The following is a 72,089-nucleotide window of genomic DNA, read 5'->3' as shown; positions in this document are numbered from 1 at the left end:
GTGACACAAAGGCTGTCCAATGGGGTTTGTGACACAAACCCTGTTTAATGTGCTTTGTGACACGCACGCTATTCAATGGGGTTTGTGACACACACGCTTCCAAATGGGGTTTGTGACACACAATCTGTCCAAAGAGGTTTGTGAGACATACCATGCCCAGGGGTGTTTGTGACACACAGACTGTCCAATGGGGTTTGTGATACACACGCTGTCCAAGGGGGTTTGTGACACAGTCCCTGTCCACAAACGTTTGTGACACAAACGGTTTCCAGGAGTGTTTGTGACACACATCCTGTCCAATGGGGTTTGTGAGATACACGCTGTCCCATGGGGTTTGTGATACACACGCTGTCCAAAGGGATTTGTGACACACACACTGTCCAATGGGGTTTGTGACACAAAGCCTGTCCAACGCAGTTTGTGACACACACTCTTTCCAAAGGAGTTTGTGACACACACCCTGTTTAATGGGGTTTGTGACACACACGTTTTCCAATGGGGTTTGTGCCTCACACGCTATCCAATGGAGTTTGTGACACACACACCGTTGAATGGGGTTTGTTACACACACGCTGTTCCATAGGGTTTGTGACACGCTCCCTGTCCAGGGGTGTTCGTGACACACACACTGTCCAATGGGGTTTGTGACACACACACTGTCCAATGGAGATTGTGACACACACCCTGTTTAATGGAATTTGTGACACACGCTGTCCAATGGGATTTGGGACACATAGACTGTCCAATGGACAGTGTGACACACACACTGTCCAATGGGGTTTGTGACACACTCCCTGTCCAGGGGTGTTCGTGACACACCCGCTGTTCAATGGGGTTTGTTACACACCCACTGTCCAATGGGGTTTGTGACACACACCCTGTTTAATGGGGTTTGTGACACACACGCTTTCCAATGGGGTTTGTGACTCACACTCTGTCCAATGGAGTATGTGAAACACACGCTCTCCAGGGGTCTTTGTGATACACAACCTGTCCAATGGGGTTTGTGACACACACGCTGTCCAAAGGGATTTGTGACACACACGCTTCCCAATGGGGTTTGTGACACACACAATGTCCAATGGGATTTGTGACACACACACCGTCGAATGGGGTTTGTGACACACAGGCTGTCCAATGGGGTTTGTGACACAGACCCTGTCCACGGACGTTTGTGACACAAACGGTTTCCAGGGGTGTTTGCGACACACACATTGTACCATGGGGTCTGTGAAACACACGCTGTCCAATGGGGTTTGGAACACACAGGCTGTCTAATTGTCAGTGTGACACACACACTATCCAAAGGGGTTTGTTACACATGCCCTGTCCAGGTGTGTTTGTGACACACACAGTTTCCAGAGGTGTTTGTGACACAAACACTGACCATTGGGGTTTGTGACACACACACTTTTCAATGGGATTTGTGACACACACACTGTCCAATGGGGTTTGTGACACACACGCTGTCCAGGGGTCTTTGAGACACTCACACTGCCCACTGGGGTTTGTGACACACACGCTGTCCATGGGTCTTTGTTACACACACACTGTCCAATGGGGTTTGTGACACACATACGCTGTTCAATGGGGTTTGTGAAACACACACTGTCCAATGGGGTTTGTGAAACACACCCTGTCCATCGGTGCTTGTGACACACGCTGTCCAATGGGGTTTGTAACACACACAGTGTCGAATGCGGTTTGTGACACACACGCTGTCCAATGGGGTTTGTGACACACACACTGTCCAGGGGTTTTTGTAACACACACCCTGTCCAATGGGGTTTGTGACACACACGTTGTTCAATGGGGTTTGTGACACACTCCCTGTCCAGGGGTGTTCGTGACACACACTCTGTCGATGGGGTTTGTGACACACACGCTGTTCAATGGGGTTTGTGACACGAATGCTGCTCAATGGGGTTTGTGACACACACGCTTCCCAATGGGGTTTGTGACACACAGCCTGTCCAAAGAGGTTTGTGAGACACACCATGTACAGGGGTGTTTTATACACACAGGCTGTACAATGAGGTTTGTGACACAAACGCTGTCCAATGGGGTTTGTGACACACACCCTGTCCAATGGGGTTTGTGACACACACGATCTCCAATGGAGTTTGTGACACACACCCTGTCCAATGAGGATTGTGACACACACCACGTCAAGGGGTGTTTGTGACACACAGGCTCTCCAATGGGATTTCTGACACACACGCTGTCCAATGGGGTTTGTGATACACACCCTGTCCAGGGTTGTTTGTGACACATCCACTGTCCAAAGGGGATTGTGACACACACGCTGTCCAATGGAGTTTGTGACACACACCCTGTCCAATGGGGTTTGTGACACACACGATCTCCAATGGAGTTTGTGACACACACTCTGTCCAATGAGGACTGTGACACACATCCTGTCTAGGGGTGTTTGTGACACACACGGTGTCCAATGGGGTTTGTGACACACACACTGTGCAATGGGGTTTGAGACACACACCCTGTCCAGGGGTGTTTGTGACTCACACGCTATCTAATGGGATTTGTGATAAACACGCTTCCCAATGGGGTTTGTGACACACAGCCTGTCCAATGAGGTTTCTGCCACACACCATGTCCTGGGATGTTTTTTACACACAGGCTCTGCAATGGGGTTTGTGACACACACGCTGTCCAAGGGGGTTTGTGACCCAAACACTGTCCACGGACGTTTGTGACACAAACGGTTTCCAGGGGTGTTTGTCACACACACACTGTCCAATGGGTCTGTGACACACACGCTGTCCAATGGGGTTTGAGACACACAGGCTGTCCAATTGACAGTGTGACACACACACTATCCAAAGGGGTTTGTTACACATGCCCTGTCCAGGTGTGTTTGTGACACACACAGTTTCCAGGGGTGTTTGTGACACAAACGCTGTCCAATGGGATTTGTGATACACACCCTGTCCAATCGGTTTTGTGACACACAGGCTGTCCAATGGGGTTTGTGACACACCCGCTGTCCAATGGGGTTTGTGACATAATCGCTGTTCAATGGGGTTTGTGAAACACACACTGTCCAATGGGGTTTGTGAAACACACCCTGTCCATGGGTGTCTGTGAAACACGCTGTCCAATGGGGTTTGTGACACACACACAGTATAATGGGTTTTGTGACACACACCCTCTCCGGGGGTGTTCGTGACACACACGCTGTCCAATGGGGTTTATGACACACACTATCTCTAATAGAATTTGTGACACACACACTGTCCAAAGAGGATTCTGACACACACCCTGTCTAGGGGTGTTTGTGACACACACGGTGCCCAATGGGGTTTGTGACACACACACTGTCCAATGGGGTTTGTCACACACAGCTTGTCCAATGCGGTTTGTGAAACACACTCTTTCCAACGGAATTTGTGACACACACCCTGTTTAATGGGGTTTGTGACACACACGCTTTCCAATGGGGTTTGTGACTCACACTCTGTCCAATGGAGTTTCTGACACACACACCGTTGAATGGGGTTTGTGACACACAGGCTGTTCAATGGGGTTTGTGACACACACCCTGTCCAGGAGTGCTTGTGACACACGCTGTCCAATGGCGTTTGTCACACACACGCTGTCCAATGGAGTTTGTGACACATAGGCTGTCCAATGGGGTTTGTGACACACACGCTGTCCAATGGGGTTTGTGACACACACACTGTCAAGGGGTTTCTGTGACACACACCCGCTGTTCAATGGGGTTTGTGACACACCTGCTTTCCAGGGGCATTTGTCACACACGATGTCCAATGGGGTTTCTGACAAACACGCTGTCCAATGGGGTTTGTGACACAAACCCTGTTTAATGGGCTTTGTGACACACACGCTGTCCAATGGGGTTTGTGACACACACGCTATCCAATGGGGTTTGTGACACAGACCCTCTCCACGGACTTTTGTGACACAAACGGTTTCCAGGGGTGTTTGTGACACACACTGTCCAATGGGGTCTGTGACATACCCACTGTACAATGGGGATTGTGACACACACGCTGTCCAATGGAGTTTCTGACACACACCCTGTCCAATGCGGTTTGTGACACACACCCTCTCCGGGGTGTTCGTGACACACACGCTGTCCAATGGGGTTTGTGACACACACGATCTCCAATAGAGTTTTTGACACACACACTGTCCAATGAGGATACTGACACACACCCTGTCTAGGGGTGTTTGTGACACACACAGTGCCCAATGGGGTTTGTACACAGACACTGTCCAATGGGGTTTGTGACACACAGTCTGTCCAATGCGGTTTGTGACGCATACTTTTTCCAATGGAGTTTGTGACACACACACCATTGAATGGGGTTTGTGACACACACGCTTTCAAGTGGGGTTTGTGACTAATACGCTGTCCAATGGACTTTGTGACACACATCCTGTTTAATGAAATTTGTGACACACATGCTGTCCAATGGGGTTTGGGACACATAGACTATCCAATGGACAGCGTGACACACACACTGTCCAATGTGGTTTGTGACACACACCCTGTCCACGGGTGCTTCTGACACACCCTGTTTAGTCGGGTTTGTGACACACACGCTGTCCAATGGAGTTTGTGACACACAGGCTGTCCAATGGGGTTTGTGACACACCCGCTGTCCAATGGGGTTTGTGACATAACCGCTGTTCAATGGGGTTTGTGAAACACACCCTGTCCATGGGTGTTTGTGAAACACGCTGTCCAATGTGGTTTGTGACACACACACTGTCCAATGGGGTTTGTGACACATACGCTGTCCAGGGGTTTTTGTGTCACACACCCTGTACAATGGGGTTTGTGACACACATGCTTTCCAGGGGCATTTGTCACACACGATGTCCAATGGGGTTTGTGAAACACACGCTGTCCAATGGGGTTTGTGAAACAATCCCTGTTTAATGGGCTTTGTGACACACACGCTGTCCAATGGGCTTTGTGACACACACGCTATCCAATGGTGTTTGTGACACAGACCCTGTCCACGGACGTTTGTGACACAAACGGTTTCCAGGGCTGTTTGTGACACACACACTGTCCAATGGGGTCTGTGACACACACGCTGTCCTGGAGTTTTTTTGACACACAATCTGTCCAATGGGGTTTTTGACACACACGCTGTCCAATGGGGTTTGTGACACACATGCTTCCCAATGGGGTACGTGATACCCACCTTGTTCAGGGGCTTTTGTGACACACACGTTGTTCAATGGGGTTTGTGACACATACACTGTCCAATAGGGTTTGAGACATACACCCTGTCCAGGGGTATTTTGACACTCACGCTGTCTAATGTGATTTGTGACACACATGCTTCCCAATGGGGTTTGTGACACACAGCCTGTCCAATGAGGTTTGTGACACACACCATGTCCAGGTGTGTTTGTGACACACAGGCTGTCCAATAGGGTTTGTGATACACAGGCTGTCCAATGGGGTTTGTGACACACACACTGTCCAATGGGGTCTGTGACACACACGCTGTGCAATGGGGTTTGGGACACATAGGCTGTCCAATTGACAGTGTGACACACACACTATCCAAAGAGGTTTGTTACACATGCCCTGTCCAGGTGTGTTTGTGACAAACACAGTTTCCAGGGGTGTTTGTGGCACAAACGCTGTCCGATGAGATTTGTGATACACACCCTGTCCAATGGGGTTTGTAACACACACTCTTTCCAATGGAGTTTGTGACACACACCCTCTTTAATGGGGTTTGTGACACACTCGCTGTTCAACGGGGTTTGTGACACACCCGATGTCCAATCGCGTTACTGACACACACGCTGTCCAAAGTGGTTTGTGACACACGCTATCCAATGGTATTTTTGACACACACGCTTCTCAATGCGGTTTGTGACACACAGCCTGTCCAGTGGGGTTTGTGACACACACGCTGTTCAATGGGGTTTGTGACACACACCTTGTCCAGGGGTGTTCGTGACACACACGCTGTCCAATGGGGTTTGTCACTCACAATCTGTCCAAAGGAGTTTGTGACACACACGCTGTCCAGGGGTCTTTGTGACGCTCACTCTGTCCACTGGGGTTTGTGACACACACGCTGTCCAGGGGTCATGTTACACACACACTGTCCAATGGGATTTGAGACACACACACGCTGTTCAATGGGGTTTGTGACACACACACTGTCCAATTGGGTCTGTCACACACACGCTGTCCAATGGGGTTTGTGATACACACCCTTTCCAGGGGTGTTTTTGACACCTCCACTATCCAATGGGCTTTGTGACACACACGCTGTCCAATGGGGTTTGTGACACACACCCTGTCAAGGGGTGTTCGTGACACACACGCTATCCAATGGCATTTGTGACACACTGGCTGTCAAAAGGGGTTTGTGACACACACCCTGTTTAATGGGGTTTCTGACACACACGCTGTCCAGGCGTATTTGTGACACACACCCTGTCCAATGGGGTTTGTGACACACACGCTGTCCAAAGGGATTTGTGACACACACGCTTCCCAATGGGGTTTGTGACACACACAATGTCCAATGGGATTTGTGACACACACACCGTCGAATGGGGTTTGTGACACACAGGCTGTCCAATGGGGTTTGTGACACAGACCCTGTCCACGGACGTTTGTGACACAAACGGTTTCCAGGGGTGTTTGCGACACACACATTGTACTATGGGGTCTGTGAAACACACGCTGTCCAATGGGGTTTGGAACACACAGGCTGTCTAATTGTCAGTGTGACACACACACTATCCAAAGGGGTTTGTTACACATGCCCTGTCCAGGTGTGTTTGTGACACACACAGTTTCCAGAGGTGTTTGTGACACAAACACTGACCATTGGGGTTTGTGACACACACACTTTTCAATGAGATTTGTGACACACACACTGTCCAATGGGGTTTGTGACACACACGCTGTCCAGGGGTCTTTGAGACACTCACACTGCCCACTGGGGTTTGTGACACACACGCTGTCCATGGGTCTTTGTTACACACACACTGTCCAATGGGGTTTGTGACACACATACGCTGTTCAATGGGGTTTGTGAAACACACACTGTCCAATGGGGTTTGTGAAACACACCCTGTCCATCGGTGCTTGTGACACACGCTGTCCAATGGGGTTTGTAACACACACAGTGTCGAATGCGGTTTGTGACACACACGCTGTCCAATGGGGTTTGTGACACACACACTGTCCAGGGGTTTTTGTAACACACACCCTGTCCAATGGGGTTTGTGACACACACGTTGTTCAATGGGGTTTGTGACATACTCCCTGTCCAGGGGTGTTCGTGACACACACTCTGTCGATGGGGTTTGTGACACACACGCTGTTCAATGGGGTTTGTGACACGAATGCTGCTCAATGGGGTTTGTGACACACACGCTTCCCAATGGGGTTTGTGACACACAGCCTGTCCAAAGAGGTTTGTGAGACACACCATGTACAGGGGTGTTTTATACACACAGGCTGTACAATGAGGTTTGTGACACAAACGCTGTCCAATGGGGTTTGTGACACACACCCTGTCCAATGGGGTTTGTGACACACACGATCTCCAATGGAGTTTGTGACACACACCCTGTCCAATGAGGATTGTGACACACACCACGTCAAGGGGTGTTTGTGACACACAGGCTCTCCAATGGGATTTCTGACACACACGCTGTCCAATGGGGTTTGTGATACACACCCTGTCCAGGGTTGTTTGTGACACATCCACTGTCCAAAGGGGATTGTGACACACACGCTGTCCAATGGAGTTTGTGACACACACCCTGTCCAATGGGGTTTGTGACACACACGATCTCCAATGGAGTTTGTGACACACACTCTGTCCAATGAGGACTGTGACACACATCCTGTCTAGGGGTGTTTGTGACACACACGGTGTCCAATGGGGTTTGTGACACACACACTGTGCAATGGGGTTTGAGACACACACCCTGTCCAGGGGTGTTTGTGACTCACACGCTATCTAATGGGATTTGTGATAAACACGCTTCCCAATGGGGTTTGTGACACACAGCCTGTCCAATGAGGTTTCTGCCACACACCATGTCCTGGGATGTTTTTTACACACAGGCTCTGCAATGGGGTTTGTGACACACACGCTGTCCAAGGGGGTTTGTGACCCAAACACTGTCCACGGACGTTTGTGACACAAACGGTTTCCAGGGGTGTTTGTCACACACACACTGTCCAATGGGTCTGTGACACACACGCTGTCCAATGGGGTTTGAGACACACAGGCTGTCCAATTGACAGTGTGACACACACACTATCCAAAGGGGTTTGTTACACATGCCCTGTCCAGGTGTGTTTGTGACACACACAGTTTCCAGGGGTGTTTGTGACACAAACGCTGTCCAATGGGATTTGTGATACACACCCTGTCCAATCGGTTTTGTGACACACAGGCTGTCCAATGGGGTTTGTGACACACCCGCTGTCCAATGGGGTTTGTGACATAATCGCTGTTCAATGGGGTTTGTGAAACACACACTGTCCAATGGGGTTTGTGAAACACACCCTGTCCATGGGTGTCTGTGAAACACGCTGTCCAATGGGGTTTGTGACACACACACAGTATAATGGGTTTTGTGACACACACCCTCTCCGGGGGTGTTCGTGACACACACGCTGTCCAATGGGGTTTATGACACACACTATCTCTAATAGAATTTGTGACACACACACTGTCCAAAGAGGATTCTGACACACACCCTGTCTAGGGGTGTTTGTGACACACACGGTGCCCAATGGGGTTTGTGACACACACACTGTCCAATGGGGTTTGTCACACACAGCTTGTCCAATGCGGTTTGTGAAACACACTCTTTCCAACGGAATTTGTGACACACACCCTGTTTAATGGGGTTTGTGACACACACGCTTTCCAATGGGGTTTGTGACTCACACTCTGTCCAATGGAGTTTCTGACACACACACCGTTGAATGGGGTTTGTGACACACAGGCTGTTCAATGGGGTTTGTGACACACACCCTGTCCAGGAGTGCTTGTGACACACGCTGTCCAATGGCGTTTGTCACACACACGCTGTCCAATGGAGTTTGTGACACATAGGCTGTCCAATGGGGTTTGTGACACACACGCTGTCCAATGGGGTTTGTGACACACACACTGTCAAGGGGTTTCTGTGACACACACCCGCTGTTCAATGGGGTTTGTGACACACCTGCTTTCCAGGGGCATTTGTCACACACGATGTCCAATGGGGTTTCTGACAAACACGCTGTCCAATGGGGTTTGTGACACAAACCCTGTTTAATGGGCTTTGTGACACACACGCTGTCCAATGGGGTTTGTGACACACACGCTATCCAATGGGGTTTGTGACACAGACCCTGTCCACGGACTTTTGTGACACAAACGGTTTCCAGGGGTGTTTGTGACACACACTGTCCAATGGGGTCTGTGACATACCCACTGTACAATGGGGATTGTGACACACACGCTGTCCAAAGAGGATTCTGACACACACCCTGTCTAGGGGTGTTTGTGACACACACGGTGCCCAATGGGGTTTGTGACACACACACTGTCCAATGGGGTTTGTCACACACAGCTTGTCCAATGCGGTTTGTGAAACACACTCTTTCCAACGGAATTTGTGACACACACCCTGTTTAATGGGGTTTGTGACACACACGCTTTCCAATGGGGTTTGTGACTCACACTCTGTCCAATGGAGTTTCTGACACACACACCGTTGAATGGGGTTTGTGACACACAGGCTGTTCAATGGGGTTTGTGACACACACCCTGTCCAGGAGTGCTTGTGACACACGCTGTCCAATGGCGTTTGTCACACACACGCTGTCCAATGGAGTTTGTGACACATAGGCTGTCCAATGGGGTTTGTGACACACACGCTGTCCAATGGGGTTTGTGACACACACACTGTCAAGGGGTTTCTGTGACACACATCCGCTGTTCAATGGGGTTTGTGACACACCTGCTTTCCAGGGGCATTTGTCACACACGATGTCCAATGGGGTTTCTGACAAACACGCTGTCCAATGGGGTTTGTGACACAAACCCTGTTTAATGGGCTTTGTGACACACACGCTGTCCAATGGGGTTTGTGACACACACGCTATCCAATGGGGTTTGTGACACAGACCCTGTCCACGGACTTTTGTGACACAAACGGTTTCCAGGGGTGTTTGTGACACACACTGTCCAATGGGGTCTGTGACATACCCACTGTACAATGGGGATTGTGACACACACGCTGTCCAATGGAGTTTCTGACACACACCCTGTCCAATGCGGTTTGTGACACACACCCTCTCCAGGGGCTTTTGTGACACACACGCTGTCCAATGGGGTTTGTGACACACACGATCTCCAATAGAGTTTTTGACACACACACTGTCCAATGAGGATACTGACACACACCCTGTCTAGGGGTGTTTGTGACACACACAGTGCCCAATGGGGTTTGTACACAGACACTGTCCAATGGGGTTTGTGACACACAGTCTGTCCAATGCGGTTTGTGACGCATACTTTTTCCAATGGAGTTTGTGACACACACACCATTGAATGGGGTTTGTGACACACACGCTTTCAAGTGGGGTTTGTGACTAATACGCTGTCCAATGGACTTTGTGACACACATCCTGTTTAATGAAATTTGTGACACACATGCTGTCCAATGGGGTTTGGGACACATAGACTATCCAATGGACAGCGTGACACACACACTGTCCAATGTGGTTTGTGACACACACCCTGTCCACGGGTGCTTCTGACACACCCTGTTTAGTCGGGTTTGTGACACACACGCTGTCCAATGGAGTTTGTGACACACAGGCTGTCCAATGGGGTTTGTGACACACCCGCTGTCCAATGGGGTTTGTGACATAACCGCTGTTCAATGGGGTTTGTGAAACACACCCTGTCCATGGGTGTTTGTGAAACACGCTGTCCAATGTGGTTTGTGACACACACACTGTCCAATGGGGTTTGTGACACATACGCTGTCCAGGGGTTTTTGTGTCACACACCCTGTACAATGGGGTTTGTGACACACATGCTTTCCAGGGGCATTTGTCACACACGATGTCCAATGGGGTTTGTGAAACACACGCTGTCCAATGGGGTTTGTGAAACAATCCCTGTTTAATGGGCTTTGTGACACACACGCTGTCCAATGGGCTTTGTGACACACACGCTATCCAATGGTGTTTGTGACACAGACCCTGTCCACGGACGTTTGTGACACAAACGGTTTCCAGGGCTGTTTGTGACACACACACTGTCCAATGGGGTCTGTGACACACACGCTGTCCTGGAGTTTTTTTGACACACAATCTGTCCAATGGGGTTTTTGACACACACGCTGTCCAATGGGGTTTGTGACACACATGCTTCCCAATGGGGTACGTGATACCCACCTTGTTCAGGGGCTTTTGTGACACACACGTTGTTCAATGGGGTTTGTGACACATACACTGTCCAATAGGGTTTGAGACATACACCCTGTCCAGGGGTATTTTGACACTCACGCTGTCTAATGTGATTTGTGACACACATGCTTCCCAATGGGGTTTGTGACACACAGCCTGTCCAATGAGGTTTGTGACACACACCATGTCCAGGTGTGTTTGTGACACACAGGCTGTCCAATAGGGTTTGTGATACACAGGCTGTCCAATGGGGTTTGTGACACACACACTGTCCAATGGGGTCTGTGACACACACGCTGTGCAATGGGGTTTGGGACACATAGGCTGTCCAACTGACAGTGTGACACACACACTATCCAAAGAGGTTTGTTACACATGCCCTGTCCAGGTGTGTTTGTGACAAACACAGTTTCCAGGGGTGTTTGTGGCACAAACGCTGTCCGATGAGATTTGTGATACACACCCTGTCCAATGGGGTTTGTAACACACACTCTTTCCAATGGAGTTTGTGACACACACCCTCTTTAATGGGGTTTGTGACACACTCGCTGTCCAACGGGGTTTGTGACACACCCGATGTCCAATCGCGTTTCTGACACACACGCTGTCCAAAGTGGTTTGTGACACACGCTATCCAATGGTATTTTTGACACACACGCTTCTCAATGCGGTTTGTGACACACAGCCTGTCCAGTGGGGTTTGTGACACACACGCTGTTCAATGGGGTTTGTGACACACACCTTGTCCAGGGGTGTTCGTGACACACACGCTGTCCAATGGGGTTTGTCACTCACAATCTGTCCAAAGGAGTTTGTGACACACACGCTGTCCAGGGGTCTTTGTGACGCTCACTCTGTCCACTGGGGTTTGTGACACACACGCTGTCCAGGGGTCATGTTACACACACACTGTCCAATGGGATTTGAGACACACACACGCTGTTCAATGGGGTTTGTGACACACACACTGTCCAATTGGGTCTGTCACACACACGCTGTCCAATGGGGTTTGTGATACACACCCTTTCCAGGGGTGTTTTTGACACCTCCACTATCCAATGGGCTTTGTGACACACACGCTGTCCAATGGGGTTTGTGACACACACCCTGTCAAGGGGTGTTCGTGACACACACGTTATCCAATGGCATTTGTGACACACTGGCTGTCCAAAGGGGTTTGTGACACACACCCTGTTTAATGGGGTTTCTGACACACACGCTGTCCAGGCGTATTTGTGACACACACCCTGTCCAATGGGGTTTGTGACACACACGCTGTCCAATGGGGTTTGTGACACACACACTGTCCAGGGGCGTTTGTGACACACACGCTGTCCAACAGGGTTTGTGACACACACGCTGTCCAATGGAGTCTGTGACACACAAGCTGTCCAATGGGGTTTGTGACACATCCGCTGTCCAATGGGGTTTCGGACACACCTGCTGTTCAATGCGGTTTGTGACACACACGCTGTCCAATGGGGTTTGTGACACACACGCTGTCCAGGGGTGCTTGTGACACACGCTGTCCAATGGGGTTTGTGACACACACGCTTCCCAATGGGGTTCGTCACACACAGCCTGTTGAATGAGGATTGTGACACACACCCTGACTAGGGGTGTTTGTGACACTCACACTGTCCAATGGGGTTTGTGACACACACGCTTTCCAATGGGGTTTGTGACTCACTCTCTGTCCAATCGAGTTTGTGACACACACCCTGTTCAGGGGCTTTTGTGACAAACACGCTGTCTAATGGGATTTGTGACACACACGCTGTCCAGGGGTTTTTGTGACACAGAATCTGTCCAGTGGAGTTTGTGACACACACGCTGTCCAGGGGCATTTGTCACACACGATGTCCAATGGGGTTTGTGACACACACCCTGTCCATGGGTGCTTGTGACACACGCTGTCCAATGTGGTTTGTGACACACACACTGTTCAGGGGCTTTTGTGACACACACGCTGTTCAATGGGTTTTGTGACACACACGCTTCCCAATGGGGTTTGTGACACACAGCCTGTCCAAAGAGGATTGTGACACACACCATGTCCAGGGGTATTTGTGACACTCCCACTGTCCAATGGAGTTTGTGACACACGCTGTCCAATGGCGTTTGTGGTACACACCCTCTCCAGGGAGTGCGTGACACACACGCTGTCTAATCGGGTTTGTGACACACCCACTGTCCAATGGGGTTTGTTACACACACCCTGTTTAATGGGATTTGTGACACACACGCTTTCCAATGGGGTTTGTGACACACACTCTGTCCAATGGAGTTTGTGACACACACGCTGTCCAGGGGTCTTTGTGACACACACCCTTTCCAATGGGGTTTGTAACAAACACGCTGTCCAATGGGGTTTGTGACAAACAGGCTGTCCAATGGAGTTTGTGACAAACAGGCTGTCCAATGCGGTTTGTGACACACCCGCTGTTCAATGGGGTTTCTGACACACCCGTTGTTCAATGGGGTTTCTGACACACCCGCTGTTCAATGGGGTTTCTGACACACACACTGTCCAATGGGGTTTGTGACGCAAACCCTGTTTAATGGGCTTTGTGACACACACGCTGTTCAATGAGGTTTGTGACACACACACTGTCCAATGGGGTTTGAGACACACACCCTGTCCAGGGGTGTTTGTGATACACACCCCATCCAGGGGTGTTTGTGACACACCCACTGTCCAATGGGGATTGTGACACAGGCACTGTCAAATGGATTTTGTGACACACACCCTGTTTAATTGAATTTGTGACACAGACGCTGTCCAATGGGGTTTGGGACACATACACCATCCAATGGGCAGTGTCACACACACACTGTCCAAAGTGGTTTGTGACACCCACCCTATCCAAGCGTGTTCGTGATACACCCGCTGTCTAATGGGGTTTGTGACACACCCACTGTCCAATGGGGTTTGTTACACACACCCTGTTTAATGGGACTTGTGACACACACCCTGTTTAATGGGGTTTGTGACTCACACTCTGTCCAATGGAGTTTGTGACACACACACTGTCCAGGGGTCTTTGTGACACACAGCCTGTCCAATGGGGTTTGTGACACACACGCTGTCCAATGGGGTTTGTGACACACACACTGTCCAGGGGCGTTTGTGACACACACGCTGTACAATAGGGTTTGTGACACACACGCTATCCAATGGAGTTTGTGACACACAGGCTGTCCAATGGGGTTTGTGACACACCCGCTGTCCAATGGGGTTTCTGACACACCCGCTGTTCAATGGGGTTTGTGACAAACACCCTATCCAATGGAGTTTGTGACACACAGGTTGTCCAATGGGGTTTGTGACACACCTGCTGTCCAATGGGGTTTGTGACATACACGCTGTCCAATGGAGTTTGTTACACACAGGCTGTCCAATGGGGTTTGTGACACACCCGTTGTTCAATGAGGTTTGTGACATGCCCGCTGTTCAATGGGGTTTGTGACACACACACTGTATAATGGGGTTTGTGACACACACTCTGTACAATGGAGTTTGTGACACACACGCTGTCCAATGGGGTTTGTGACAAAAACACTGTCCAATGGGGTTTGTCACACACACGCTGTTTAATGCGGTTTGTTATACACACGCTGTCCAGGGGTTTTTTTGGCACACACCCTGTCCAATGGGTTTTGTGACACACCTGCTTTCCAGGGGCATATGTCACACACGATGTCCAATGGGGTTTGTGACACAAACCCTATTTAATGGGCTTTGTGACACACACGCTGTCCAATGGTCTTTGTGACACACACGCTTCCCAATGGGTTTGGTCACACACAGCCTGTTGAATGAGGATTGTGACACACACCCTGTCTAGGGGTGTTTGTGACACACACACTGTCCAATGGGGTTTGTTACACACACGCTTTCCAATGGGGTTTGTGACTCACTCTCTGTCCAACCGAGTTTGTGACACACACCCTGTTCACGGGCTTTTGTGACACACACGCTGTACAATGGGGTTTCTGACACACACGCTGTCCAATGGGGTTTGTGACGCAGACCCTGTTTAATGGACTTTGTGACACACACGCTGTTCAATGCTGTTTCTGAGACACACACTGTCCAATGGGGTTTGAGACACACACCCTGTCCAGGGGTGTTTGTGACACACACGCTGCCTAATGGGATTTGTGACACACACGCTTCCCAATGAGGTTTGTGACACACAGCCTGTCCAAAGAGGTTTGTGACACACACGCTGTCCAGGGGTTTTTGTGACACAGAATCTGTCCAGTGGAGTTTGTGACACACACGCTGTCCAGGGGCATTTGTCACACACGATGTCCAATGGGGTTTGTGACACACACCCTGTCCATGGGTGCTTGTGACACACGCTGTCCAATGTGGTTTGTGACACACACACTGTTCAGGGGCTTTTGTGACACACACGCTGTTCAATGGGTTTTGTGACACACACGCTTCCCAGTGGGGTTTGTGACACACAGCCTGTCCAAAGAGGATTGTTACACACACCATGTCCAGGGGTGTTTGTGACACCCCCACTGTCCAATGGAGTTTGTGACACACAAGCTGTCCAATGGCGTTTGTGATACACACCCTCTCCAGGGAGTGCGTGACACACACGCTGTCTAATCGGGTTTGTGACACACCCACTATCCAATGGGGTTTGTGACACACACCCTGTTTAATGGGATTTGTAACACACACGCTTTCCAATGGGGTATGTGACACACACTCTGTCCAATGGAGTTTGTGACACACACGCTGTCCAATGGGGTTTGTGACACACCCGCTGTTCAATGGGGTTTCTGACACACCCGCTGTTCAATGGGGTTTCTGACACACACCAGGTCCAATGGGGTTTGTGACGCAAACCCTGTTTAATGGGCGTTGTGACACACACGCTATCCAATGGAGTTTGTGACACACACCCTGTTTAATTGAATTTGTGACACACAAGCTGTCCAATGGGGTTTGGGACACATAGACTATCCAATGGACAGTGTGACACACACACTGTCCAAAGTGGTTTGTTACATACACCCTATCCAGGGGTGTTCATGACACACTCACTGTCCAATGGGGTTTGCGACACACCCACTGTCCAATGGGGTTTGTGACACACACGCTGTCCAAGGGGGTTTGTGACATACAGGCTGTCCAATGAGGTTTGTGACACACACACTTTGCAATGGGATTTGTGACACGCATTCTGTTCAGGGTTGTTTGTGACACACACCCTGTCCAATGGTGTTTATGACACACACGCTGTCCACTGGGGTTTGTGACACACGGCATGTCCAATGGGCTTTGCGACTCACACGTTGTTCAATGGGGTTTGTGACATGCACACTGTCCAATGGGGTATGTGACAAACACCCTGTCCAGGGACGTTTGTGACACACACACTGTCCAGGGGTGTTTGTGACACACACCCTTTCCAATGGGGTTTGTGACACACACGCTGTCCAATGGGGTTTGTGACACACACGCTGTCCAGGGAGGGTTGTGACACACTCTGTCCAATGGGGATTGTGAGAGACACAGTCTCCAATGGGGTTTGTGACACACACCCTGTCTAAGGGTGTTTGTGACACACACACTGTCCAGGGGGGTTCGTGACACACACACTGTCCATCGGGGTTCGTGACACACACACTGTCCAACAGGGTTTGTGACACACATGCTGTCCAGGGATATTTTGGACACACACAGTTTCCAGGGGGGCTTGTGACACATGCGGTCCAATGGAGTTTGTGACACACATGCTGTCCAATGGGGTTTGTGACACATACACTCTCCAATGGGGTTTGTGACACAGACGCTGTCCAGGGGCGTTTGTGACACACACCCTGTGCAATAGAGTTTGTGACACACACACTCTCCAATGTGGTTTGTAACACAAACCCTGTCCAGGGGTGTTTGTGACACACACCCTGTCCAATGGGGTTTGTGACACACACACTCTCCAATGGGGTATGTGACACACTCCCTGTCCAAGGGCGATTGTAATACAAATGGTGTCCAGGGGTGTTTGTGAAAAAAACACTGTACAGAGTTGGTTGTGAAACACACTGTCCAATGGGGTTTGTGACACACACCATGTCCAATGGGGTTTGTGACACACACAAACTCCACTGCGGTTTGTAACACACACCTTGTCCAGCGACGTTTGTTACACACACACTGTCCAAGGGGGTTTTTGACACACACGCTGTCCAAGGGGGTTTGTGACACACACCAGGTCCATTGGGGTTTTTGACACACACACTGTCCAAGGGGGTTTGTGACACACACCAGGTCCAATGGGGTTTTTGACACACACACTGTCCAAGGGGGTTTGTGACACACACCAGGTCCAATGGGGTTTTTGACACACACACTGTCCAAGGGGGTTTGTGACACACACACTGTCCAAGGGGGTTTGTGACACACACCAGGTCCAATGGGGTTTTTGACACACACCATGTCCAACGAGTTTTTCGACACACACACTGTCCAATGGGGCTTGTGACACACACCGTGTCCAGGGACGTTACTGACACAGACGTTGTACAATGGGGTGTTTGTGACACGGAGGCTGTCCAATGGGGTTTTTGACACACAGGCTGTCCAATGGGGTTTGTGACACACACAGTGTGCAATGGGGTTTGTGACACACACAAACTCCACCGCGGTTTGTAACACACACCTTCTCCAGGGACGTTTGTTACACACACACTGTCCATAGGGGTTTGTGACACACACGCTGTCCAAGGCTGTTTTTGACACACACACTGTCCAAGGGGGTTTGTGACATACATCCTGTCCAATGAGGTTTGTGACACACACACTTTGCAATGGGGTTTGTGACACACATTCTGTTCAGGGGTGTTTGTGACACACACCCTGTCCAATGGTGTTTATGACACACACCATGTCCAATGGGGTTTGTGACACACGCCATGTCCAATGGGCTTTGCGACTCACACGTTGTTCAATGGGGTTTGTGACATGCACACTGTCCAATGGGGTATGTGACAAACACCCTGTCCAGGGGTGTTTGTGACACACACACTGTCCAATGGGGTTTGTCACACACACGCTGTCCAATGGGGTTTTTCACACACACGCTGTCCAATGGGGATTGTGAGAGACACAGTCTCCAATGGGGTTTGTGACACACACTCTGTCTAAGGGTGTTTGTGACACACACACTGTCCAGGGGGGTTTGTGACACACACACTGTCCAGGGGGGTTCGTGACACACACACTGTCCAGGGATATTTTGGACACACACAGTTTCCAGGGGGGCTTGTGACACATGCTGTCCAATGGGGTTTGTGACACACATGCTGTCCAATGGGGTTTGTGACACATACACTCTCCAATGGGGTTTGTGACTCACACGCTGTCCAATGGGGTTTGTGACACATACACTCTCCAATGGGGTTTGTGACACACGCGCTGTCCAATGGGGTTTGTGACACACACCCTATCTAAGGGCGTTTGTGACATACACGTTGTCCAATGGTGTTTGTTACACACACAGTTTCCAGGGGGGGTTGTGACACATGCTGTCCAATGGGGTTTGTGAGAGACACCCTGTCCAGGGGCGTTTGTGACACAAACGGTGTCCAGGTGGGGTTGTGACGCATACCTGTAGCTAGTTAGGGTCTGGAGGCCGTAAGATCTCGCGCTGTACAGAAAGATGGTAGCCCCTCCCTAGGTAGGTAGGAGTATGTTAGGCAAGCAGATGGACGTGACGTTGCAAACCTAAGGTATATAACGCTGTGTTACTTGTTAAGAAACGCCATTTGCTTTCCACCACAGTGGCGTCTGTGTGCTGATGGACCGAGCAACCTGGGATGTGGTCGCCGTGCTGTCTCTGAACCAGGTCGTCACTGCCCACTGAGAGGCAACAGGAAGGGAAGAGAACAAAGGGACTGAGAAACAAAGCAAAGTTTAGATCAAACTGAAGAGACTGGAAAGGGAAAACATGCAGCAATGAGCTGGAGGAAGAGGAAAAGAGGGCTGAGGAGCAGGAAAGAGGATGAGAAGACCAAGAAAAGGCAGAGCCAGCTGGACAGGGAAGATACAGCGAGAGGGGATGGGGCTGGGAACAGACAAGGAAGACAGAAAGACAAACAGGACAGAAAGACATCAGGAAGGAAAAGGGGCAGTAATCTGGACAGAGATGGAGAAAGAAGCAGCAGGGAAAGGGCAGACAGGCAGAAAGACAGAGAGGGAGCAGGAGAGAGAAAGAACAATAAGGGTTGGGGCAGGATAGAGATTGGGAAAAAATCCTGGGGTGGGCAGCAAGAGGGAGAGGGAGTGAAAAAGAAGAGGGGCAGGAATAGGCGCAGGGAGCAGGACAGAGGGATACAGCGAGAAATGATGGGGCACGGAGCGGGACAGAGCAACAGACAAGAATGACGACAAAGAGAAATCGGGGATGATGAGAACACAGAGGGGTGGAGACGGAGAGGGAGATACGAGAAACCCTGCACAGAGATTCAGAAGGGTGGGGGAATAGGTGAGGAAGCAGCAGAGGGACAGAGGGAGAAGAGATGAAGAGGAAGAAGGGCACAGCAGGAAAGAGGAGAGAGCAGGGAGGGACTGGGACACAAAACAGGGTGAAATGTCCCCAAAGGCCCAGGACTCACCGCACTTCCTGCTCTCTGCACTGCCAGGCAAGCTGTGGAGATCAGGCACTTCTGTCTGTGAGAAATGCAGTTGTGATTTGTGCTGAGACGTTTGATGTTTACAGATACAACCAAATGAGGCTCGGGCTCTGAACCTGCAAAAAGGAAAAGGTGGGTAAGTTCTACATAAAAATTTTGAAACTTGTTTATGAGGTTATATTGATAGAGGGAGCTAACATTTTCAGGGTTAACCAACCACATAATAAGGGCCTACTAACGAACTAACACCCAGCGCTGTTTTGCTTATGGTCTAACGAACAAGTGTTTAAGGAATACAATTAAGGAATTGAATTAAACATTGTTTATCCATAGAAAAAGCCTAAGTTATTTATTTCATTGCTTTACAACAAGTGATTGAATCTGCTATAGAAAAGTTCAACCCCCTCCTCTATAGCAAAGGACAAAAGAAAGTATGGATTTTTGTTGCATCTGATCCATAATGCAAGTACCAATTAAAACGTGTCTGCTGGAGTGGATATCCTGGACACGAACAGGCAGGTTCCTGGTGTTGTGCCCATGGTGATTCATCCACTGTTGCCGTGGGTGTCAGGCCTTGATACAACAGACACAAAACCTTGGGAGAGAGGTGATCACAGTAAAACGCTTAAAGATAATGAGCTAGCACACTTGATTTAGTCTTTATTTAAAAATACACACGGCTGCTGTCTTTTTCCAGTTTAGCTACGATAGGCTCCAATATCTCTATTAATTCTAACTACAACACGTCACAAAAATTAAGGGGGGAAAGTTTTGTTTTTACAACGGTAAATACAGTCTAAATCGTAATTTGGGAAACAGATAAAGGGGTGTAGCAGATGAGGCACAGACTCTCTTTAAGATGCAGAGAGACATTTAATACAAACTCAGGTTTGCATTTGAAACATCGCGGACCTCTGTCCTTGATGTACCGATCCTGTATCAATCCCTCTGTCCCTGATGTACCAACCCCGTATCAATCCCTCTGTCCCTCATGTACCAATCCCTCTGTCCCTGAGGGTTCATGTCCCACACAGTCCTTGCTGCTTGTGTTGTTCCACCAGCGCTTGTTCCCGCACTGTGACTCTTGCAATTTCTCACGGGCCTGATGTCACAACCCTGCCACATCTCCCCTTCTTTGTTTAACAATTGCAGCCACAGCAGCGTGTCACTGCACAGCCATTGCACCATTAAAGCTTTTTTCAACCATTCGTTGTGCACAAGAGAAGACACATGGTACACAATCAATAAGTACAGACTCCACATACAAACATTCTAAGCAGCAGGTTAAAGGGCCGTGTTTTGCAATTTTTGTGGCACCCATAACTGTTACAGAATCGCTACTTAATATTCCCTGCATAGTGTTTAACGCAGAATAATGAGCTCCCAGTCAACTAAGAATTCTATTTCTCTGTTCTCCAAGTCAGGATCTATATTAATATATTTCTGAGCTGTCGGTTTAAGACGGTGTAAAAACTCAGTGGGAGACTCCTCACAATCCTGTTTAATCTCAGAAGGTTTTGGCATATTTACAGCTTTAGGCGCAGCGTGTCTAATCCCGTATAAAATGCACTGGCGATACCAATGCAGCCTGTGCCCCGATATAAGGATATCAGGATCCCACCCTGGACTGACCGAGGGACAATTTTGATCTCATGTTCTCTGTGTATTCTACACCAATAGCCGTTCTTCAACAAACCTTTTACTGGTTTGCATTTCTTTCTCTGATTATCCTTTTTCAAAACAAATGGATCTGAAGAGGATAAAGACAATGCATATGTAACATTTTATATTGTGTAATATGCCTTACGTAATAGGCAATATATGCTTTAAAATAGATATCTTACTACATATTACATGCAGCACATTACTATACTACAGATCTCAAAGTATACCCACCTAGACCTGTGAAGCATATTAATATTATTGACAGCGGCCACCATTAATTACAATATTCAATCAGATTCTCCCTGGTTGACGCCCTGTTGAACAGCAAACGATCCTTTTCCAATGTCACAAAACACAGCCTGGGGGGGATTTCTCACGAATCCTCCTGCCGATTGTCCACTACCTACTTCACAATCACAACAACAGACAATTGGTGAACCCTAAGTACTGGACTATAAAATCCCCCAAGACACAAGTAACAACAACAACAAACCACTAAAGCCAGAAACAATTATACAATTGCTAAGGCACAAACAGCAAAATCATTAAAGGTACCTTTATCAAATTGCTGTTCCCTCGTTTTTCTCTTTAATTTATTGTTTTCTCATTTTCCCCTTTAATTTTTTATTTCTTTCTTTTTTTAAGTTACCCAGTTTACCAAAATGCGCAGACGCGAATGCGCAGACCCAACGCGCTCGTGTCGCCCACGTCTCGCGCAGGCAGCGTGCCAACGCAACCAGACAATGAAAGTGCCTTATCTCATTGATGGGGTTTTACCCGCGTCCCGAGCTGGTCCGAGGAGCTGTGGTCCCTTCCAGGAATTCCCCGGTGCCGGCACAAGGTCCCAGAGATCCTGGGATCCACGGGAGGTCAGGCAGATTATCCCATCCTCGTCGCCAGAAATTATACCGAAAAGTCGTCAAACAGACTCTTTAACACTGTTTTGAAAGCGTTAAAAAGCAGGCACTTCTATTACAGCGCGCTGGGGGATCGCTCCTCTAATCGAGTGTGCGTTCCGCTTTCCTCTGGTGTTACAGATCGTGGAACTCCTCAAACAGCAAAACATGCCAACCAATGTTACAGACGTCTTGTGCTCTTTCACCAGCGCGTGCAGCAGCAACGAGAAATCTGGAATGAGCGTCTACAGAAACACGTACGTATTTACCCAATTCAGAACAATGCGTTACATCCGCTGGCCGTACTTCATTGGCAGTAACCCCTCCTGGATTAACACCCTCTGTGGATGGCGCGGGTGCCAACTGTTGGCAATCAGGGCAGGACATAAGAACGCTCCTGGCCTGATCCACTGTCATTTGAAGTTGTCGTTTTAACGCCTTTGCACTCTGGTGAAAGAATTTATGTGATCATTTAGCTTGCTCCAAGGCTTTAGGCACAGTGAGCGGCACAGCTCGTGCATCGGCCCTCCTACTGCCTTCCGCAAGTGGTCCTGGAAGGGCCACTGCGAGAGCGGGTGCGCATTGCATAATACCTATGATGTCTATGATTTATTAGAAACCACAGCATTCTCAATTCAGCCATCAAAAGAGGATTATCCTCTTCCTTAAGAAAAGAAGCTTCCAGGCGGTTAAGTATGCCAGCCGCATAATATGAGCCAGTTACAACATTCAAAGGCTTGTTACAGAACACCTCAAAGCGATCCTAACAGCTGTCAGCTCAAGAACTTGTTTGACTCTTGGTCTCTTTTTCTACCTTGTGTTTGCAGCATTGGGTATCTGAGTTTAGCCATGTAATTACAACTTTATGTGAGCGACCAGAGGCATCAGTAAATAGAGTCTTGTCGCTTACTGGTCGTTGCTGACAGCAGCATGTATTGCGAATTCTCCTTCGTTGTAGGAAGAAATATACCTTCAGGTCTACCCCATACATAGCATATAAACATTCTCTGCCTTTAATTATTGGTTTTGCATACATTTCTTTTATTATCCAAACTGTTTTCATTGGTGTGTGAGCTAGAAAAACCCATACAGCCACAGTCACCTTTCTCCCTCCTTGAGCTCTCCTGACCTGCGGTTCCACCACCGGTGTCTTCTTTCTTGATCCCTCTTGACTGGCAGGTGCGCTCCAACCCTCTTTATCCATCACTCTTCCTCATGGGTTCACCTCCTTCCTTGCTTTTCCTTTGCATGCTGCTCCCCCTGAAGAGAAACACACAGAGGACTGAGCTACACCAGCCCAAGGGCACTACAGTCAGACAGGGGCTGAGTCCGGGGCTGACACCTCCCCACACCCCACAGCGCGCCCACCTTGCCTTGGCACCAGCCCCTGGCACAGCCCTTCCCCTCAGCTCTGCCCTCCCTGCAGCACAGCTTCCGCACGTGCCCTGCTCAGGCTGGACCCCAATGTCACGGGTTAGAGATGTCACAGCTCAGTACAAATGCCCACGGTCCTCACCTGCTCTTTGGTACTTGCGGAGGGTCACGTCGCTGTGCCCCAGGGCACTAGCCTGCACGGCCCTGCCCGGCAGCGGGAGCATCTGGAGCTGCCGGCTGGTTCTCCAGCTTTAGGGTCACCCGCAGCAGCCCGCTCTCCTCAGCTCTGCACACCCAGCCAGTTGCGCCGCCCAGGCAAAGTCAGCTTCACCCTCTGCCCTACACCTCACCTGCAAACAGCCAACTCTTCAGCTGACAACCGCCCAAAACCCACCGACAAACCCTCCAAATCTCAGCCTTTCCCTTTCAGCTGCTGCCTCTAGTGCATCTCATAGACAAGCCTCCAAAATTCCCTCATCCTGCAATAATGCTCCAGCACTCATCGCCTGCGGGAACAACCGCCACAATACCATGCAAACACCAACCAGTTCTGGCACGGAAATATCGCTTTCTCCTCCAGATCCCACCTACACCAACTGCTGACAAACACACGCTGTCCTCACCAAAGCCAAACGCTGCAACAACCAGCGACAACTCAAATGTGCGTGTGCGGCGCAAAACCGCAGGTGTGAGCTAACGCAGAGCTAGGCTTGACAGCTGCACAGTGTGCACCCTGTGGCTTAACGTGGCCAGTCACTGCCATTTCGCATTCTCCCTGGGAGAAGCGCATGAGCACAGGCTGCTTCAAGGCACGATGCGAACGGTTTGGATCTCCGGGTCTCTGAGGGCGAGAGCGATAAATGTGATCTGTGTGTGGCGCAGGAACTTCCCGTCCACTTGCTCCTCCATTCAGTCAGGTGCTGCAAGAGAGGGACAGAGAAAGAAACAGTTAGGACCGGATTAACAACCTCGTCATCCCTGTCCCCAAACCTGCAGGCGTCCTAGGAGGCCTGATCTAAGTTTGGCTCTTCTCCCGCTCTTTGCAGGAATACTTCACTGCACAAATTTCTGTGATGAACACTCTCTTAACCAGTCTGATGTGTTCATAGCTCCCAGCCCAGCGTCCATTCCTCAAGGTACCTCAGCATTTCCCTTTGAAACCAGACCTGAGTGCCATCCCGTCCTGAGCTCCCTCAGCATTGCCCCCTGCAGCCTCCCCGACGCCATCTCCTCCCCGAGCTCCCTCAGCCTTTCCCGCCAAAGCCCCCCCGATGTCACCCCCTCCCTGAGGTCCCTCAGCCTTTCCCGCCAAAGCCCCCCCGATGTCACCCCCTCCCTGAGGTCCCTCAGCCTTTCCCGCCAAAGCCCCCCCGATGTCACCCCCTCCCTGAGGTCCCTCAGCCTTTCCCGCCAAAGCCTCCCCGATGTCACCCCCTCCCTGAGGTCCCTCAGCCTTTCCCACCAAAGCCTCCCCGATGTCACCCCCTCCCTGAGGTCCCTCAGCCTTTCCCGCCCAAGCTCCTTCCGCGCCGTCCCGCCCTCAGGCTCCTCCGCCGCTCCCCCCGTTCCCGGCCCCTCCCCGCGGCAGCGCCGCCACCGCCCCTCGCGCCCCCTGGCGCCGCCCCGGCGCCGCCCCCTCCCGCTCGCCTTCCTCCCTCTGCCCTGTGGCACCACGGGCTCCCCCCTCCGCCCCACAGCCCCGCCCGAGCCCCGCGCAGCGCTCAGCCCGGGGCTCCCTTCCCTCACAGCCGCCCGCGTGTTTCCCCCTCGCCCCTTGCTCGGCCCGGCCCGGGGCTGCGCTGTTGCGGCTGCCTGCCCCTCGCCTTCCTCCTGCCCAAACCAGCCCGTCCCTCCCCCTCCAGCCTCCCCCCTCAGCCGGGACCGGGGCGGCCCCGTCCGGTCTCCCCGGTGTCCGCCCGCCCCTCGCTCACCGCCGGCCCCGCCGCTCCTCGCGCGCTCCTCCCGCCGCCGCACCGGCGGCACGCGCTCCTCCGCCCCCGCACTTACGCAGCGTGGCCCCGCCCATCCGGCGCAGGAGCCAATCCCGTCCTCGCCCGCCACCGGGCCCCGCCCCCCCTCCCGGCCCGGAGCCGCCGGCGGCCGCAGAGCGGCGCTGTCCGCCCGCAGCGCGGCCCCGGCCCCGACGGGGCAGCGGCAGCGGGGCCGGGAGCGCTCGGGCTGCGCCTGCCCGGGACGGCCCGGGACCGAGGGCTCCGCCGCCTGCCCGGGACGGCCCGGGACCGAGGGCTCCGCCGCTGCAGCCCGTTTCGTGCCGCTTGCACCCCCGGCTTACACGGCTGCAGCCTTCCTGCTGCTTTAGCTCACACATCTTTCTTCCTTCTACCTGCACAGCAGTTCACACTCTCAAACGTTCCGTGCTCGTTAGCATAAGAATATCTGCAGAAGAATCTCCAAACATTACAAAGATAGACCACGGACCACAGCTTCCTGAGCTTTCGGGTTAAAGTTCCTGTAGATCCCCATGTTTCCATAAAACAGACACCACCAGTAGAGCTGCTGCCTCTGCCGTCTTTGGTCAGAAAGAAGTGACAACACCAGAAAACACATTGGCAGCCGGTGCTTTGACCAGTGAAGGTGGGATCTACAAAAGTCTGATTAAACCAAACAGCCTGAGGTCTTTAGCAAGCTGCAGATCTGCCAGGCATGCTGAAATGCCTGAAATTTACTCCTGCAATATTCCACAATGGAACAGCCCTTCATCTCAAATCTCATCTCAAAGTTCCAAACCAGTACATTAAAAGCTGTCACTAGGTATTAGAAGACCACTGCAAGATCGTATTGCTTTTTGAGTTCAATAAGAATTTTTCAATAAACCAAAACGCAAGCAGTTTCTGCAGTCTGTTGCTCATCCTCCTGTTCATTCCTTAGCACTGCAGCAATCGGTTTTTATACGACCTGTCAGCAGAGGCGTTTGAAAAACCCCAAACAAAACTTATTGCAGTCCACGGAACCCCTCGCTGCCCCCCCTCACCCTGAGCCCCACGATCAGCACTTGGTGTGGGAGAGGAGCACAGCTCGACATGTTGTATGTGGGATGCTGTATCTATTACGCTGTACCTAGGATGCTGTATCTGGGATGCTGTATATGGGATGCTATATCTGGGATGCTGTATATGGGATGCTGTATCTGTGATGGCGTATCTGGGATGTTGTATCCGGGATACTGTATCTAGAGTGCTGTATTTGGGATGCTGTATCCGGGAAGCTGTATCGCGGATGCTGAATCTGGGATGCTGTATCTGGGATGCACCCGACCAGGTGCCTTTGTGTGAACATGAAACAGCCGTCTATAAAGAGCTCCCTTGAATCTGTCCGCGTGAGAAATGCAGGACTGGGCAACGTCGTGCAACACGCGGAACCTGGCCAACAAACGGCGCAGCTGTGCACTCACTCCAGCTTGAGCACGAATGGAGCCTGCATCAAGGCACACGCATGTGGACAGAAAATCGTCTGTAGACACACACACTTTCACGCATACGATCGTCCAAGTACAGGGACGTATCTGCACGTACCCTCCAAAAGAATATTCTCGTGCAGCCACGTATGCGTGATGCAGTACGCCAACCATCAATGCACACCTGTTTACCCTCAAGCATGTAAGCACATTTCGCGTACGTCTTTCAGTCCAAAGATGGGAGTGGGTGCGCTTGCGGATGTGTGCATGTGTGTGGCCAAGCGTTTGCTTAGGCATCAGTGTGTGAAAAGGTAGGTGCTTTTCTCTAGCTTCGTTCGAGGGCATGAGGTGGTGGGTGCACATACCTGGGAGCTTTTGGAAAGGTTTCTGCTTGGTTTTCAGTGGGGAATCGTGTGTGTTCACGTGGACAAACAGAAGGCGTAGCAACTAGGTTCCAGCGCAGAAAAGGCAAGTTTTCCGATGCATTCTCTTTCTCTCCCTATACCGAGTCGTGTATAGAAACCGCTAAGCCTGCGATCGGCAAGCAAGCTACCACGAAGCATGCCGTACGGAGAAAACACCCACAGATCCTCGGTCCACACATTGTTTCTGATACGTGCTTGAACGCAAATACCTTCGTGCTGCTGTGCCATAAAAGACGGTCGTCAGAATATGTGATTGCGCGCACCTGTGCAATTGCTTGGTTCCACATTCAGTCCTGGTGTGCGGGGCTTTCAGAACTGGCTCTGGGGAGTCGTCTGCAGAAATGCCGCTGACGGAACACGCACCCTCGATTGTTAACCAAAATATAGGCAGACGCGTTTTACCACGTCGTTCAGCATGCAGAGAGCTACGTCTGTTCCGAAGAGACAAGGGAAACGCGTGTACACGCACAGAAGAAAAACCCGACCAGGTGCCTTTGTGTGAACGTGAAACAGCCGTCTATACACTCGCAGACACGGGAACGTGCATCAATGCAGTCACACAGCCACCAGCTTTTGAGCACAGCCTCTGCTGGTTTTCGCACTTTTCAGGCACAATCCCGAAAGCCGCGCACAATGCAGTTCATTCGCTAAATGTCGTCTAGGGAAGCATTTCTCCGGTCGATCTACCGCTCAGCTTTCTTCTCGTGTTACTGAGAAATGTCAGCGCAGGGAATCAGTCTCTGTCGAACACACGTCAATCCCTTTTCGCTTTTCTTTTGTTGACTCTGCCTAGATGATTTCCCTGGTCTCTCTTCACCGGAGCAGTCGTGGCTGTGCTGTGTTACACACAGGCACAGCCAACGCACACCAAGTGTCGAGAGACACACTTCGCTGAGCTCAACACTAGCGCAGATGCACACGTGCGACGAAATCAGCACACACTCTTGTGGAGAGAAAGACATGGACACACACGCGTGTGGAGCGACGGATAGATACAGCAGGCGCCAGGAACACAGACTGACTTCCAGGCACACTGTCCTCACACCAACAGGGATCACTCTGCAGCTATCCTAGACGTTGATTATCGAACTAGCCACACTGTCCTGCGTGAAACTCCCAGACTATTACAGGCAAGACACAATCTCTCCGACAAGCACACAAGTGTTCGCTCTCAGCTGTAGATCAGGGAGAAGCTTGCACAGTGACGCCCTGTAGCTCTTTCGCGTTAAGGCATGATCTGATTAGTTTCTCTTGTACATCGGCTGCGGAAAGCTATTCCTCGCGCACTGTGAAGCATTTGCCAAGGGTAAGAAGTAGCTCGGAGCAGCATTCAGTTCTGCCTGCGACTGTCTTTGCTCCTTTACTAGCAGAGCTCCCTTGCATCTGTACGCGTGAGAAATGCAGGACTGGGCAACGTCGTGCAACACGCGGAGCTTTGCCAAAAGACGGCGCAGCTGTGCACTCACTCCAGCTTGAGCACGAAATGAGCCTGCAAAAAGGCACACTCATGTGGACAGAAAACCGTTTGTAGACACACACGCTTTCACGCACACGGTCGTCCAAGTACAGGGACGTATCTGCACGTACCCGCCAAAAGAATATTCTCGTGCAGCCACGTATGCGTGATGCAGTACGCCAACCATCAACGCACACCTGTATACTCTCAAGCATGTCAGCACGTTTCGCGCACGTCTTTCTGTCCAAAGATGGGAGTGGGCGCGCTTGCGGATGTGTGCATGCGTATGGCCAAGCGTTTGCTTAAGCATCAGTGTGTGAAAATGTAGGTGCTTTTCTCCAGCTACGTTCGTGCGCGCGAGGTGGTGGGTGCACATACCTGGGAGCCTGTGGAAAGGTTTCTGCTTGGTTTTCAGTAGGGAATCGTGTGTGTTCACGTGGACAAACAGAAGGCGTAGCAACCATGTTCCAGTGCAGAAAAGGCAAGTTTTCCGATGCGCTCACTTTCTCTCCCTATACCTAGTCGTGTATAGAAACCGCTAAGACTGCGATCGGCAAGCAAGCTACCACGAAGCATGCCGTACGGAGAAAACACCCACAGATCCTCGGTCCACACATTGTTTCTGATACGTGCTTGAACGCAAATACCTTCGTGCTGCTGTGCCATAAAAGACGGTCGTCAGAATATGTGATTGCGCGCACCTGTGCAATTGCTTGGTTCCACATTCAGTCCTGGTGTGCGGGGCTTTCAGAACTGGCTCTGGGGAGTCGTCTGCAGAAATGCCGCTGACGGAACACGCACCCTCGATTGTTAACCAAAATATAGGCAGACGCGTTTTACCACGTCGTTCAGCATGCAGAGAGCTACGTCTGTTCCGAAGAGACAAGGGAAACGCGTGTACACGCACAGAAGAAAAACCCGACCAGGTGCCTTTGTGTGAACGTGAAACAGCCGTCTATACACTCGCAGACACGGGAACGTGCATCAATGCAGTCACACAGCCACCAGCTTTTGAGCACAGCCTCTGCTGGTTTTCGCACTTTTCAGGCACAATCCCGAAAGCCGCGTACAATGCAGTTCATTCGCTAAATGTCGTCTAGGGAAGCATTTCTCCGGTCGATCTACCGCTCAGCTTTCTTCTCGTGTTACTGAGAAATGTCAGCGCAGGGATTCAGTCTCTGTCGAACACACGTCAATCCCTCTTCGGTTTTCCTTTGTTGACTCTGCCTAGATGATTTCCCTGGTCTCTCTTCACCGGAGTAGTCGTGGCTGTGTTGTGTTACACACAGGCACAGCCAACGCACACCAAGTGTCGAGAGACACACTCCGCTGAGCTCAACACTAGCACAGATGCACATGTGCGACGAAATCAGCACACATGCTTGTGGAGAGAGAGACATGGACTCACACGCGTGTGGAGCGACAGATAGATACAGCAGGTGCTAGTAACACAGACTGACCTACAGGCACACTGTTCCCACACAAACAGGAACCGCTCTGCAGCTATCCTAGACGTTGATTATCGAACCAGCCACACTGATCTACCCCAAACTCCCAGACACTTACAGGCAAGACACAATCTCTCCAACAAGCACACAAGTGTTCGCTCTCAGCTGTAGATAAGGGAGAAGCTTGCACAGTGATGCCCTGTTGCTCTTTCGCGTTAAGGCATGATCTCTTTCGTTTCTTTTGTAGATCGGCTGCTGAGCGCCTTTCCTCGGGCCCCTGTGAAGCATTTGCCAAGGGTGAGAAGTAGCTCGGAGCAGCATTCAGTTCTGCCTGCGACTGTCTTTGCCCCTTTACTAGCAGAGCTCCCGTGCATCTGTCCGCGTGAGAAATGCAGGACTGGGTAACGTCGTGCAACACTCGGAACCTTGCCAAAAGACGGCGCAGCTGTGTACTCACTCGCGCTTAAGCACGAATGGAGCCTGCATCAAGGCACACGCATGTGGACAGACAATCGTTCGTAGACACACATGCTTTCACGCACACGGTCGTCCAAGTACAGGGACGTATCTGCATGTACCCTCCAAAAGAATATTCTCGTGCATCCACGTATGCGTGATGCAGTACGCCAACCATCAATGCACACCTGTTTACCCTCAAGCATGTAAGCACGTTTCGCGTACGTCTCTCTGTGCATAGATTGGAGTGGGCACGCTTGTGGATGTGTGCTTGTGTGTGGCCAGGCGTTTGCTTAAGTGTCAGTGTGTGAAAAGGTAGGTGCTTTTCTCTAGCTGCGTTCTTGCGCGCGAGGTGGTGGGTGCGCCTACCTGGGAGCTTGTGGAATGGTTTCTGCTTGGTTTTCAGTGGGGAATCGTGTGTGTTCACGTGGACAAAAACAATGCGTAGGAATTAGGTTCCAGCGCAGAAAACGCAAGTTTTCCGATGCATTCTCTTTCTCTCCCTATACCGAGTCGTGTATAGAAACCGCTAAGACTGCGATTGGCAAGTAAGCTACCACGAAGCATGCCGTACGGAGAAAATACCAACACATCCTCGTCCACACCTTGTTTCTGATACGTGCTTGAACGTAAATACCTTCGTGCTGCTGTGCCATAAAAGACGTCCGTCAGAATATGTGATTGCGTGCATCGGTGAAATTGCTTCGTTCTACATTCAGTCCTGGTGTGCGGAGCATTCAGAACTGTCTCTGCGGAGTCGTCTGCGGAAATGTCGCTGACGGAACACGCACCCTCGATTGTTAACCAAAATATAGGCAGACGCGTTTTACCACGTCGTTCAGCATGCAGAGAGCTACGTCTGTTCCGAAGAGACAAGGGAAACGCGTGTACACGCACAGAAGAAAAACCCGACCAGGTGCCTTTGTGTGAACGTGAAACAGCCGTCTATACACTCGCAGACACGGGAACGTGCATCAATGCAGTCACACAGCCACCAGCTTTTGAGCACAGCCTCTGCTGGTTTTCGCACTTTTCAGGCACAATCCCGAAAGCCGCGCACAATGCAGTTCATTCGCTAAATGTCGTCTAGGGAAGCATTTCTCCGGTCGATCTACCGCTCAGCTTTCTTCTCGTGTTACTGAGAAATGTCAGCGCAGGGATTCAGTCTCTGTCGAACACACGTCAATCCCTCTTCGGTTTTCCTTTGTTGACTCTGCCTAGATGATTTCCCTGGTCTCTCTTCACCGGAGTAGTCGTGGCTGTGTTGTGTTACACACAGGCACAGCCAACGCACACCAAGTGTCGAGAGACACACTCCGCTGAGCTCAACACTAGCACAGATGCACATGTGGGACGAAATCAGCACACATGCTTGTGGAGAGAAAGACATGGACTCACACGCGTGTGGAGCGACGGATAGATACAGCAGGTGCTAGTAACACAGACTGACCTACAGGCACACTGTTCCCACACAAACAGGAACCGCTCTGCAGCTATCCTAGACGTTGATTATCGAACCAGCCACACTGACCTGCCCCAAACTCCCAGACACTTACAGGCAAGACACCATCTCTCCAACAAGCATACAAGTGTTCGCTCTCAGCTGTAGATAAGGGAGAAGCTTGCACAGTGATGCCCTGTTGCTCTTTCGCGTTAAGGCATGATCTCTTTCGTTTCTTTTGTAGATCGGCTGCTGAGCGCCTTTCCTCGGGCCCCTGTGAAGCATTTGCCATAGGTGAGAAGTAGCTCGGAGCAGCATTCAGTTCTGCCTACGACTGTCTTTGCTCCTTTACTAGCAGAGCTCCCGTGTATCTGTCTGCGAGAGAAATGCAGGACTGGGCAACGTCGTGCGACACGCGGAGCTTTGCCAACAAACGGCGCAGCTGTGCACTCACTCGCGCTTAAGCACGAATGGAGCCTGCATCAAGGCACATGCATGTGGACAGACAATCGTTTGTAGACACACATGCTTTCACGCATACGGTCATCCAAGTACAGATGCGGGGTGCGCGGCCCCTCGGGCAGGGTGCTCCCGGTCTCTTGGCCGCAGGCTGTGGCTGGCAGACGGGTTCAGGTGCTTTGGCCTGCTTTTTTGCCAGCGCCGCCTTCTCGGTGCCGTGAAGAAAATCCCGCGCGGTTGTTTCCGCTCGCTGCTCAGGAGATTCCGCATCTGGGGCCGTGGACTGAGGAAGAACGTTTGCGAGTTGGAGGATGCCACAAGATATTCCCCATGGAAGCCGGAGAAGAGGCAAATTGGCTGCCAGTGGAGCTGTGTTCCGTGCAGTCTTCAGTTTAGGACGTTCAGTTTGTCCTTCCAGAAAAGGAGCAGTCATTGGTAGGCCTGGGAGAGGCCATTAAGTGCGTGATCAGAATTGAAGCCAGATTGCACTCGACGTTGCTGCTGTCGGTCTTGGCTTTCACTGGTTTCCCCACGGCTGCCTAGTGTTTGGGAGCGCGGAGGGGGCGTTTTTTCTTCCCCAAGGAGAGACTGTGCTTAAAAAAGCATTTGTTTCCTCAGAGAAGTGCAAGTCCGTGTGTGTAAGCCAGCCAAAATCCGCAGCCTAGTCAAGTTCCGAGTGTGCGTCTGTCAGACGGCCGCTTGACGTTGCCGAGTTCCCAGCTGTGCAGTTGTACTGGCGAAGGGCAATGCAGGACGGAAGGGTTTTTTCTGCTGCGGGGACCCAGCCGCCCCCCTTTTCAGCGGAAAGCAGGGGAGCGCGGTTTATTGTTCCCTTCGCAACGCGGCTGCTGGCGCGGGAGGGCTGGGGGGCTGGAGGGGCGGAGCGCTGGTTGGCTGCCTAGGCACGTCAGTCGCCACTCTGTCCGCCTATCAGGTTGCCAGAGGGGCGGGCGTTGAGGTCTCCGTACTGCGCATGCCCGACTCGCGAGCGCTGTTAGGCGGCGAGAAAGGTGATTGACGTGTCCTAGGCAGCCAACCGGGACGCGGCAAGGGGCGGGTGCTGCGGTCTCGGTACCGCGCATGCCCAAAGCACGGGCGCCTGGCGGGAGCGGAGCGGCGAAAGAGGCGGCAGGTGAGTGCGGCCGCGGCGGGGGTGACCGTGCCGGTGGAACGGGGGGGGCGGGGGGCGGGATTTGCCGGCGCGGCGCGGAGGCGTTCGTCTCCGGTTCCCCCGCGCCGAGCTGGCGAAGCTGGCGGGAGGCGTGTGACCCTGCGAGCAGGTGCGCTGAAGGCTGGCGGTCTGGAGCCGTGTCTCCCTCCGGCGCAGCGCCCGTGCCCGATCCGGCGGTCCCTCCGGGAGCGGCGCAGCCCCCGTTAGTCGGGGGGACGTTGAAAAGCAGAGCTGGTGGCGTGACGAGTGGGGCGCCGCTTCGGCGGGAGCTCGGGGCGAGGCGCGGCGGGTTCTGTGTCCTGTGGGCGCGGCTTTCGCGCCGCGGCTGTCTGTGTGCCAGACGCCCTGAGTCCTAAGAAGATGTATCTTTTAGGATTCGTTCTACAAGTCAAAGAGAGGAGCCGAATATGTGCTGAATGTTATAGTTAGAACTGATATTCTGTGAAGAAGTGAAGTGGTCTGAAAAAAAGACACATTTCTTAAAAGCTAGTGCAGAATTGTGTATCTTCACATGAATCGACTCAAACGTCCCCCCCGTAAATAAAACCCAACTCCCCCCAGAAACAACAGAGAAGAAACGAGCTAGCAGAGCTCCTGTGACAAAAGGAGGTCAGTATTTTTCCCTCAGTTTTTTCCTTATCTGAAGAAATCAAAGAGAATTTTAGATCGTATTTTTTCCGTCTAAATCAAGTGTTGGCGTAGACTTTTGTGTTCAGATAATCAACATTGTCTGTAAAGAATTGTTTAACCAAAACAAGCAGAAACCAAAACCAGGTTCAGACCTGTAAGAAGCATAGAATAATTTCGTTTGTAAGAGACCATCTAGGGGGGTCACCTTGTTGAATTGCCTTCACAATGAGATCAGGTCACTGAATGCCTTGTCTACTGAAATTCTGAATATCTCCAAGGTTGGGGATTCCATGGGCTCCCCGGGAAGCTGGTGCTTAACCATTTGTGTCACCAAACATGCTAAAAAAATACCTCACTAGTTAGCTTTGTTTTACCATGAGAAGCTTTTGTTCTCTTCATAGGTGTTGCAACCATCATTATTGTGGGTGATGAAGGAGCTTCTGGGGTGGCTGGGATAGCACATTCATCCCAGCATGTTCTGATTGGAGAACCTTCAGGAAATTATAATGGGACTGCTCTTATTAGGTGAGTACATCACTCATTTGTCCAAAACAGCTCTGTTTCAAAAGCTGTGAGGCTCCACATTTGGCAAGAATTAATTGAATGCTGCATTTCATTATCACTTCTAAAATCATAAGTATTTTTAAAATTAGATGCTTGTTTTTTAAGAAGGGCAGAACATACTACGTAGGTGTCTTTTCAGTATTGCTGAGGAGCTTTAGATATGTCTTGCAATTATTTACAACATAGATTCATTAAAGGAAAGAGGATTCTAATCAAAGGAATAGGGGAAGGCAGTCAATTATATTTGAAGATGCTTTGTGCTTTTCAGGATTCAGTTCAGGATTGGTGCTTGAGCTGAAATTCGCTACATTGTTACGATGATCAGCATAACCAAAGCAGCACTGGGTCTTAGTTGAAACAAGATGCAATTCTTTCACTGCATTCAGTCAGCTGAAAACAAGATGAAGAAATCACAATGTTACCATACCTTCTAACAGAATTGGAGAAAAAGTATTACAACACTTTCCCTTAGTGAAACAGCAAATAGAAGCAAGAAAACAGATTCTCATGCTGCCCTGAGAATCCCAACAGACAAAGGGATGCTTTGTGCAGCACCAGTCTAGAACATGTACTAGATCATGGTATAGACAATTTCTTGCCATGCTTCAGTTCACCGAGAATGTCATGAGTAGGATTAGCCTCTAGGTTTTTAGACAAGCAACACACAGAACATTTCTCAAGTGATCTCATAGTACTATTCTCGTATCTTTCTGCCTTCAAAACCAAATTACCTCTGGGTGCTACCCGAAAGTCCCATTTCCCTTCTGTTTTGCATGTCTATTTCCTGAAAAGCAGAAAGACAGCTCAGTTTTCAGCTGCCAACTTTGGGCTGTATGCACAAAGAAACTATAAAGTGCTCTGGGTAAAAATACAGCTCAAGATGCCTCCCAACACGGGGAAGTAAATCAGAACTGCAGACACGTTATTGCTCTGAAGAGGTTATGGTAAAGATCTTAATAGTGACTTAATAGATTAAAATTCAAGCTTCACAGTGCTGGTAACATTTCTTCCGTGCACAACAATATCTATGCTTTATATCTCTGGATTTGGTATCAAATATTAAAGGTAGAAGATTAAATCTGTGTTTGCATTCTGCAGCCTGACACGTGGCCCAGGGATTTTTGGTGAAATCATAATATATTGGAATATAACACCCCGTCATCACACAGAATTTATTGAGACGTCGGGGACCTTGACAATGCGAGACAGGCAGTGTGCAGCAGTGGTTCTAATACAGGTACAAGAGATTTTACACCAGTAGCTATTTCAGGTTCTTCCTTTTATCTAGCCAGCATCTTGATTAGAAATTAGTTATACCTCTCTACCTGGAAATGGTTAATTGGTTCTTCTCCCTAGGCTGTCGATGATAACCGTCCTGAGGAGAAGCATTACTACACATTTGAATTAACTGGGATCAGTGATGGAGGACTCATAAATGAATCTAGCAGCACAGCAAATATTACCATGGCCGCCAGTGATTTTCCATACGGAGAGTTTACATTTTCACGAGAAATATTGCTGACAACAGAAGAAGAAAAATGGGTATATGGTTAAAATTCCTTCTTACGTAAAATATCGATAGATATCAGTATTGTCGGTAGATTTATACTTAACTTTAGGAAAAAAAAAAAAAAGGCAGAGATTTATTCTGCATTTATCATAGCATAGTCCATCTGAGGCTTTTGGTGTTTTTAATACTCTGAGGAAGATGCCTGTCTGTTAAATTATGTGTATTCTGCACTTACTGCAGCAAATTGTCACCTGGCAGAACCGTTGAGAAGGTGCCTATAGAACAGTCTCAGAATGGTAACAGAAAAGCAAAGCCATTTTTTAAAGCAAATGTCCTCTCTCCCTCAGGTTAACATCACTGTTTTGCGTTCAAGGGGATCCTATGGCAAAGTGCGTCTTTGCTTCCAGAGAATAAATGGGACTGCAGAGGAGGGAGTTGATTTCACCCCCACAGTAAGGGAACTGTTATTTGAACCACATGAGGAGAGTAGAGTGATTTCGGTTGAAATTCATGATGACGACTTTCCTGAAGGTCCTGAAGACTTTTCAGTGATGATTACCAAAGTGGAACTCCAAGGAAGGTCAAGATAAAATTAATTATAAGATAAAATTAATTAAAAGCAGGAGATCAAACTGTATTTGGAATCTGATCTACCTGCATAAAGGCACCGCTGGATTTCAGGTGTTTTACTGTAAAATTTCATATGGCAGCTATAATAGTAATAATAATACAAATTGGATGTATGGCAATCCAAATTCCTTCAACATTAATTTTAAGATTTTGCTGATTAAGATTTATTAAAGCTGAAAGTCCATCCATTACATAGAAGTTGTCAAATCACATGAAACTCAAAGAAGAAGATAAAATGTGAAAGAAAAAGCGAAAGATCCACATTTCTGTGAAAAAACTGCCAGTTTTGCAGATACAGTTTGAAAAAGTGTGACCAAAAATCTTCAGTGGTAACTGTCAGAAAATAAAAGTATTTGTGGTAATTGAAAATTGTCATACTTGCATTACAATACTTTTGCAAGATTTTTTTTTAATGTAATATTCCTTTTTATGTTCTTGCAAGTGGATTTGATTTCACCGTAAAGGAAAATGATCTACAGATAGATCAACCCCCAGTAATAGGAAATATCTCCACAGTACGAGTCACTATAGCAAAAAGTGATAATGCAGAAGGCATCATAGAATTTGATCCACAGTATATCCTTCTACAGGGTAAGTTTACCAGAGGTTTTCACTATGGTTTAGAGGATAAGCCTGTGGCTCTCTCACAAATTTTGAAATAAAATAACTTTTTTTCCCAATTTTTCTTGAAGTGCAAGAGGATGCTGGATTAATCATGATTCCTGTTGTGAGAAAGCGTGGAACGTATGGCGATGTAACAGCCGATTTCCTTTCTCGAAGTATTTCTGCACTTCCGAACGCTGACTACATCATCCATAATGATTCTGTCATTTTTTATCGTGGCCAGAACCAGACTTTTATCTATATCTCTATCACAGATGATGAAGAAAGGTAATTATTTTTTTCAGATATTTATTCACTAATCTACTTCTGAGAAACCGTTTTTTAGCACGTGCAGTATGCCTGTCAGCAGAGTTTGAATTGAAAAGCAAATTTCTGCAGCCCTGAAATATTTAAAGGGAGGGAAAAGAAGCTATTATTGGAGTTTCATAGTGCCTGTTAAATTTTATGCAAACAACTACATTCTTTTTACCTAGATTATCAGAAAGTTTGGGTGTTAATAGTACTGCTGTGAATAATAAAATATTTTGCTGATTGTTTTTTTTTTTTTTTTTAAATTTAGCACATGTGGAAAATAAAACAATATTTTTATTTCAGATATCACCATTCTCTGCAAATGGGGGGAATCTTCTGCTGTATGCTTACAGAGATGACTTCTGTATATCTTTAAACAGATCCAGCTGGACGCATGGTTGAATGACAAATCATAATTTTAATTTTTTGTTCTTGTGTGTCTCAGAAGGTCTTTTTTTCTGTTTTTTTTTTCCATGCAGCGAATTTGCAGAGCAATTTGAAATCCAGCTGATGGGGGCCACTGGTGGAGCAGCCCTTGGGCTCCATCTACTGAGCCAGGTCACCATTGCCAAAAGCGACTCCCCCCAGGGCATCATCTGATTTCTCAGCCAAAGTCGAATTACTCTTCCCAGCCCCGATACACCGACAACAGTGTCGCTGGTGCTGGAAAAGACAGGAAAATTGTTTGGGGAGACACAGGTGGGCCCTGGTTCTCAAAAACGGAATGTTTTCCAGTGACAAGGCCAAAAATCTTCTTTTTTTGCCATCAGGGGCTTCCTTGTGACTGATTTCTAATGGGATAGTTGCAGCTTTTCATTAAGCGTGAATTCTGTATAGTTGCAGAAGAACAGAAAATATTGTTACTTTTTTGATCTTCTCTTTGTCCTCCTGCTTTTCTCCTTTTATTATGGTCTGGTGTACTTTATTTTGAACTATCTCCCAATCCCTTTGAAAATATAGTTAATTTCATGCACCACCGCTAATTTAATTGAACTCAGTTGAATTACTTCCTGAAGCTGGTCAATTTATTTTTATTTTCAGTAAATTGTTTACTATGAGGCCTCTAGACTTTTTTTTAGTCTGTACGTATCACTGCCAAAGTGAAAGTATAAATATGAACCAAGATAAGGCTTCCACAGTCTGGGCAAATGATTGGAAAATTGGCATTAAAGGCCATGAGCTACTGCTCTCCTCATGTGAAAATTGCCGTGGTCTTCTTTGACTTTTCCTAGAAGTCATTGAAGAAAACTGAAAAACAATTAAGTGTCAAAATAATCATTTTAAGATGCTGAATAGGACCCCTTCAAAAACAATCTAATTTGTGGGAAATTTTGAAAATATTCTAGCTTTTAATCAGCCTGAGGAAGTGTGAATCGTGATTTGAGGCATTAAAAACTTCTATTGCAGAAAATATTTGTCGTTTTCAGTCTTGATATCACACTTCCCAGGGAATGTTTCTGGTCAGGATACTTATTTGGTGAGCTTTTCAAAACAAATTGTGAAAGGAAGAGAAAAGTAAACTGGCCTGTGCATTTCCTGTTACGTGCTACAGAAACCTCAGTTTATTTTCTTTTCTGTAACTAATATCTAGGATTTAATAAAATGGCATTGTGGCTAACTAGCACTTCAGAATTTCTATTTTTAATGTTTATTTTTCTCCAAAGGATTATCTATTTTCCCACATGTAATCAATTATTAATATGTTGTGTTCTGTAAAAAGAGCACATATTTAAATGTAGCTTGTTAGCAGATGCAAGAATTTTTATGTCGCTTGTGTTACTCTGTCACTTCCCCCGACCCGGGAGGCAGTTATAATACGTCACTACTGTAAATCTGAAACTGGTATCTTCCACAGATTAATTGGGACATCTTGGGACCCAATTCAGAAGAGCTTTTATCTCCCCTGAATAGTGACATAGGTGACCCTGTGAACGGATCATTCTATTTTGGAGAAGGGGAAGGAGGGCTGAGAACTATTAATCTACAAATCCATCCTCGTGAGGAAGTTGAAGTTCAGGAGATCTTCATTATTAGGCTGAGCCTTATGAAAGGTGAAGCAGAACTAGATCCTAAGGCAAACAGCATTACACTAATAGTAAGTCACTATTGCTTTTCTTTCTCTTGAGATCTCTGTTATTGGTATTTATCCTGCAAAGCTTTGAAGGGTAATCATAATGACTGAATAGCTTGTCATTTGCCTCTTTTTTTTTTGCCTCCCCTACTACATGGGTTTGATGGTCGTGGTCAATGGGTCAGAGTCCAGTTGAGGCCTGTATCTAGTGCAGTCCCTCAAGGGTCAGTACTGGGGCCTGTATTATTCAATATATTCATCAATGACTTGGATGAGGGAACAGAGTGACTGTCAGCAAGTTTGCTGATGACACCAAGCTGAGAGGAGTGGCTGACATTGGAAGCTGTGCTGCCATTGGGAGACCTGGACAGGCTGGAGAGTTGGGCAGGGAGAAATTTAATGAAATAGAACAAGGGCAAGTGTAGAGTCTTGTGTCTGGGCAGGAACAACCCCAGGTTCCAGTATAAGTTGGGAAATGACCTATTAGAGAGCAGACTCTCTCAGACTCTCTTCTAAATACTGATGTACTCTTGAGTCTTCTTAAGAGGAGAAAACTCAATAGGAAGAACTAATTGATACATTCCCTATAGCATCTAGCAATGAAAATCTCAATGTTTCAAACAAGAATACTATTCACTTTACATTTCTGATTGTTTAATTTTTTTTTATTCAATTACTTCCTTAAAGATACAGAAGTTTGGTGATCCCAACGGAATGGTACAGTTTGCTCCTGAATCGTTAACTGAGAAAAACTTCACAGAACCCTCTGCAGTGGAAGGGCCACAAAGTATTACACTGTTTGTCAGACGAATCCAGGGCACCATGGGAAACATAACGGTATTCTCACTCTCTTCCTAATCAACATTATAATCTGAAATAATCCTCCGTATCAATGCATGGAGGGAGATCTTATTCTGTGCCTTTCAATTGCGTATTTCTCAAATTTTGAAATGTCGCCTTTTAGACTGAGTTTAGCAAGGGCTCAGCTCTAGTAGTTGTGGTTTGTAGAGTCAGATTCAGTCTCCCCTGGTCAGTGAAAAAAACAGAAAAACAGCACTGGAGTGCTTGTCTTGCTTTCTCTCTCCCTCTGCTCCTGTGCTTTTGATGGGAGGAGAGACCAGACTTTCATAGTGAGCTTTCTTTGGGATCCTCACAATTTACTCTTTTTCAGCCATATGTAAAGGTAAGAATCAGACATTTTAGAATCATCACTTACATTGTCTTTACCTAAAGTTGTTTACAAGTCAGCATTTTCACAAGTACTCATTTATTTAAAAAAAAAAAAAAAAATTAATAAAAGCATCTAATGTGTTTAATGAGAACTCTTCACACCTTTCTGTTGTGAGGAATTCCGGAAACTGGAAAAACAGCAAGGATATCTTGGTGTAAAAATAGAAATAATGTCAAGCAATTGTTCAGAGATTCCGTATAGTTTTACGTAGGTGTCGAGAAGATATACAAAGGTAATCTTTGCATTCACAGTACTGCTGGAAGAACAACACACCACTTTGTAAGATAGTCTATGTGCTTCTTTCTATGCATACTTAAACAAATTTTTATTTTACCCATTTAAACCCAACCTATTCCGTATGCAATCTATACTGAACCATGAATGTGAAAGTTTCCGACTCTGTGGGTGATATTGCCTTCATTTTGTGAATTTTCTAAATAAATTTCAGGTTTACTGGGAAATACGTCGTGAATCTGACATCACAGGTGACTTTCTTAGGACAGAGGGATCTGTTGTCATTGCTGACCAGGAGAGCACAGCTGAGATAATCATCTACCTGTTACCTGACGATGTTCCAGCACTGGATGAGAACTATGTGGTGCAGCTGATTTCAGTAGAAGGTGGAGCAGATTTAGACCAAGAGAAAAGAATTTTGGAAATCAATGTGTTTGCAAATGATGACCCCTATGGAGTGTTCGCCCTGTACTCTGACCAGCAGTCAGTACTCGTAGAGAGGAACCTGGATCGTCGGTATGTTCAGATCAATGTAACTCGGCATGCTGGGGCATTTGGAGAAGCAATTGTTGAGTACCATATCACATCTCATTGTGAAGAAGCACTAATTGAGCCTGAGAATGAGGTGGGATACCTCACAATAAAAGACGGTGCCAGCTTTGGAGTGCAAAGAGTGCCAATAAGCAACCAGGTCTGTATTATCCTTTTAAGTCATGTGGTATCTATTGTTTCCATTTGTGTTCATCACAATACAAATGTGCTGGAATAAGGTACTGAACTCTCAATACTGTCCACTGTCAAGAAGCAGAAAAGAGAGTTTTGGTGTAATGAATTTCCTATTTATGGACTAGAAGTGGGTTCAAATATCACATTTTCAGGTAATAACTGCAAAATCACTCTATGCATGTGTTCAAATATCCAGTGTTTCCTTCCATCATTGCTTTGTGTTACTATCAGTTCAATATTTTGTTATTTTATGTATTCAAATATTCTTTCAATTTCTCTTTTGCATTGTAAATAGTGATGTGTTAGTGCTGACTCGTGAAGCAGCAGATAAATTTACCTGCATTTCCCAGTGTTCCCTGGTTGTTTACTATTATTATTATTACAGTCTTCCATCCACGCTTACATCCTTTTACATTTGTCTTGCATCTTATTAACCCTAAGAGTTAAAATCAAGCTGAGGCCCACTATGTTAGTTACAATTCATTAAAATGGCAATACATGCTCTATAAACTCATCTTTCAATTAACTGCTGGTAAATTACAATCACAATATTGCTGTTTTAACTGTGTTTCTTTATAGAAAGATAATCAACAAAACGCTTGACTTGAAAACACTGCTTTTTCATGCAAACAACAAAATCTGCTGATTTTTCTGCCACTTAACTCTTTGAACTGGTGGTTATCGTGTTTTCAGTGGAATTACATTTCCACCATTTTAATTGCATTCTTCCTCTCAAAGGCGTTTATTGTACTGGGCTTGAATTTTACCCTGGAACTGACTAACGTAAGCCTGGTTGGGACAAGTGCCAAGGATGTGCCTAAAATATTAGGAAAAGCGAAGTCAGCCATTCTGCTTGTTCCTGAGGAAGCTGCCAATTCACAGGTCAGTAGACTGACTGCAGTGTAATTTTCTACCGCAGAAGGAAGGTACGCTTCATTACAAAAGGCAGCCGCTATAAGAATTCAGTTTGCTCCTTAAAGTTTTCATCATTGCAACCAATTTAATGACCGACAAGACTGTTCCGGTTACTACTTGTACTGTATATTGTCTTTTCTCTGAGACAAATTCATATAGAGATGTGTAAATGCAGTTTGAAAAGGTCTCTTCATCTATAAAATGTAAATAGCATAAATATGATGAGTTACTTATACTTTTGTTTACATGAAGTGGAAGTTCTGAGACTTAGAGGAAAATAGCTAGTTCTGGACGATGTTATTCCTTTAAGTACAGCAGCCCCAAAGCAGATAAGAGCATGCATGCAGTATCATGTGCAAAAAGAAGTGGAGGTCATGCTGGGTTTTAATGCAGTTGACAGTACCTTTGACTAATCACTGAGTGGGGAATTTTCCATTTGTCTGCTTTGTATGAGACAGAAAAAATAAAATATACCTGTTCCAATATGGTATATGTGCTACAGTTCCCTTTTTATGTGGCAAGCAAAGACAACAGCATGCTGAGTTTTTGTCTCTTAAATTTTATTGGAGTTTTTATGTAATGATTTTAATTCTCTTGACACACTGTTTTGTCTTTCAGTTTGTAATTGAACTTAATTCCAGTGGTCTTTCTGTAAACATTGTTTACTACCATACATCCACTTATAATTTTAGAATGTGTGAATTATCTTTTCATTCCCATTTTTTGGTCAAAGAAAGAAAAGTACATCATACTATCAAGAATGTTTTTGTGAACAATGTAATGTGACAACAACTTACTTTCACTGGATAGACAAATAATACTTTATTTTAGACCTGTGTGCATCTGTATGGTACCACAGCCATTGCATGTGAGCATTAAGGGCAGGTTGGTTTGTTTTCCTTTTGAAAGACAGACACAAAATGCTATAGTCAGTGTTTTCAGTACCAAAATGTCATTCATACTGGTTCCTTTTTTTCCCTGATATATAATTCTCAGAAGTCTTAAGATTTAGAAATGTTGAAGAGTTGTGAAGAAAGCATTTATATATATATATATATACACACACAAACATATATAGACATGTACATACATATATTTATATGCACGTGTAACTACTGTTAAGATGCCTACCTTACAAAATATAGTACTCTTTCATATATGTTATTGTCCACTTTTATTCCATTTTCTATAACAAAAGCCACTGTGTTTCCACAGGTTGGCTTTGAATCTGTGATTTTACGACTTACAGACATTATAGCAGGGACAGGCCAGGCTGTCATCACCAGAAAAGGAGCTTATGGCTCTGTCATCTTGAGCTGGATCTCAGAATACCCAGCAGACCTGATCACCGACTTTGCCTAGTCAGGCAATATTACTCCTCTGTTTGGTGAGTAACAGTCTGAGGAAACAGCTACGAAAGTTGCAGAAGTGATGATACCACCTTTTAGTTATATATACCTCTGTATGCTTTCTCTATTAATAAGGAGTCATTAGATTGAAATGGTATGGTCTAATTTTTAGCTATAAGGGATGTGTTCATTTTATAAGCAAAAAAACCCTTCAACTTCATAGATACATGTCTGGGAGGCAGGCACGATGCTGTGGCCATGAAGGACAGCTTCATATAGGAAAGACCCTTATCCAGTTTTCTTCTTCTTAAATGGAGTGGAATTGTGATTAAAGTCTGTACTTTAGCGCATTCCCAGATAAAAAGAGGATTCCTATTGGATTATTTTGACTTTTGCTCTCTCTCACTCTCTCTTTCCTTCAGGTACTGTTGCATTTTCCTCTGGTGAGCAAAGTAAAGTGATTTCATTTCAGGCCACTCCAAGCCTAAATAAATGTGAGTCATTTGCCATCACTTTAACAGCAGCGCACAGCAATGTGTCTGGTGGGGCTTGCCTGAGGTAAGGATCCTACTTGTATTTTTGAGTCACACCAATGCCATAAGAATTATGACCTGTGTACAGATACAAAACTTATACAAATCCCTGTTGTTATTATTCTAGGCAGCTAGTAACTTGTAGTCCATTCTTTGATAAATTTGTATAGCTTGTCTCAGGTGAGAACAAAGTGATCTAGATCTGACCTGTTCAGAACTGAGGCTTTTATCCAACTCCAGTCTATTTCATAGGTGCCTAGAATAACGGAGACAGTCAAGAAAATGAAGATCAACAGTTTTAGCCGGGAAGCTGAAGACTGAAAGCAACTCTTAACAGTTTTCATTCGTGTCCCTAAAAATCCATATTTAGAAGGTCTTACATAACAAATTATTTATAATAAGAAAAATAAAACAAGAAATGTTCTGAAAATACCTAATTTATATAAAACCTCCTTTTTATTTTTTAAAAAAAACAAAACCATTATGTTTAATGTAGTTTTCCATCTCAGATAAGTTATCTATTCTTCAAGCTATTTTATTTTCATTCATCCTTAGCCACTGATAGCTAGAAGTGGTATAAAAAGAATGGACATGGAGTAACACCACGTATGGAGAAAGGTTTTGGCTTCGCCATGTTACAATTACAGTGGCAAATCTGAAGGAAGTCAGGAGTGAAATGGATGGATAAATCCTGAGATTGAGCCCTTCTCCTGGGCTTGTCTGTCCTGTGGACTGGTGTCCTCAGAGCCCCTATTTACCCTGTGAATCAAATACATTAAGTATGTGAGAATGACCTTTCCTAGAAAACTGAAGATGACATCCCATGGAGGGTAAAGGTGACTTTGAGGAGCTTTGGGCTCCCTTAGTGGTGGAAATGGTCTAGTTTTTTGACCAAAATCACTGTAATTTTAGTGCCATTTGATAGCCTCTAGCACTGAATAATAGATCAGTTCTGTAGACAGGTATAAGAGACAAGATTTAACGAAGAGTTTTGCCTCTATGCTTATTTTCTAATAAGAAAGGGATATATTTAATATGAATGAAGTAGAGCTTAAGTTTATATTGATCATAGGGCTCAGATCTGGAAAAAAAATTCCTGTGAGGGGGCAGTTAGTATTTCAAAGCCCCACTGTAAGTTTTAAAATAACTTCCTCTCGTTCTCTAGCTTCCTGGCTCTAACTGTAGATCTGTTAGGATCTGTCTATCCCTCAGTTTTCCTTTGAAATGGGAAGTTTGTTCTATAGATACAACTGGTATTACTCGGGGTGACTGTATTGTAATATATCTTCTTTCATTGTGTCCACAACAGAAAAACATCATACTTTCCTTTGCTTCTCCATTTTCTCAGGAAGACTTTATTTTATTTAAACTTTACTCTGTATCCTGTGCTGATTTGGGTGCATTGCATCTGAGGAGGGCTGTTCGATCCTATTATTACAAAATCATTTTTCAGGCAATCATGTTACATCTTGCTTTGGTATGGTTGCTATTTCTTCCCTCTGCTATTAGACATTTGTTTAATCCGCTTTCTTAGAGCCATCATTGATTGTTCACTGGCAATTATTCTGCTTTAATGTTTTACTTTTCTTCATGCGTCGTATTTCCTCTGTCAACTTTGGTGTCCTTTCTGTTTCAGATCGGGTTTTACAACAGCTGAAATTGAGCCAATGGGGATCTTCCAGTTTGCTCTTAGCTCAAGGTCTGTTTCAGTTGAAGAAGGTGTTCGGACAGTCACACTACATGTCCAAAGATTGTTTGGTTTTCAAAGTAATCTCACTAAATTGACATATCAGACCGTTCCAGGAAGTGCCAAACCACTAGAGGACTTTGTACCCATCTACAATGGAGAGCTTATGTTTTTACATTTTCAGACAAATGCTGTGATAGAAATATCAATAATTGATGACTCTGTCTCTGAAATTGAGGAATTTTTTTTTGTAAATTTGACTTGTGTGGAAATTTTGGATGTTCAACCTGTGAATCTTGCCTGGAGTCCACGTCTGAATCCAGCTTTCAGTGTTGCAACAGTTAATATCCTCGCTAATGATATTCTTCATGGAATACTAAGTTTGGGGCCAGAGTTTATTTATGTTGAAGAAGATGTGAACAACAGTACCCCCAACACAGCGATACTTCGTATCAGAAGGACCAAGGGTTTTACTGGTGATGTTGAAGTAACCATTAAAACCTTTGGGGGAGTGAGTGCACAAAGTGGAGCAGATTCATATCCTTTTGGAAGCGTTTATGGAAGATCCAACTTCACTTGGGCAATGGAAGGGGAAGATTTTGTGAAATCTTGAGTTTTCCAGAGCAGAAGCAGCATCTAATGTACAAAGCTACTACGCGTCCCTTAGCAACGTAGCTCAAAATACATTTAGAGATTATGCTTATCTCTGTTCTTGCCCTGTTTTACTCGTTAAGGGAAAAGACTAATCTTGAGTAGTTTTTATGTAGCTCCAGTAGCATTACAGGCATTTTAGATTTTTACTTTTGCCATTTTGTCACTTTTACATACAATGGGGTTTGTGCAAAGTATCAGTCTCTATATTGACATTCAGCATGCACTGGTAAGTAAAGCCATTGCTACCCGTAAAGGAGAAATCCTTTAGTAACAAGATTTAATGGGACACTGTGAAGACATTAGCTTCCCTTCATTAAACCTGGATTTTTTTTCCATACACTGCTGTTTTGCCAAAGATGTTTACATTCCCATGAGAACAGTGAAGTATTGTGCAGCTCCATACTTGCACACACGGAATTAAAGATGCAGAAGAAAAGCTGATGTGACAATTTGGAAAAATTAATGGGTTCAACAAGAGTATGAGTGGGACGAATAAGAAAGCTGTCCTTGGAAGCCCATCTTCATCCCGTACCCTACTATATCTGCTTTCAAAAATACTTATTCTACTGGTTAAAATAAAATTTAGAAATGCCAACATTTAAAGTTCTGGATAACTATGTAGTGTAAATTAAACCCAGAAATATTATAATAAATTTTCTCAAGGTGTCCCCAGATGATACTTTGTAGCATTGTTTTGATACCTATTTTAAACTTTTTTTAGTGGTTATTCACATGAAGGTTATAATTTAGTCTCAGCTTAACTTTCTTGCTTACTTTCATGGACTGTTTCCTCTATAGGAAGTGATCTCCAGAATGGCATTTTGGGATTTGTTCCAGAAGTACAAAGCGCTCTCGTACTTGATGAAGACTCGGAGAACAGAGAGGTGCTGCTGATTGTCACAAGGCAACCAAACAGGTGCAGGCAACAGCCGATTCGAATGTGCTTCCCACATGTTGTAACATGCTGTGTTGTTAACCACAGGAGCTGCTGTTAGTGGAAGAGTTTATCAAAGAGTTTTAAAATAAATCTGCCTTTCAGCTGCTTTAGTAACTTCTCAGAAGTTGATGAACTGGCTTTAAGTTGTGAATGTGATTAGGTCTGTCACTCTACTGTGATAAAGCAGACACAGGAAAAACAAGTATTTTCCAACTTACACTATAAGGCTACAAGTGTGAAAGATTTGCTTGAGTTAAAATATTTGCCCTGCTCGAGGTGTAATTCAAGTTCTCAACTCCCCGTGTAGTACAATGTAGGTATGAATACTAAAATGAGCAATTAAGAAGGCACCTGAGTGTCAGCACTATGATAATGTTTTCAGTCACACAGACACTATATTTTACTAATTAGCACATATGTATATATATATATGTATATGTTGCACATTTATGTGTACTTTTAATCAAATATGCTCAAGTACTTCACGTTCCTTAAACTTAGAGGAAAGACAAATCCTACCTGGTTTTCCAGGCGAATGATTACTGCAGTATTAAGGAAGGTACACGGGCAACTCCCTTCCAAGAACCAGTGTCTCTTATGCAGCTAATGTCATGTTTTCTGAAATAAAAATTGAGAATAATCTAGCTCCGTGTAATTGCTTTATTTTCTTCCCGTGTGATGTTTTTGTGATCTAAACACATGTCAGGTGAAGGAATTTAAATTAAAAAAGAGAAGGTTTCATCCTACAGCAGTTTGTTCCCTGGTGATAAGCTTTGAATAATAACAGAAAACGTGTGTTACCTCCGTGGTTTATGTTTCCTAAAACAATAGTGATCTCCTTCAGTACATATATACTCTCGATTTGCTTATAGGGCTTTTGAAGACGTGAAGATCTTTTGGCGTGTGACCTTTAATAAAACAGGTGTTGTCCTTCTGAAGGATGCCGTGAACTTGGAGAATGAACTTGTATCCGTGGTGGGATCCACTACCTGCATGGCAGGTCAAACGTTGTGCAACATCTCCATTGAACTAAAGCCTGATAACGTAAGTAATTATTACTCATTTGTGTATAGCCCTGTGGTGTTGAATTGCAGCTTATCAAGACTGGAAAAACCCTCTGATCTAGAGGAAGTGATGTGTGGGACACAGTCTGGAGATGGTAACTTGACATCTGCTCAGCTCCTCTGCAAATACATGTTTATTTACAGGCTTGTGCTGCGTCCATGGTGACTGCTAAAAACTTGGGAAGATGAGTATTTAATTTGAAGAGTAAAATGCAGATCTTTTATAGAACCGTAAGAAAAAAGAATGGAGTTATCCCAGTGAGATGTGCATTCATTTGCTGCATTCTTATCCTCCACACAGTAAATTTTTAATCAGTTAAAGGACTTCTTAGGGTGTTTTATAGAAAGCATATCCTGCAACTAATAACACCTCATTGTACAAAAAACAAAACAAAACGCTTTTATTGCAACAATTTTTACTGGAAACAAAAGGAAAAAATAATTTTGTTTGAACACCTGGTGCTTAGAACAGTCCCTTAAGAAAGGGAAGATGAATGTTTGTCATTCTTTCAGAGTGAAGAGTTTGAAATTTTCCGATAAACTATCTGAACCGTCAGGCTAGTGGCAAAGCTGAGGTCTGGGGAATGGAAAAAAAGACAATATGAGAAGGTTTCTACAGTTTTTCTGACTACACTTTAGAAAACAACGCAAGATGTAGGATGTGGGAAACAATTATTTCCCACTAGGGAACTGTGTGCATTCCCTTAGCTCAGAGGACTATTTTCCTTCTGCATCTTCAGATGTAATTTTTAAATTACAGAGCCAAGGAATAAAATATATGCATGAGTGGATCACAGGTGGCCTCGCTGAGCAAACTGGGATTTTGAACCTGTTTATTCCAGAGGAGTGTTATCATTATTTAATGACAGCGGACTGGCAGCGTTAGAAACATGCATTTATACCACATGAAGCACAAGCGTGTGCCACTCAAACAGGTGCTAATGGAAGGTTAGTTCCCTGTGGCGCTACAGTGAATTTGTGCCTGTCATCCATTAGTCAAGATCATTCCATCTAAATAATTACTTGATGACTACTCGATTAAAAATATATGCTGTTTAGCCCCCCCCAATATTCTTTAATTCTTCTTCCAGTTCTTCTTCCATAAAATAGCTTATAAATTAGCAACCAATACATTATGAAATGATGAAGTAATAAATGCATTCAATAAATATTTTACGTTTTTATGGCGTACGGTGTGACATCTAGCTTTTAGAAAGTTTTTGCTTGGTCAGTTGCACTGACTTCATTTGCTAAGAGCTGGATCCTGCTTTCCTAGAATTACAGTAGAATTTCCAAAAATCCAGACCCAGAACAAAAATCTATACTTGAAATCGTCTTCAATTACCAACTTTTTTTTATAATGCTGTTGTCTTGTAAAGAACTATGGAGTTTTTTTTTGCTGGTTTGCTGCTTCCTCAGTGCATCTAATAGGTTCAGATGCCATATTTCCAATTATTTATGGAATCTCAGGGATCGGATATCTATTTCTAAAGATGTTATATCTGTAGTGTAGATAGAAAATCAAAGGTAGGGCAACACGTCATAGTGTAATTTAATATTGCTACCTTATTTTCAATAAACAGGCGTTCAGTTTGTAGAAATTCCTAGACTAATTCTTTGGCATGTGAACGCTGAAATTCAATAGCCTGTATTTCCAGACTATTCAAAACTGTGGTTAGCAGAGTTCAATATTAAAATACAGTCAATATTAACTGAAGATTCAAAACTGCATACTCACTCTTCTATGGAATTTTTTACACAGGTAAGAAGGTGGGTACATGCCTTTTCATAAGGCAAAAATTAAGTGAAAGAGCAAATTCCTTACAAAATGTACAGCTGTGTAACTCCATAATCTGGAAAATTGAGCTCTTAAAGCATTTACCATCTTGTCTTATGGCAAATTTACAGTAACAATACGTGTAGTATACAAATAGCTGTTTTATTGCGGTAGAGTCCCAAGCAAAAATTCACGATGTCATTATTGCATGTGGCATTGCTGCAACATTATTATTTTTAGGATATATTAATACTTCCTTGCACTTACTGCACATTTCAAGAGGCATGCTTATGGTGTTAGTATCCATTGTGCATACAAAATAACGCAAACTTTTTAGAAACAAATAATTAATGGGTCTTATAATGACATGAAAATCATCCCTCCTTTACAGGTACCTGAATTTGAGACATATTTTTTTGTTGTGCTTTATGCTGTAAGCACAGGAGCTGCATTGAACAGCAGTGCCAGATTTGCTTTTATAACCGTCCTTGAAAGCGACGCTCCTCGTGGTTTAGTGTATTTTGCTGTGGGATCTCGTTTTGCTGTGGCTCACAAGAAGACAACTTTAATCAGCCTGCAAGTGCATAGAGATTCTAGTACATCGGTAACCACAGTGGTCAGCTCCAGCACGAAGGTAAAGCTTCTATTGCTGTTTTTATAATTTAACTTATTTTTTTGCTAGTAAATCGTTCATTCTGTAAAGTGAATCTGGCTGTAATTAGCATTTTTTTCAGGAAGCAGTCAAGCATTTGCTGGGTCCATATATTATAATTTTGTTTGTTTTCCACCAGTAAAAAGGCCTTGTTCACTCTTGTATTATCAAGAGTGATTTGTTTCATAGTACCTTTCAGTTACCTCAAAGACAACGGGCAGGCAGGCATTAAATACATTTCTTCCTTTGTCCTTAAGTTCTTGAAATACTCAAATTTTTGAGGCTTTTTTCTCTCAAATTAAGTTTTTATTATGTGTATGCCTGTCAAGATTCAGATGCCAACACACTTGCTGTTTTAGGTGAAAAATGTATTAATACATAGAGCACACTTAGGAAAAGAGAAGGAGCGCTTTCATCAGATTTTATTCCATTTTCTTGAAGTTCTAAACTAAAATTATCTGATTAAAAAATCTCACGTGCTTAAGTCTATTTTACCATCCCCTTTCATTTTTTTGGTTATGTTTACAGCTGTAACATCAGACACTTCTAACTTGGGACCCTTTTATCTCTAAATGACTACCTCATTATTAACTGACAGATTATGAAGATTCTCCTTTAGCAGAAGTAACACAACTGCAAAACCATGATTCCTTCCTTGATTTCAACGTCAAGGAACAGGCTGCAAGAGGGCTGTAATTCCATCAACCTTTACAATAAAATGCTTTGCATTCTATTGCTGTATTGGATGCATATTTATTTCAACTGCATGGGATTACGTGATATTTCCATCCATTTCTTATAGCTGACCAGTGCAATTTTTGTTCAATTGCGTGATAACAAATTTTCACATTCTTTCCAGCCAAAAGTTCATTATAATTTAGATGTTAAATGCAGAAGAAATTGCTACTGTCCAGTGTATATTTAGGCTGAAATATAGGGAGCATTTCTTTACCTGTTTTTAATTTTTATATAGCAACCGGATATTTTTAGGTTATGAGTGTGCATGAGCACACACCAAATTATTGGTGCTCTTGGTACCTGTAAAAATAAGAAGCCGTGGCAGACAGGAAACAGATGTTTATCTCATTTCTACAAAGGTTTCTTAAACAATGCTCTTGCCACTGGTGCTTTTATTACCACTTATTGCTCCATTTCCTAGTTCTCGATTGGAAGGGGTAAACAAAAGGAAACTTCTTACTGAAATTTGCACAGATTATGTGATTTTGTTCTAGAGCAATTTTGAGAGATACACACTGCATCGATTTACTAAGTTCTCAACTCAAAAAAACCTCTGATTTATTCCATAAGTAAACTCTACTAATTAAAGCAAAATGTTTTCAAAAGCGGTCTAGTATTTCACAAATAAACATCTTTGCTTAATAGTCCGTTTCCACTTAAGGAAAGTTTGTTATATTACGAGATATAATACCAGAGTTATGGCAACTGACAAAACCAGTAAGGACATGAAGAATCTGCAGACCTCATGGAAGGTGAAAAGAGTGCTACTTCACAGAAGAAATGAGGCCCTATAGCATTCCTAGGTATCTTTACTGGGACTAAAAATATCATGAACTGATATTAATTTGGGCACAGGTTTCCAGAGTGGTTTATTTTTTTCCTTTTGTTTAGTTTTTATGTATCTGTAATGCCTGTCTGTACCCTGAACCGAGGGAATTTCATGCTACAGACCTAAACTTACATTGTGCCCTCTGGAATTCACCTTACAGATGTGCTAACATTTCTGTAACATCTGTTCACCCAGAAAAAGCTTTGTGATTTTTGTTTTGCAAAAGAACGAGAGGGATCCTGTACACTATCGACAATATATATAATTCTTTCCCTGGGTAGTCAGTGATTAGAGGTGACAGATTGCTACTTCAGGGAGATATTTCATTGAAGGTAATTGTTATATAATTCTTAACTGCATTTTGAAAGAGGGTTTCTTTTTTTACACACTTAAATTTTACCCATTTACAACAGGAGTTCTACAGCAGCTGTTTTTGAACGATTGTATCTATCATAATGTTACCCCAAACTCTTCTGATTTGTTTTAAGGAGCTACAGAAACCTGAACCTATTGGCCGGACCTTCATATTTCCAGCTGTGGCAGGACAAGATTTTGCCAGATCTGAGGGTTTATTGACTTTTGAACCTGGACAGAGAAATATGTTCCTGGATGTGACCCTGACTCCAAAGACAGGATCTTTAAACCCATTTCCAAAGCGTTTCCAGGTTGTACTTTCTAATCCCACAGGCGGTGCCAGGGTAGATGACGTGTATGGCATTGCTAACGTCACCATTGTGTCAGATTTGGACTCCTTGCCAGTTTGGGGGCTCATTGATCAACTCCGTCAGCCTCTTGATGACACCATCTTACACAGAGTCCTCCAGAATCTGAATGTCAAAGTGGCTACAGAAACCACAGAAGAGCAGCTTACTGCTGTGATGCATATAATAGATAAGGTAAACCTTTCCTGCTCTTTCTTGAATGACCAATGACTTTAATAAGAGTAAAATGACACACAGGCCTGTGATAAGATCAAGGACAGCATCCACAGCAGGGACCCAGGGATCCAGGGACACAGACAAAGGTAAAAATAGAAGCTGTGAAGTCCCAGTCATGGAAGACGTTTGCCTGCTACAAGTTAGGATGGTGGCCGGCAATCAACAATCACATAGGTTGAAAAGAACAACTGGTATTGATTTTGTGTATGTACCTATAGCACGATGTTCTGTGCTGTGCCACATTTTCCCTTTGGTGCCACGCTTTCACAGAGCTTGTTACGATTTCTTGATTCTCAGGGCATATCTTTGTTGGTTTTAGCCTTGGCACAAGACAGTGAGGCTCAGGGTTCACAGAATCACAGATTCACAGAATGTCAGGGGTTGGAGGGCCCTGGAAAGCTCATCCAGTGCAATCCCCCCATGGAGCAGGAACACCCAGATGAGGTTACACAGGAAGGTGTCCAGGCGGGTTGGAATGTCTGCACAGAAGGAGACTCCACAAGCTCCCTGGGCAGCCTGGGCCAGGCTCTGCCACCCTCACCGGGAACAAGTTTCTTCTCAAATTTAAGCAGAACCTCCAAAACTCCTGTGTTCCAGTTTGTACCCATTACTCCTTGTCCTACCATTGGTTGTCACCGAGAAGAGCCTGGCTCCATCCTCCTGACGCTCCCCCTTTCCATATTGATCCCCATGAATGAGTCACCCCTCAGTGTCCTCTTGTCCAGCTCCAGAGCCCCAGCTCCCTCGGCCTTTCCTCGCACAGGAGATGCTCCACTCCCTTGAGCATCTCGGTGGCTGTGCTGGACTCCCTCCAGCAGTTCCCTGTCCTGCTGGAACTGAGGGGCCACAGCTGGACACAAGATTCCAGGTGTGGTCTCCCCAGGGCAGAGTAGAGGGGCAGGAGAACCTCTCTGACCTACTGACCACCCCCTTCTAACCCACCCCAGATACCATTGGCCTTCCTGGCCGCAATGGCCCAGTGCTGGCTCATGGTCATGCTGCTGTCCCCAGGACCCCCAGGTCCCTTTCCCCTACACTGCTCTCTGATAGGTTGTTCTTATCTTCACATTTGAATACAGTCAACACACCAGCAAGTCCTAGCAGGACCAGCTGGAGTCTTCTGCTGTTGTCTTAACCAGGCCTGCATATTCTTTTCCTTTTTTTTCCCTCTGCATTATCTTTGGCAATCGGGCTGGCAAGTACCTGAGCACTTCAGCATTGCCCTGAGTTCTGTGAAAACCCTGGGACTAGTTTTGTGGCTTCCTGGCTCTTCTGGACTTGTGGAGCAATGCAAAATGGATCTGGAAAGTGTTTAAATGTGGAGCTGGAAAATGTTTAAATACCTAGACACAAAACAGTATAAAAATATTCATGAAGAATAATTCATTTGTGACTGTTGCCATTTTGACACAGAAATCATATCAAGAATCCTCAGGGCGCAACGATCTTTGACTTGTGAAGGAATGAAAAGTCCCACATGGTTTCTTTAATAAATCCATATTAGTAAGGATATCTTTGTGTAGTTTTGACATAGACTGCACCTGATGACTTGGCCGCGGTGATCAAGAAATGAAAAATATGCTGAACTTTCAGAATGAACACTGGGATAAATGTTCGTTTTATGAGGAAATGTTACAAGCAGACTTGTGTGCATAAAATGTTCGATTTCTTCTCCTCCCTTTAGGTGACAGATGTTGGTGAGAAACAGTTACTCACTGATAAAAGTAGAAGCCTATTCTATGAGATACTCTGCACCCTGGCTAGCCCGAAGCGCGAGGACACACGAGGATATAGCCTGCTTGCTGCGGTGACCGAGAAATTTGCCTTTTCCCTGTTGACAGGGGTAATGTGTGGGTCACCGGGAGAAAGGTAAGTAACCTTGAATTCAAAATACGTTTTGAAAATACCGGAAAGCTAATACAGTAAAAATGTAAATGATATTCTTTAGAAAAGGGACTTGTTACCTGTATGAAAACGTGTTGCACTCTGTCGGAATCTTACAGAGCTCTAAGAGCTGGTGTCACAAATGCGGGGTAGCTCTGAGAGTAGAAGTCAGGAGATCTGGGATGTATTAAGTCACCATTAGCTTAAATATTGCTTAGAAAAGGATTAATTAATCTTGCTAAGAAAATAACGTAATGATATGATGGAGAGCTATGCTTTAAGATGTAGGTGACAGTAAGTAACCCAAAATTTCTGCTGGCATTCTCTAATTTCTGTGTACATGGTTTTGCTCACTTGAACATTATTTAGAATTGCTTGAAAGCAACTCATAGTTTTTACATGTAGTTTCAAACTCCTAGTTTTTTTCTGCAAGTGCATCATAACCTATGGCCAGGCTAATGGGCAGGGAAAATAGATGACTGCAGAAACAAATGACAGTTTTATGACACAAACACTTTTCAACAGTGGGTTTCTCCCACTGCGAACCTATTAAAAAACTGGTAATTGAATCTAGAATAAAAAAATACCTTTTTTCTTTTTTCCCGTCCGGTGAAAATCAGCATGCTTTAGATTTCTTTCTCAGTTTCTTTTGGAGATGTAACTTTCTGTGACATTGCATAAGTTATAGGGGTTAAGATGCCCATCTCAGCCAAAAGACAGTAAATGGCATAAATAACAGTGCTATCTGGAACAGTGTCCAGAACTTGAAGGTTCAAATTCCTTATTGCAAGTTTTTTGTGTCATCTCTTGGGAATAAGAGCTAGATCATCCATTTTAATGCTTCTCCTTGTTATTGACTCTTCTCTACATCAAGTTATAAAGATGAATATTATGATAACCTGTTTTACCATGGGGTGGTTTTTCTTACAGATCATAGTGAGCAAAATCCAGAGGAGAAATGGAGAAGCCAAGATACATAATAATTCCGCCCCTCCTTTTTTCACAGAACCGGAAGCTGTCTTCTTATTAAATGTAATAAAGCCTAAAATGATGAAGGAATAAAATATTAATTACGCATACATTTTAGAGTAATTATGTGAAGAATAGTGAAAGTTCGGTTCCACTTACCAGCCCTGTTGCTTTTCCTCTTCAACAGAGGTAAAAATAGCCTTGACAGCTGCCCGTACATTGCAATAATGGCTCACAACTGGTTTCCTCGGCAAATCAACGGACACAGATTTGATGGAAAAGATGGAGATTTTATTCAAGTACCTGAACATTTGTTAAAGGTCTCTGTTGTGTTATCCCCTCTTCAAGAAGAGAGCTGTGAATCTGTACAGTTCACAGAATATAGCAGTCAGCAGTGGTTCCTTACTGGAGACAAAGAGCTTGCCTTGAAGAACAGGGTTTGAAGATAATGCAATTTATTTTTTCAATAAATTAATTTATATATTACTCGAACCATCTTAAATGTCTTTAAAATGATGTGAGCGTTTTAGTGTGTTTGTGATTAAAATGAGCACTGACTGTTGAATTTTAATATTCAGTTTGTGTTTATGTTGTGTGTATTGTTTCAGGTTTTTTCTATGAGTTTGAAGGGTCGGAGTTCATACCCTTTGAAAGATAACAATGTAGTTGTTTATCGGATTTATGCTACAGGAAGTCGGATTGTTCCACAAAAGTCTCTATGTCTCCTCTGGAACCAAGCTGCTGAAAGGTTGTTTTATTAATCTGTTTAGTTTTCCAGTTTCTACCATGTGTATTTGTATAAAATCCCATTAAGTCCAATCAGATCGTCTGCAAGTATGAAATTGATCTATTTCTTATCCATCTTTTTCCCTTAACTTTTCTGGCCTTTGTACCAGCACGTAAAACATTCTGTATAATAAAATGTGTAGTTATTCTAACTTAGAGATTTCTCAGACTTCTACTATTGATTTTTTTTCATTACAGTACTGTTTAGTTTATGTAATGATGTGTTGGGCAATGCTGAGAGGCCATAAATTCCAGAATTGCATCGCTTCATTAATATTAACGTCTTTTGCACTCTTTACAGTTGTTATCAGACAACATTTCGAGTCCATTCTTACAAAGAATTAAACCTGCGTCTCTGGTATTGCTTCAAGTCACTGAAACAGAATATTCCTTATTTGCTAATATCCAGAATTTTGGCATAACTTTTGACGATGATCTCTGTAGGGCTCTTACTTTTTGACAGAAAAGCCATCTCCTGGTAGTTTTTAATATTGCTGCTGCTAGCTTGACTTGATGTATCCTGCCTTCCATTCTTATTGCTACTCACACCATTGCAAACGATGTGCTAAAGTTTTCTGTGTATTCCCTTCAACGCCCTATTATTTGATTTGCCTATTTCTTTCCTGTTCACACAGTATAAATGAAATTAGAGAGAGTTACGTTCTAGATCCTGCGGACAACTAGTTAGTTTAGATATGATTTCATTAGATGGTCTGGATTATATCAGTCTGTCACTGATATAAACTATTCAGGAAGGAGATGCAGCAGAATTTACCTGCATACTCTCCTTTTATCTAGACATTGTATCAGAGAACAAGGTGGTTTCCACTAGAAATGGCTTAGGATGTCACCTGTAGTATCCTTTTCCAAAATTTTCCGCAATACTGAAGGAGAACATGTATTTTAGTTTCAAAACAGCAAACAGCAAGTGTTCTTCAGAATGGGCTAAAGCACTGTGCAAGTTTAAGCAACACACTATTTAAAAATTCAGATGGGACTGTGAATCTTGTGTAAGTTTTAAAACATGGCCACAAAAAAAAATTTCTAGCAGAAAAACAAAGTTCATGACTATATACTTATATTTTTTTAATAATATAATTTTTTAAAAGCTGTTTTAATTTCATGTAAATATGCTATTCTAAAAACTGCACATGAAAGATGTGCAATAGATGAAGATAAACTTATGCAGTAGTTTAGAAAACCCGGTGTTTTCAGAGATACAACAATTTTCAAGCCTGTTTACCGTGTGAATTAGACAAGTCGATTTCCAACTTTGTGAACATTTTGTTTTGCAGCTGGCTGTCCGATAGCGGGTTCTGCAAAGTGGTTGATGACACATCAGACTATGTGGAATGCTCTTCTTCTCATACGTCCATTTATGCAGTTTATGCCCAAACAGATAACTTGTCTTCATACAACGAGGCTTTTTTTTCTTCTGGATTCATCTGCATTTCAGGTCAGTTATGTAAAACAGTTTTCTCATTAATAACAACTGACGAGCAGTAAGACTGATTTTTAACCATTTTAGTAACTGATAACAATCTGTTTATATAGATGGATATTGGAGGAACGTCAACTAACTTCATGATATTTTAGTTGCCATCTGATCCAATATTTGTACAGTGACAAATTTTCTGACTGAAAAGAAACAAAAGTCCAGCAAAGAAATGTGGTTTTTTTGTGAACCTTTACTTAACCATATAAGAGAGAAATACATCATTCATTTAAGGAAAGAAACTTAAAAATCCAAAATTCACCTGCGTGCGGGATTAAAGTAAATTTTCCTTCTGGCGTTGATAGTCACTGTGCAAGGAGAAACCTCAGAGCAGGGGGGTCACTGAGAAAACCAGCTAAATGACTTCTTAATTTGACCTTAAATGAGGTTCTAGGTCTGCTCCTTGTGAGGTTTGTAGCTTCTATACTAGATCATCAGTGTGTGAGTAACAAAAACAGCGCAAGCAGCTAAATCTCTTATTGATCCCCTCTCAGCAAACTGCCCTAAAAGGCTGAAGGTAAGCTCCTTAATTGTTTTAGAAGCTCAGCCATAAAAAAAAAGAAGACAAGGAGAGAGAAGAAAACCCTTCGGTTTCCACCTACTTCATAAAAACTGGTTGATTTATTTAACAATTATGAAATAATAATTTTTTAGCAGACAAAAAAAGAGCAGATTTTAAAATACAGTTAAGCTTTGAACTCATGTTGTGTAACTGAAAGTAAAAATAAAAAGACAAACTATAATAAACAATATACAATAAAAATAAATAGAGAGCTTATACAAAAAAAAAGACAAACTATAATAAACAATATACAATAAACAAATGTAATTACTGGTATACAGAAAAATTTAATTGATGAGACAAATATGCCATGGAATGCGAAATTTTATAGAAAATGAAGAAAAAAAATACAAAGTAAACCAGTGTGCTGCAGAAACTGAAGCTAAGCGAAACATTTTGCTGAACTAGAAGAAATAAAGACCTGCATATCTTCAGTGTTGGTTTTTTACTGTAGTCATCTGTGTGTCCAATGGGGTTTGTGACACACACACTGTCCAGGAGAGTTTGTGACACACACAGAGTCCAATGCTGTTTGTGACACACATGCTGTCCAATGGGGTTTGTGAACACACATGCTGTCCAATGCGGTTTGTGACACACACACTGTCCAGGGGTGTTTGTGATACACAAAATGACCAGGGCGGGTTGTGAAACAAACTGTCCAATGGGGTTGGTGACACACACACTGTCCAATGGGCTTTGTGACACACACGCTGTCCAGGAGGGTTTGTGACATTCCCACAGTCCAATGGGGTTTATGACACACACACTGTCCAGCGGGGTTTGTGACACAGACACTGTCCAAGGGTAGTTCTGACACACACACTGTCCATGGGGGTTTGACACAGACACTGTCCTTTGGGGTTTGTGACACATGTGCTCTCCAGGTGGGTTTGTGACACACACACGGTCCAAAGGGGTTTGTGACAAACACGCTGTCCAAGTGGGGTTGTGACACACGCAGTCCAATGGGGTTTGTGACACACACACTGTCTAATCGGGTTTGTGGCACACACAATGTCCACTGGTGTTTGTGTCACACACACTGTCCTATGGGGTTTGTGACACACACATGCTGTTCAATGCGGTTTGTGACACAGAGTCCAATGGCGTTGGTGACACACAAAATGTCCAATGGTGTTTGTGCCACACACACTGTCCTATGGAGTTTGTGACACACACGTTGTCCAGTGGGGTTGCACGCAGTCCAAATTGGTTTGTGACACACGCTCTCCAATGGGGTTTGTGACACACATGCTGTCCAGGGGTGTTTGTGACACACACACTATCCAGGAGGTGTTCCTGACACACACGCTGTCCAATGGGGTTGGTGACACTCACACTGTCAAATGGGCTTTGTGACACACACACTGTCCAGGGGGGTTTGTGACTTACACACCGTCCAGGGGAGGTTGTAACACACGCTGTCCTATGGGGTTTGTGACACACACGCTGTCCGGGACGGTTTGTAACACACACACTATCCAAGAGGGTTTGAGACACACACACTGTCCAATGGGGTTCGTGACACACATGTTGTCCAATGGGATTTCTTACACACACACTGTCCCATGGTGTTTGTGACACACACGCTGTCCAGTGGGGTTATGAAACACACCCAGTCCAGGAGTGTTTGTGACACACACGCTGTCCAATAGGGTTCGTGACACACACGCTGTCTACTGGGGTTTTGACACACACACTGTCTAAGGTGCTTTGTGACACTCACACTGTCCAATGGGCTTTGTGACACACTCACTGTCCAGGGGGGTTTCTGACACATACGCTGTCCAATGAGGTTTGTGAAACACACACAGTTCAAATGGGTTTGTGACACAAACGCTCTCCAATGGGGTTTGTGACACACACACTGTGACGGGGGCTTTGTGACACACACGCAGTCCAATGAGCTTTGTGAAACACACTGTCCCCTGGTGTTTGTGACACACACACGCTGTCATATGGGTTTGAGACAAACACACTGTCCAAAGGGGTTTGTGACACACACACTGTCTAATGGGGTTTGTGACACACACCCTGTCCAATGGGTTTTGTCTCACACACGCTTTTCAATGGGGTTTGTGACGCACACGCAGTCAAAAAGCGTTTCTGACACAGATAGTGTCCAGGGGTGTTTTTGACACACACGCTGTCCAATGGGGTTTGTGACACACACACTGTCCAAAGGGCTTAGTGCCACACACACTGTCCAGAGAAGTTTGTGACACACACACTGTCCAGCGGGGCTTGTAACACACACACTGTCCAACGGTAGTTGTGACACACACACTGTCCATGGGGGTTTGACACAGACAGTGTCCTTTGCGGTTTGTGACACACACGCTGTCCAGGTGGGTTTGTGACACAAACGCTGTCCAACGGGGTTTGTGACACACAGGCTGTCCAATTGCGGTTTGTGACTCACACTCTTTCTAATGGAGTTTGGGACACACACCCTGTTTAATGGGGTTTGTGACACACACGCTTTCCAGTGGGGTTTGTGACTCACTCTCTGTCCAATGGCGTTTGTGACACACAAACCGTTGAATGGGGTTTGTGACACACACGCTGTCCAATGGGATTTGTGACACACACGCTGTCCAGGTGTTTTTGTGAAACACACCCTGTCCAATGGGGTTTGTGACACCAACGCTGTCCAGCGGCATTTGTAATACACGATGACCAATGGGGTTTGTGACACACACGCACGCTGCCCAGTGGGATTTATGACACAAACGCTGTCCAATGGGATTTGTGACACACACCCTGTCCTGGGCTTTTGTGACACACACGCTGTCCAATGTGGTTTGTGACACATACGCTGGCCAGTGGCGTTTGTGACACAGACCCTGTTTAATGGGCTTTGTGACACACACGCTGTTCAATGGGGTTTGTGACACACACACTGTCCAATGGGGTTTCTGACACACACCATGTCGGGGGGTGTTTGTGACACACACGGTGTTCAATGGGGTTTGAGACACACACGCTGTCCAGGGGTCTTTGTTACACACACACTGTCCAATGCGGTTTGAGACACACACACGCTGTTCAATGGGGTTTGTGACACACACACTGTCCAATGGGTTCTGTGACACACACGATGTCCAATGGGGTTTGTGACACACACGCTGTCAAATGGGGTTTGCGACACACACCCAGTTTAACGGAGTTTGTGACACACATGCTTTCAAATGGGGTTTGTGACACACACCATGTTCAATGGGGTTTGTGACACACACGCTGTCCAATGGAGTTTGTGACACACACTCTGTTTAATGGGCTTTGTGACACACCCGCTATCCAACGGGGTTTTTTACACACTCGCTGTTCAATGGGGTTTGTGACACACACGCTGTCCAATGGAGTTTGTGACACACACGCTTCCCAATGGGGTTTCTGACACACAGCTTGTCCAATGAGGATTGTGACACACACCCTGTCTAGGGGTGTTTGTGACAGACACGGTGTCCAACGGGGTTTGTGACACACACCCTGTTCAGGGGCTTTTGTCAAAAACACGCTGTCCAATGGGGTTTGTGATACACACACTGTCGAATAGGGTTTGTGACCCACACCCTGTCCAGGGGGGTTTGTGACACACCTACTGTCCAATGGGGTTTGTGACACACACGCTGTCCAGTGGGGTTTGTGACACACACGCTGCCCAATGGGGTTTGTGACACACACACTGTTCAATGGGGTTTGTGACACACACGCTGCCCAATGGGGTTTGTGACACACACAGTGTCCAATGGGGTTTGTTACACACACCCTATCCAGGGTTGTTCGTGACACACCGACTGTCCAATGGAGTTTGTGACACATCCGCTGTCCAATGGGGTTTGTGACACACACACTTTTCAATGGGGTTTGTGACTCACACTCTGTCCAATGGAGTTTGTGACACACACGCTTCCCAATGGGATTTGTGACACACAGCCTGTCCAATGACGATTGTGACACACACCCTGTCTAGGGGTGTTTGTGACACACATGTTGTCCAATGGGGTTTGTGACACACACACTGTCCAATGGGGTTTGTGACACACAGGCTGTTCAATGCGGTTTGTGACACACACTCTTTCCAATGGAGTTTGTGACACACACCATGTTTAATGGGGTTTGTTACACACACGCTTTCCAATGGGGTTTGTGACTAACACTCTGTCCAATGGAGTTTGTGAAACACACCCTGTTTAATGGGGATTGTAACACACCCGTTCTCCAATGGAGTTTGTGACACACACGTTGTCCAATGGGGTTTGTTACACACACGCTGTCCAGGGTTTTTTGTGACACACACCCTGTCCAATGGGGTTTGTGACACACACACTGTTCAATGGGGTTTGTGACACACACGCTGCCCAATGGGGTTTGTGACACACACAGTGTCCAATGGGGTTTGTTACACACACCCTATCCAGGGTTGTTCGTGACACACCGACTGTCCAATGGAGTTTGTGACACATCCGCTGTCCAATGGGGTTTGTGACACACACACTTTTCAATGGGGTTTGTGACTCACACTCTGTCCAATGGAGTTTGTGACACACACGCTTCCCAATGGGATTTGTGACACACAGCCTGTCCAATGACGATTGTGACACACACCCTGTCTAGGGGTGTTTGTGACACACATGTTGTCCAATGGGGTTTGTGACACACACACTGTCCAATGGGGTTTGTGACACACAGGCTGTTCAATGCGGTTTGTGACACACACTCTTTCCAATGGAGTTTGTGACACACACCATGTTTAATGGGGTTTGTTACACACACGCTTTCCAATGGGGTTTGTGACTAACACTCTGTCCAATGGAGTTTGTGAAACACACTCTGTTTAATGGGGATTGTAACACACCCGTTCTCCAATGGAGTTTGTGACACACACGTTGTCCAATGGGGTTTGTTACACACACGCTGTCCAGGGTTTTTTGTGACACACACCCTGTCCAATGGGGTTTGTGACACACACACTGTTCAATGGGGTTTGTGACACATACGCTGTCCAGGGGCATTTGTCACACATGATGTTCAATGGGGTTTGTGACACACACGCAGTTCAATGGGGTTTGTGACCCACACGTTGCCTAATGGGGTTTGTCACACACACGCTGTCCAATCGGGTTTGTGACACACACACTGTCCAGGGGTGTTTGTGAATACCTGCTGTCCAATGAGGTTTGTGACACACCCGCTGTACAATGGGGTTTGTGACACACACACTTTCCAATGGGGTTTGTGACTCACACTCTGTCCAATGGAGTTTGTGACACACACGCTGTCCAGGGGTCTTTGTGACACACTCGCTGTCCAATGGGGTATGTGACACACACGCTGTCCAATGGTGTTTGTGACACACATCCTGTTTAATGGGGTTTGTGACACAACCGCTGTCCAACAGGGTTTGTGATACACTCGCTGTTCAATGGGCTTTGTGACACACACGCTGTTCAATGCAGTTTGTGAAACACACCCTGTTCATGGGTGTTTGTGACACATGCTGTCCAATGGGCTTTGTAACACAGACACACTGTCCAACGATGTTTGTGACACACAGGCTGTCCAATGCGGTTTGTGACACACACTATTTCCAGAGGAGTTTGTGACACACACCCTGTTTAATGGGGTTTGTGCCACATACGCTTTCCAATGGGGTTTGAGACTCACTCTCTGTCCAATGGAGTTTGTGACACACACACCGTCGAATGGCGTTTGTGATACACACGCTGTCCAATGGGATTTGTGACACACACGCTGTCCAGGGGTTTTTGTGAAACACACACTGTCCAATGGGGTTTGTGACACACACGCTGTCCAGTGGCATTTGTCATACACAATGACCAATGGGGTTTCTGACACACACGCTGCCCAATGGGGTTTATGACACACACGCTGTTCAATGGGGTTTGTGACACACACACTGTCCAATGGGGTTTGTGACACACACACTGTCCAATGGAGTTTGTGACACACCCGCTGTCCAATGGGGTTTGCGACACACACCCTGTTTAATGGGGTTTTTGACACACACGCTTTCAAATGGGGTCTGTGACTCACACTCTGTCCAATGGAGTTTGTGACACACACGCTGTCCAGGGGTCTTTGTGACACACACGCTGTCCAATGGGGTTAGTAACACACATGCTGTCCAATGGGGTTTGTGACACACACACTGTCCAGGGGCGTTTGTGACACACACGCTGTCTAATGGGGTTTGTGACACACACGCTGTCCAATGGAGTTTGTGACACACACCCTGTTTAATGGAGCTTGTGACACACCCGCTGTCCAAAAGGGTTTTTGACACATTGGCAGTTCAATGGGGTTTGTGACACACACGCTGTCCAATGGCGTTTGTGACACACACGCTGTCCAATGGAGTTTGTGACACACACCCTGTTTAACGGGGTTTGTGGCACACCCGCTATCCAACGGGGTTTTTGACAACACTCGTAATTCAATGGGGTTTGTGACACACACGCTTCCCAATGGGGTTTCTGACACACAGCCTGTCCAATGAGGATTGTGACACACACCCTGTCTAGGGGTGTTTGTGACAGACACGGTGTCCAACGGGGTTTGTGACACACACCCTGTTCAGGGGCTTTTGTCAAAAACACGCTGTCCAGTGGGGTTTGTGATACACACACTGTCCAGTGGGGTTTGTGATACACACACTGTCCAATGGGTTTTGTGACCCACACCCTGTCCAGGGGGGTTTGTGACACACCTACTGTCCAATGGGGTTTGTGACACACACGCTGTCCAATGGGGTTTGTGAAACACACTTTTTCAATGGAGTTTGTGACACACACCCTGTTTAATGAGGTTTCTGACACACACGCTTTCCAATGGGGTTTGTGGCTTATACTCTGTCCAATGGAGTTTGTGACACACACACTGTTGAAAGGGGTTTGTGACACTCACGCTATTCAATGGGATTTGTGACACACACACTTCCCAATGGGGTTTGTGATACACAGCCTGTCCAATGAGGTTTGTGACACAAACCATGTCCAGAGGTGTTTGTGAGACACAGGCTGTCCAATGGGGTTTGTGACACACACGCTGAACAATGGGGTTTGTGACACAGACCCTGTCCACGGACGTTTGTGACACAAACGGTTTCCCAGGGTGGTTGTGACACACACAATGTTGAATGGGGTCTGTGAGACACACGCTGTCCAAGGGGGTTTGTGAACACAGACCCTTTCCATGGACGTTTGTGTCACACACCCTGTGTAATGGGCTTTGTGACACACACACTGTCTTGGGGGGTTTGTGACACAAACACTGTCCAGAGGGTGTTGTTACACACGCTATACAATGGATTTAGTGACACACACGCTGTTCAATGCGGTTTGGGACACACAGGCTGTGCAATTGACAGTGTGACACACACACTATACAAAGGGGTTTGTTACACATGCCCTATCCAGGTGTGGTTGTGACACACACAGTTTCCAGGGGTGATTGTGACACAAACGCTGTCCAATGGGATTTGTGATACACACCCTGTCCAATGGGGTTTGTGACACACAACATGTCCAGCGGTGTTTGTTACACAGAGGCTGTCCAAAGCGGATTGTGACACACAGGCTGTCTAATGGGGATTGTGACACACACGCTGTCCAATGGTGTTTGTGACACACACGCTCTCTAATGGAGCTTGTGACACACACCCTGTTTAATGGGCTTTGTGACACACACAGTGTCCAATGTGGTTTGAGAGACACAACCTGTCCAGGGGTCTTTGTGACACGCACCCTGTCCACTGGGGTTTGTGAAACACACGCTGTACAGGGGTCTTTGTTACACACACACTGTTCAATGCGGTTTGTGACACACACACTGTCCAATGGGGTTTGTGACACACAAGCTATCAAATGGGGTTTGTGATACACACGCTGTCCAACGGGGTTTGTGACAGACACCCTGTCCAGGGCTGTTCGTGACACACACGCTGTCAATGGGGTTTGAGACACACACGCTTCCCAATGGGGTTTCTGACACACAGCCTGTCCAATGAGGATTGTGACACACACCCTGTCTAGGGGTGTTTGTGACACACACGTTGTACAGAGGTTTTTGTGACACACAATCTGTCCAATGGGGTTTGTGACATATACGCTGTCAAGGGGCATTTCTCACACACGATGTCCAATGGGGTTTGTGACACACACGCTGCCCAATGGGGTATGTGACACACACCCTGTTCAGGGGCTTTTGTGACACACACGCTGTCCAATGGGGTCTGTGACACACACGCTGTCCAACGGGGTTTGTGACACAGACCCTATTTAATGGGATTTGTGACACACACGCTGTTCAATGGGGTTTGTGACACACACACTGTCCAATGGGGTTTGAGACACACAACCTGTCCAGGGGTGTTTGTGACACACACGCTGTCTAATGGGATTTTTGACACACACACTTCCCAATGGGGTTTGTGATACACAGCCTGTCTAATGAGGTTTGTGACACACATCATGTCCAGGGATGTTTGTGGCACACACGCTGTCCAATGGGGTTTGTGACACACACGCTGTCCAATGGGGTTTGTGACACAGACCCTGTCCACGGACGTTTGTGACACAAAGGGTTTCCAGGGCTGCTTGTGACACACACACTGTCCAATGAGGTCTGTGACACATACGCTGTCCAATGGGGTTTGGGACATACAGGCTGTCCAATTGACAGTGTGACACACACACTATCGAAAGGGGTTTTTTAAACATGCCCAGTCCAGGTGTGTTTGTGACACACACAGTTTTCAGAGGTGTTTGTGACACAAACGCTGTCCAACGGGATTCGTGATACACACCCTGTCCAAAGGGGTTTGTGACACACACGCTTTTCAATGGGGTTTGTGACACACACACTGTCCAATGGGGTTTGTGACACACACGCTGTCCAGGGGTCTTTGTGACACACACCCTGTCAAATGGGGTTTGTGACACACACGCTGTCCAGGGGTCTTTGTAACACACACGCTGTTCAATGGGGTTTGAGACACACACACGCTGTTCAATGGGGTTTGTAACACACACACTGTCCACTGGGGTGTGTCACACACGCTGTTTAATGGGGTTTGGGACACACACGCTTCGCAATGGATAGTGTGACACACACTGTCCAAAGTCGTTTTTGACACACACCCTATCCAGGGTTGTTCGTGACACACCCGCTGTCCAATGGGGTTTGTGACACACACCCTGTTTAATGGGGTTTGTGACACACACCCTTTCCAATGGGGTTTGTGACTCACACTCTGTCCAATGGAGCTTGTTGCACACACGCTGTTCAGGGGTCTTTGTGACACACACGCTGTCTAATGGGATTTGTGACGCACACGCTTCCCAATGGGTTTTGTGACACACACACTGTCCAGGGGCATTTGTGACACACACCCTGTCCAATGGGGTTTGTGATACACACGCTGTCCAATGGAGTTTGTGACACACCGGCTGTCCAATGGAGTTTGTGACACACCCGCTGTTCAATTGGGTTTGTGACACACACGCTGTCCAATAGGGTTTGTGACACACACCCTGTCGATGGTTGCTTGTGAGACACTCTGTCCAATGGAGTTTGCGACACACACGATGTCCAGGGGTCTTTGTGACACACACCCTGTCCAATGGGGTTTGTGACACACACGCTGTCCAATGTGGATTGTGACACACACCCTGTTCAGGGGCGTTTGTAACACACACGCTGTCCAATGGGGATTATGACACACACGCTGTCCAAAGGAGTTTGTGACACATACCCTATTTAATGGGGTTTTTGACACACCCGCTGTCCAATGGGGTTTGTGACACACCCGCTGTTCAATGAGGTTTGTCACACACAGACTGTCCAATGGGGTTTGTGACACACACCCTGTCCATGGGTACTTGTGACACACACGCTGTGTAATGGGATTTGTGGCACACACCCTCTCCAATGGGGTTTGTGACACACACACTGTCCAATGGTATTTGTGACACACACGCTTCCTAATGGGGTTCATGACACACAGCCTGTCCAATGAGGGTTATGACACACACCCTGTCCATGGGTGCTTGTGACACACACGCTGTCTAATGGGATTTGTGACACACACGCTGCCCAATGGGGTTTGTGACACACACCCTGTCCAATGGGGTTTGTGACACGCACACTGTCCAAAGGGTTTGTGACACACACACTGTCCAATGGAGTTTGTGACACACAGACTGTCCAATGCGGTTTGTGACACACACTCTTTCCAATGAAGTTTGTGACACACACCCGCTCTTCAATGGGGTTTGTGACACACACGCTTTCCAATGGGGTTTGTCACACACACGCTGTCCAACGGGATTCGTGATACACACCCTGTCCAAAGGGGTTTGTGACACACACGCTGTCCAATGGGGTTTGTGACACACATCGTGTTCAGGGTCTTTTGTGACACACACACTGTCCAATGGGGTTTGTGACACACACACTTTCCAATGGGGTTTATCACACAAACCCTGTTTAATGGGCTTTGTGACACACACGTTGTCCAATGGGGTTTCTGACACACACGCTTCCCAATGGGGTTTGTGACACACAACCTGTCCAAAGAGGTTTGTGACACACACGTTGTCCAGAGATTTTTGTGACACACAATCTCTCCAATGGGGTTTGTGACACACACGCTGCCCAATGGGGTATGTGGCACACACGCTGTCCAGGGGTCTTTGTGACACACACGCTGTCTAATGGGATTTGTGACACACACGCTTTCCAATGCGGTTTATGACAAACACGGGGTCCAATGGGGTTTGTGACACACACACTGTCCAGGAGCATTTGTGACACACACGCTGTCCAATGGGGTTTGTGACACACACGCTGTCCAATGGAGTTCGTGACACACACCTTGTTTAATGGGGTTTGTGACACACCCGCTATCCAACGGGGGTTTGTGACACACCCGCTCTTCAATGGGGTTAGTGACACACACGCTGTTCAATGGGGTTTGTGACACACACCCTGTCAATGGGTGCTTCTGACACACGCTGTCCAATGGGGTTTGTGACTCACACGCTGTCCAAAGGGATTTGTGACACACACGGTGTCCAATGGGGTTTGTGACGCTCACTCTTTCCAATGGAGTTTCTGACACACACCCTGTTTAATGGGGTTTGTGACACACACGCTTTCCAATGGGGTTTGTGACTTACACTCTGTCCAATGGAGTTTGTGTGACAGACACTGTCGAATGGGGTTTGTGACACACACGGTGCCCAATGGGCTTTGTGACACACACGCTGTCCAATGGGGTTTGTGACACAGACCCTGTCCACGGACGTTTGTGACACAAACGGTTTCCAGGGGTGTTTGTGACACACACACTGTGCAATGGGGTCTGTGACACACACGCTGTCCAATTGGTTTTGGGACATACAGGCTGTCTAATTGACAGTGTGACACACACACTATCCAAAGGGGTTTGTT

The sequence above is a fragment of the Nesoenas mayeri genome (assembly GCF_963082525.1).
Source record: "Nesoenas mayeri genome assembly, contig: SCAFFOLD_43, whole genome shotgun sequence".
In the NCBI taxonomy this organism is placed as follows: Eukaryota; Metazoa; Chordata; class Aves; order Columbiformes; family Columbidae; genus Nesoenas; species Nesoenas mayeri.
The sequence above is the reverse complement of the archived record's forward strand: the minus strand, read 5'-3'. Positions refer to the sequence as shown.